Genomic DNA, 72,089 nt, shown 5'->3' on the forward strand with positions numbered 1-72,089 from the left:
AGACGTGACGGTTGGCATTCAGGCCAAAGAGTTCAATCTTGGTTTCATCAGACCAGATCGTATTTATGATAGTCAGAGTCGTTTAGGTGCCCTTTGGCAAACTCCAAGCGGACTGTCATGTGTATTTTACTGAGGAGTGGCTTCCGTCTGTAGCTACTCTACCATAAAGGCCTAATTGGTGGAGTGCTGCAGAAATGGTTGTCCTTCCTTACTTGGTGGTTCTAAACTTCTTCCATTTAAGAACGATAAAGGCCACTGTGTTCTTGGGGACCTTCAATGCTGCAGAACTGTTTTGGGTACCCTTCCCCAGACCTGTGCCTCGACAAAATCCTTCCTCGGAGCTCTACGGACAATTCCTTTGACTTCATGGCTTGGTTTTTGCTCTGATATTGAGATAAGATGGTTCCGAGAGGGCTGCCTCGCTTCTAGTTCTTAGGAAACTTTGCAGTATTTTGTGAATTTATGTATTATTTCTTACATTGTTAGCCAAGAAAATGTTATGTGTTATTATACAGCTGGGAAGAATTTTGGGATATAAAAGCAGCGGTAACTCACCAGCACTACCAGTATTACGATCAGGAATACGACTTTCCCGAAGCTGATCCTTTGTTCCCACCACCCAGGGCAATTGAACTGATTCCAGGGACTGACCAAAACAACGCCGGTGAAAAAGAGGGACTCGAATAGGTCTTCTAGTCTGACTTAGGAGGCGCGCACACCACCCACTGCTTCCGAGTATATTAATCGCTAATGTTCAGTCCCTGGATAACAAAGTTGAGAAGATCAGGGCAGGGTTTCTTTCCAGAGAGACATCAGGGATTGTAACATACTCTGTTTCACGGAAACATGGCTCTCTCGGGAAATACTGTCGGAGTCGGTCCAGCCATCTGGATACAAAGTTCATCCCGCCGACAGGTATGATTGTAATAACATATAGGACCTCAAGTCCTTTTGTTCACCCAACCTAGAATACCTCACAATCAAATGCCGACCATATTATCTCCCAATAAAATTATCTTTGGTTATTGTCACAGCAGCGTATATCCCCCCTCAAGCTGATACCACAACTGTCCTCAAGGAACTTCACTGGACTTTATGCAAACTGGAAACCATATATCCTGAGGATGCATTTACTGTAGTTGGGGATAATAACAAAGCAAATTTGAGGAAAAGGACACCTAAATTCTATCAGCATATCGACTGTAGTACTCACGCTGGAAAAACTCAACCATTGTTATTCCAACTTCCGGGATTCATACATTGCCCTCCCCCACCCTCCTTTCGTCAAATCTGACCACCACTCCATTTCACTCCTCCCTTCCTATATGCAGAAACTCAAACAGGAAGTACCCGTGCTAAGGACTATTCAACACTGGTCTGACCAATATTGACAAAATTCCTTCAACCCCTGTTCACCCATGACTGCGTGGCCATGCATGCATCCAACTCAATCATCAAGTTTGCAGACGACACAACAGCAGTAGGCTTGATAACCAACAACGACGAGATAGCCTACAGGAAGGAGGTGAGTGTTCTGGGAGTGTGGTGTCAGGAAAATAACCTCTCACTCAACATCAACAAAACAAAGGAAATAATCGTGGACTTCAGAAAATTGTAATGGAAGCACCCCCCTATCCACATCGATGGGACAGTAGTGGAGAAGGTGGAAGTTTTAAGTTCCTCTGTGTATATATCACTGAGAAACTGAAATGGTCCACCCACACGGACAGTGTAGTGAAGAAAGCGCAATAGCGCCTCTTCAACCTCAGGAGGCTGAAGAAATTTGGCTTGTAGGCTAAAACCCTCACAAACATTTACAGATGCACAATTGAGAGCATCCTGTTGGGCTGTTTCACTGGCTGGTACGGCAACTGCACTGCCCACAACCGCAAAGCTCTCCATAGGGTGGTGCGGTCTGCACAACGCATCACCGGGGACAAACTACCTGCCCTCCAGGACACCTACAGCACCCGATGTCACAGGAAGGGAAAAAAGATAATCAAGGACAATAACCACCAGAGCCACTGCCTGTTCACCCCAATATCATCCAGAAGGCGAGGTCAGTACAGGTGCATCAAAGCTGGGACCGAGAGACTGAAAAAAAACATATATCTCAAGGCATTCAGACTGTTAGCCATCACTAGCACAGAGAGGCTGCTGCCTACATACACAGACTTGATATCATTGGCCACTTTAACCTGTTAGAGCTCTAGGGGAGCTATTTCATTTTTGGATAAAAAACGTTCCCGTTTTAAGCGCGATATTTTGTCACGAAAAGATGCTCGACTATGCATATTCTTGACAGTTTTGGAAAGAAAACACTCTGAAGTTTCAGAATCTGCAAAGATTTTGTCTGTAAGTGCCCCAGAACTCATTCTACAGGCGAAACCAAGATGATGCATCACCCAGGAATTAGCAGAATTTCTGAAGCTCTGTTTTCCATTCTCTCCTTATATGGCTGTGATTGCGCAACGAATGAGCCTACACTTTCTGTCGTTCGCCCAAGGTCTTAGCAGCATTGTGACGTATTTGTAGGCATATCATTGGAAGATTGACCATAAGAGACTACATTTTCCAAGTGTCCGCCTGGTGTCCTGCGTCGAATTCGGTGCGCAATTGCCAGCTGCTTCTACTTTACCATTTGATTCAGGGGAGAAAGCATGTGTCCAAGAACGATGTATCAATGAAGAGATATGTGAAAAACACCTTGATGATTGATTCTAAACAACGTTTGCCATGTTTTCAGTCGATATTATGGAGTTAATTTGGAAAAAAGTTTGCGTTTTGAGGACTGAATTTATGGATTTTTTTTGGTAGCCAAATGTGATGTATAAAACGGAGCTATTTCTAATACACAAGGAATCTTTTTGGAAAAACTAAGCATCTGCTATCTAACTGAGAGTATCCTCATTGAAAACATCAGAAGTTCTTCAAAGGTAAATGATTTTATTTGAAGGCTTTTATGTTTTTGTTAATGTTGCGTGCTGGATGCTAACGCTAATGCTAACGCTAAATGCTAACGCGAAATGCTAACTCTAGCTAGCTACTTTTACACAAATGATTGTTTTCCTATGGTTGAGAAGCATATTTTGAAAATCTGAGATGACAGTGTTGTTTACAAAAGGCTAAGCTTGAGAGATGGCATATTTATTTCATTTCATTTGCGATTTTCATAAATAGTTAACGTTGTGTTATGCTAATGAGCTTGCTGATAGATTTACACAATCCTGGATACAGGGGTTTTTTCATAGCTAAACGTGACGCAGAAAACGGAGCGATTTGTCCTAAACAAATAATCTTTCAGGAAAAACTGAACATTTGCTATCTGAGAGTCTCCTCATTGAAAACATCTGAAGTTCTTCAAAGGTAAATGATTTTTTTGAATGCTTTTCTGTTTTTTTGTGTAAATGTTGCCAGCTGAATGCTAATGCTAAATGCTACGTTAGCCATCAATACTGTTACACAAATGCTTGTTTTGCAATGGTTGAGAAGCATATTTTGAAAATCTGAGATGAAAGTGTTGTTAACAAAAGGCTAAGCTTGAGAGCTAGCATATTTATTTCATTTCATTTGCGATTTTCATGATATGCCTACAAATACGTCACAATGCTGCCGAAATCTTGGGGAAACGGCAGAAGGTCTAAGCTTATTCCTGTCGCATTCACAGCCATATAAGGAGACATTAGAAAACAGAGCTTCAGAAATTCTGCTCATTTCCTGTTTGATGTATCATCTTGGTTTCGCCTGTAGAATGAGTTCTGGGGCACTTACAGACAAAATCTTTGCAGATTCTGAAACTTCAGAGTGTTTCAGAGAAATGCATAGTCGAGCATCTTTTCGTGACAAAATATCGCGCTTAAAACGGGAACGTTTTTTATCCAAAAATGAAATAGCGCCCCTAGAGATGCAACTGGTTAAAACTCGTTTTTCAACCACTCCACAAATTTCTTGTTAACAAACTATAGTTTTGGCAAGTCGGTTAGGAAATCTACTTTGTGCATGACACAAGTAATTTTTCCAACAATTGTTTTCAGACAGATTATTTCACTTATCGGTCACTATCACAATTCCAGTGGGTCAGAAGTTTACATACACTAAGTTGATTGTGCCTTTAAACAGCTTGGAACATTCCAGATAATGATGTCATGGATTTAGATGCTTCTGATAGGCTAATTGACATCATTCGAGTCAATTGTAGGTGTATCTGTGGATGTATTTCAAGGCCTACCTTCAAACGCAGTGCCTCTTTTCTTGACATCACTGGAAAATCAAGAGAAATCAGCCAAGACCTCAGAAAAATTATTGTAGACCTCTACCAGTCTGGTTCATCCTTGCGACCAATTTCCAAATGCCTGAAGGTACCACGTTCATCTGTACAAACAATGGTACACAAGTATAAACACCATGGGACCATGCAGCCGTCATACCGCTCAGGAAGGAGACTCGTTCTGTCTCCTAGAGATGAAAGTACTTTGTTGTGAAAAGTGCAAATCATTCCCAGAACAACAGCAAAGTACCTTGTGGAGATGCTGGAGGAAACGGGTACAAAAGTATCTACATCCATAGTTAAACGAGTCCTATATCGACATAACCTTAAAGGCCGCTCAGCAAGGAAGAAACCACTGCTCCAAAACCGCCATAAAAAAGCCAGACTACGGTTTGCAACTGCACATGGGGATCGTACTTTTAGGAGAAATGTCCTCTGGTCTGATGAAACAAAAATAGTATTGTTTGGCCATAATGACCATCGTTATGTTTGGAGGAAAAAGGAGGTAGGCTTGTAAGCCGTAGAACACCATCCAAATCTTCCAAACCGTGAAGCACGGGGGTGGCAGCATCATGTTGTGGGGGTGCTATGTTGCAGGAGGGACTGGTGCACTTCACAAAATAGATGGCATCATGCGGTAGGAAAATGATGTGGATATATTGAAGCAACATCTCAAGACATCAGTCAGGAAGTTAAAGCTTGGTCGCAAATGGGTCTTCCAAATGGACGATGACCCCAAGCATACTTCCAAAGCAAAATGGCTTAAGGACAACAAAGTCGAGGTATTGGAGTGGCCATCACAAAGCCCTGACCTCAATCCTATAGAAGATTTGTGAGCAGAAATGAAAAAGCGTGTGCGAGCAAGGAGGCCTACAAACCTGACTCAGATACACCAGCTCTGTCAGGAGGAATGGGCCAAAATTCACCCAACTGTGAAGGTTGTGGAAGGCTACCCGAAACGTTTGACCCAAGTTAAACAATTTAAAGGCAATGCTACCAAATACTAATTGAGTGTATGTAAACCTCTGACGAACTGGGAATGTGATGAACTAAATAAAAGCTGAAATACATCATTCTCTCTACTATTATTCTGACATTTCACATTCTTAAAATAAAGTGGTGGTCCTAACTGACCTAAGACAGTTTTTCACAATTCCTGACATTTAATCCTAGTAAAAATTCTCTGAGTTTAAATGTATTTGGCTAAGGTGTATGTGAACTTCTGTCTTCAACTGTATAGCCACAGTTATTAATTATATTGCACAAGTGTCCAAGAAGCTGGACATCATTACATCTGCAGCTGAGAAGTTTTTTGTCAAAAAAAGTAACCTTGGCCTAGAGAGATATGCATGGTTATCAAAACGTCATGTCAGGGTAAGTCTATACAAAATGTAGCCCTTATTTTAAGTGTTTTAAAATTCCCTATGGAAAAATTAATTGTGGAAAAACGATTGGAACCATTTCCTTGTTTGACCTCTAGGTTTTATGAGTATTATGAATCATACTGTGGTACTCCACTTGCAATATGTGGAACCAGCAGTGCGCTGTAGTATTTTCAAGGGGGGGATATTTCGCTGCTACACGCGATGTTTGTTGGTGGGTTATTGTCTATGTGTTAGTTGCCTGTGTCTGCACTATATATTTAGCTTCAGTTTCTCGGTCACTTTGGATTTTCTTTTTTCCTTGTTTTGGAAGAGAATGTGAGCCGGGTGCGCCATTCCCCTTGTGGAGATGGTGCAAAATCCATCAACACGGTCGGTCCCTGGGATTGGGCTGGCTAACACGATTCGGTTTGCTTGGAAGGAAAAGAGGTTGAGCCTTTAGGACGGGAAACTTTTGTAAAGACAATTTTGATGGGGATTCTAAAGCTGACGGTGAAGGACGTGTTTTGCATACAGAGGAGAAACACGATGATATCCTGAGAAGGGCAAGAGCAGTGGGAGGTGAGAGGCCGATGAGCCACTATGAAATAACAAGCCTGGCGAGGAACAACTTTAGGGTTGTAACTGTCAACATTTACAACCCATACGTTAAGGACGAAGAGGTGAGGGCCTTTCTGGGGAGATACATGGATAACGTCTCCTCAGCAAGGCACCTCAAAAACTCCCTTGGGTTTTGGAATGGGAGGAGAGGCTTCCAGGCCCTCCTCAGGGAGGACCCAAAGGGACATGGTGGCTACCTCCATCCTCCTGCTATGTTCTCCCTGGGGGCTGACAGGGGGACGTTGTTTTATGCACGTCAGTCTCCATTTTGCAGGCGCTGTATGGCCTATGGCCACATCTTCGCCTCGTGCAGCGCAAGAAAATGCAGATTTTGTGGATCTGGGGAGCACGAGGCGAAGGATTGTGACGAGCCTAAGGCGTGCCACGGGTGTGAAAGCGGCGGAAGAAAGCGGCGGAAGAAGGCAAGCGAGTGGAGGAGCATGAGAGAGAAGAAAGCGAGGGAGGGGTGGTGGAGAAGGAGACGGTGGAAGAGCAAGTGGAGTGGGGGGAAAGTGCCCTGGTGGAAGAGATGAGGGGTATGGTGGAGGAGCTGGTGGGGGGGGAGGGTGGTATCTCTCCACTGCCGCCATCACCAAAGAAGAGAATGAAGAGGAGGGTGCGATTGGCCGACAGTGAGAGGGAGGGGATGGCCAAGAGAGTGATGGGGGTGGGAGAAACCTCTGGGTTGCTGCTGGTTTCCCCAGGCCCTCAACTTCTGTTGGGTGGGGACAAACCTAACAAGACTCAGGACTGGGTGCAGGAGGAGGTGGGGAGTTTTTTGTTTGGGGACTCCCCTATTTTTTTCCAAACCAGCTGCAGCGCTGGGGAGGGGGAGGAGTGTGGGGGTAGACCCAGGGTGCAGGGCACCCTGGAGCCAAACACTATTCCTGCATCCTGGGTTGGTGAGATGGAGGAAGAGGGGGGGACGTTGGGAGTACGGATGGTGTTATCACAGGCAGATATGGAGCAGGGGAGCATCGGGTGAGTCTCCTGTTTTTGTTTTTTTTCTGTTTGGGTTTAGTATTTGAGTGTATTACATGTTTTTATTTTATTCTTTCATGGGGTCTAATTTTACTTTTGTTAGTTTAAATGTAAGGGGTTTAAGGTATTTAGTTATTTGGAGGGTGTGGGGTTTGATTTGTGTTTTTTACAGGAGGTTCACCTGAGGGATGGAGGGGATGTTAGTAGGTTTAAGAGGGAGTGGGACAAGGGGGAGTCGGTTTGGGGTGTTGGGGGGGTGCACTCATCGGGGGTAGGGATTTTGTGTGGGCACAGGGAGGTAAAAGTGGAGGGTTCTTTTGTGGTGATGCAGGGGAGGGTTATGGGGGTGGATGTCACGATAAGGGATTGTAAATTTAGATTAGTGGTGGTGTATGGGCCACAGGTGGTGGCAGGCAGGAGGGAGATAGTGGACTGTCTGGCGCCCCTGTGTGTCACAAATAGGAAATTAGTGATAGGGGGAGATTTTAATACAGATTTAGGAATAGGGGGGATAGCAGTGCAGGTGCCATCACTGGGTTAATGGCTTGCCATGATCTAGTTGATGGTGGCCTGCACACTACTCCGAAAATGTGCTGGAGGAGCAGGCTTTTGTTGACGTTTTTTGGGGTTTCTTTTGGAGGCTTGAAGGCCTCAGGTCCATGTGCGAGGGGGTGTTAGAGTGGTGGGAATTTGTTAAGGTGAGGATTAGGGCTTTTATAATAGGGTATTGCAAGAGGAAAAAAAGGGAGGAGAGGAGGGAGGTGGATCGTATCCAAAGGTTAATTGAACTCGAGTCCGAGGCAGGCAACCTCGGTGGGTCGTTTGACTGGCAGAGATCCGCAACCCTAAAGGCGCAGCTCAGGGAGTTGCAGGAGCGAAAGGCTCGAGCTTTCCTGGAGCGTGCGCATAGTGGCTTTCTAGAACACAATGAGACTTGTTCTGCTATGTTCTTTAAGTCGGTTAGGGCCAGACAGAGTAGGAAGGTAATGCATGGCGTTAGGGAAGAAAATGGTAGTATAGTTAGAAAACCAGAGGAAATGGTCAGGGTGACAACTGATCATTTCCAAGGTTTATTTAAGGAAAGGGAAATAGATGTAGAGCAGGGAAATGTGTTTTTAGAACACTTGTCCAGGCGGTTGCCGGAGGACATTAGAGAAGTGATGGAGGCCCAGATCTCACTAGAAGAGGTTGAGAGCGCTCTTTGGAGGATGGGAAAAGGGAAGGTGCCTGGAATTAATGGGCTGCCGGCTGAGTTTTTTCTAAAGTTTTGGGGTATACTTGGACCAGTGGTCCTCGAAGTCTTGAAGGCCATCCTTGAGACGGGGGTCCCGGGGGGATCAATGGCTGTTGGTGTGCTGTCACTTTTATATAAGAAGGGGGAAGTAACAGAACTTGGTAACTGGCGGCCATTGACCATGCTGTGTGTAGATTACCAGCTACTTGCAAAGGTTTTAGCAGACCGGTTGCGCACAGCCCTTCCCTACGTCGTCCATGAGGATCAGACATGCGGGGTAGAGGGCCGCTCTATTAGATGGAACCTACAGTTAATCAGGGACTCCATCGCTTGGGTTGAAGATAGAGGACTGCCTTTAATGGTAGCAGCGCTAGATCAGGCGAAAGCCTTTGATTGCGTGAATAGATCCTTTTTATTCAGAGTGTTAAGTCGATTAGGATTTGGGGAGAAGTTCATAGGATGGATCCGTACATTATATGTTGGAGCGGGGTGCCGAGTTAGTGTAAATAGTCACTTGGGTGACGTTTTTGACCTCTCGTCTGGGGTCAGGCAGGGGTGCCCACTCTCGGCTCTCCTCTTCGTTCTGTACATGGAAACTCTGGGGGCTGCCATTAGGGCAGACACAGGGGTGGAAGGCTTGTTGATCCCTGGAAGTGGTGGGCTGCGTGTTAAGATGACGCAGTACGCCGACGACACTTCCTTGCTGCTGTGCAAGGACTCGTGCCTGACAAGGTCCCTTGCCATCTTTGGGGATTTCACCCAAGCGTCGGGAGCGGTTCTGAACCATGCAAAGTCTTCCGTCAAGTTTTTCGGAAGATGGCGCGGTAGAACGGATGTGCCCAGGGGGGTTATCTCTCTGTGAGGGGGCCCTGAGGATTCTCGGGGTCCATTTTGAGACCTCCGGCTCAGCGACGCTAAACTGGAACATGCGTATCGCAGTGGTACAGAGGAAGCTAGCAATGTGGAAGGCTAGGTATTTGTCTTTTATAGGCAAAGTCCTGGTCCTAAAGGTGAATGTGTTGCCGTCTCTTTTGTATTTGGCGTACATCTACCCATTGCCGGCTTGTCTAAGGAGGCCTCTAGTGAGGCTTGTGTTTCAGTTCATGTGGAGTGGCAGGTACGAGTGGGTCGCCAGGGCACGCATGTTCTGTCCCATCGGGGAGGGAGGTAGGGGGGTACCACATCTCCCCCTCAAGCTGGACGCAATTTTTGTTTCTTTCTTGTTAACGGAGCTTGCTCATCCAGTGATACACCCATCCGGTTACCTCCTGCGGGTGTTCTTCTCGTATCAGGCGAGAAGCGTAATGGTGTGGTCTAACACGGGTCCTCGGGCGGAACAGCTGCCGTGGCACTTTGGTCATGCGGCCAAGTGGCTGCGTGCGCACCCTGAGGTTGAAGTTGCCCGAGTAGGTTTAGATCACAGGCACCTGTACGAGGAGGTCAGACAGGCAGGGAGTCCGGCGCCTGTAGTGGGCATCTCGGCAGTAGTCTGGACAACAGGCTCAAGGACCTGAATTGGTTGGTACGTTCCATCATGTACCGGCATAGTTTGGTGCAATCCCCCACCTGTCCAAGATCCTCTTGTGGCAGGGAGGAGACTGTGCGCCATGTCTTTTGGGACTGTGCCTTTGCCGGAGTAGTATGGGCTAGGGCACGGGTGTTGTTAGGTTTGGTAAGGGGGGATTTTGTATTGACGTGGGCCAGGTTAGAGAGAGGTGTAGGGAGAGCGAGAGGGACGGATAGGGACAGGTTTCTGCTCTGGCTTCTGTGGGAAGCCAGGCAGAACATGGTGAAGACAGGGAGAGATTGGGGGGTGGAAGGGATAGTGAGGAGGGTGGAAGGAGATTTGAGGGGGAGGATGAAGAGGGAGGAGAGGAAGTGGGGGCAGCATGCTGCTCGGGAGAGGTGGAAGGGGGATTTAGGGCTGGGTGTCATTTAGATTTGTAAGGGGATAGATTAGGGACGGGGAGATAGGGAAAGGTAGTTTGTAGGATGACGGGGAGGGAAGATGCTCCCCTGAGGTTTTGTTTGGGGTTTTTGCTTTGTTTTGTTTAGTTAAATTAAAATACCATTATTGGAGTATGAATGAAAATTATGAGTTGTAAAGAATGAATGGTATTGAAGGTAATAAATTATTTTAAAAAAATTTAAAAATTCAAGGGGGGGATATTTTGCTGCTACACGCGATGTTTGTTGTTTGCTTGAATCGGTCCGAAGTTGCAATGTCGCAAACACCTATGAACCAAAATTAAAGCGATAAGAAAAATGTTTTATACTAGTCAGTTAGCTATAACATTTTCATGTCTGCCCGAAGTTCTGTAAAACATGCTGTCAAATCTGTGACGTATGGAAATTTGCGGAACACCACAAGATAACATTGAGGAAGTAGCTAGCTAGATTGCTAGCTAAACGGACAGCTGTGTAAGAATAACGTTAGATAGCTGTTTATGTAGCTGCTGTTTAATAATCGATTTAATTTGTTTTTAATCATTGACCAAGCAGTCAGTGTCAATGCAGACCCAGATATGCCATCTGACAGTGAAGGTAAATCGTGTGTCACACTTATGATTTGTCTCACCGATCAGACAGATCACACTGCTGTGTGGATGGCTAGCTAGTAGGCTATTTCACTATTTATATTTAATTTGGTTATTTTGTTAACACCATGTCTCTCTACTGTCTGTAGGTCGTAGCTCGCGCTGGAGAAATTGGACTGGTTTTTGGTAAATTTAGTTTTGTGATTATGTTCTACTGTGGTGAATGTGATGTGAAATCAGAAACGAACCTAGCTACCAGTGTTTCATTTCTTTAAATGTAACGTTATTTGAATCAAACCTATTTAGCTAGCTACAGTGAACACGGTTACATGCTCACAATCTTGCGATTACTGTGGATAGTCAGGTTAATACAATAGTTTGTTTAAAATGTGTTTACATGCTTCGACACGTGAAATCAGGCTGCTGATGGGACTTTTGATAAATGCAGAAAGTCGCCAATCAAGAAACATTCTACCACAGTGACCATGTTGTTTTTGCGTAGACTATTTGTTTCGGATTTCGGACACCCTGTATGAAGTTTGTATGTAAAAACAATTTATAAGATGCATATATATGTTTTTCCTAACTCACTTCACTCGCGCAAATGCAATGCAGTGTATCGCCGATTAAACTGTTAATATGTGCTAATAATTCGAAAGATTGCTCATAAAACCAAGTGTTCTAATCGGCGTATGTTTACGTCGATTATGACCTTACGCCGATATAGATAAACAGAGTAAGGTGTTTACATGACGACTTCCATACTCGCCGGCCTTACGCCATATTCAGTTGAATATTGAATAATTGGTGCGCATGTTAAGTACTCGATGGAATAGGGCAGGCAAGCTGCAGGGCCTTCAGAAAGTATTCACACCCCTTGGCTTTTTCCCCATTTTGTTCTTACAGACTGAATTTAAAAGGGATTCATTTGGGATTTGTTGTCACTGGCCTACACACAACACCCCATAATTGTATTTAACCTTTATTTAACTAGGCAAGTCAGTTAAGAACAAATTCTTATTTACAATGCCGGCCAAACCCTCCCCTAACCCGGACGACGCTGGGCCAATTGTGCGCCGCCCTATGGGACTCCCGATCACGGCCGGTTGTGGTACAGCCTGGGATCGAACCAGGGTCGGTCGTGACACCTCTGCGCCACTCATGAGCACCTCCAAAGTGCTATGTTTTCAAAAAAAAATTGAACAAATGTAATTAAAAATGAAAAGCTGAATTGTGTTGAGTCAATACGTATTCAACCTCTTTGTTATGGCAAGCCTAAATCATTTCAGGAGTAAAAATTTGCTTAACAAGTCGCATAATAAGTTGCATGGACTCATTGTGTGCAATAGTGTTTAACATTTTTTATTTTTTATGACTACCTCATCTCTGTACCTGACACATACAGATAATTGTAAGATCCCTCAGTTGAGCAGTGAATTTCAAACACAGATTCAACTACGAAGACCAGGGAGGTTTTCCAATGCCTTTCAAGGAAGGGCACCTATTCTTAGATGGGTAAAAAAAAAGCATCCATTCAATATGTTGAAGTTATTAATTACACTTTGGATGGTGGATCAATACATCCAGTCATTACAACGATACAGGCATCCTTCCTAACTCATTTGCCGGAGAGGAAGGAACCCGCTCAGGGGTTTCACCATGAGGCCAATGGTAACTTAAAAGCAGTTAGTTTAATGTCTGTGATTGGAGACAACTGAGGATGGATCAACAACATTGTAGTTAATCCACAACTAACCTAATTGACCAAGTAAAAATAAGGAAGCCTGTAAAGAATACAAATGTTCCAAATCATGCATTATGTTTGCAACAAGGCACTAAAGTAATACTGCAAAAAATGTGGCAAAGCAATTCACTTTTTGTTGATAAAACAAAGTGTTATGTTTGGGGCAAATCCAATACATATTTTTCAAGCATAGTGGCTGCATCATGTTATGGGTATGCTTGTAATCATTAAGGACTGGGCAGTTTCAGGAAAATCTATGGCAAGACCTGAAAATGGATGTCTAACAATGATCAACAACCAATTTGACAGAGCTTGAAGAATTTTGGAAAACAAAATGGGCAAATGTTGCACAATCCAGATTTGGAAAGCTCTTAGACTTACCCGGAAATAAAAAAAAAGTATTTTGACACTCCTTCAAATTAGTGGATTTGGCTATTTCAGCCACACCCGTTGCTGACAGATGTATAAAATAAAACACACTACTATGCAATCTCCATAGACAAAGATTTGCAGTATAATGGTTTTACTGAAGAGCTCAGTGACTTTCAACATGGCACCGTCATAGGATTCCACCTTTCCAACAAGTCAGTTTGTCAAATTTCTGTCTTGCTAGAGCTGCCCCGGTCAACTGTAAGTGCTGTTATTGTGAATTGCAAACATCTAGGAGCAACAACGGCTAAGCTGCGAAGTGGTAGGCCACAAGCTCACAGAACGGAACCGCCAAGTGCCAGTTCCAACCTGCCTCTGGAAGCTACATCAGTTCGTCGGGAGCTTCATGAAATAGGTTTCCATGGCCAGCCTAAGATCACCTTGCGCAATGCCAAGCGTCAGCTGGAGTGGTGTAAAGCTCACCGCCATTGGACTCTGGAGTGATGAATCACACTTGACCATCTGGCAGTCCGACGGACAACTCTGGGTTTGGCGGATGCCTAGAGAACGCTACCTGCCCCATTGCATAGTGCAAACTGTAAAGTTTGGTGGAGGAGGAATAATGGTTTTATAATTATATTTTTAAAGGTTCGGTCTAGGCCCCTTAGTTCCAATGGAGGGAAATCTTATCACAGCATACGTTCTACGCTTCCAACTTTGTGATAACAGTTTCAGCATGACAATGCCCCCATGTGCAAAGTGAGGTCCCATAGGGAAATGGTTTGTCGATCGGAGCGGAAGATCTTGTCTGGCCTGCACAGTCTTGACTTCAACCCCATCGAATACCTTTGGGATGAATTGGAACGCCGACTGCGAGCCAGGCCTATTCACCCAACATCAGTACCCGACCTCACTAATGCTCTTGTGACTGTGTCACGAACCGGCTCAAAGCCCGTAACAAAAGGGAGACAACGTGGAGATAAGGAGTGACAAAACATATATTTATTAAATAAGTAACTAGGTACAATATACAATGGTGTGTGTAATCAGTAGTGTAAGTGAGTGTTTTACATGCATGAATGTGATAATGCAGGGTGTTGAAAGGTGCTAAAGCAAACAACCAAAAGGCCACCAAGAAACACAACAAAATCTAGAAAGGTGTCTGCATGGAGAGAGTCTCCTTCATGAATGGGGAAGTGGTGTATTTATCCTGGGACACACCGGGCCCAGGTGTTTCCCATGTAGCTGATGAACCTCCCAAATCCGCCCACCGGCATCCTAATAAGGAAAACGAGCGCAAAGAGAGAATATGGCAGACAGAGTGGGAGGGTCGTCACAGATGAATGGAAGCAAGTCCCCGCAGCTCCATATTAATGCCCATGATTTTGGAATGAGATGTTCGACGAGCAGGTGTCCATATACTTTTGGTAGGGTAGTTTATATGAGTGTTTTAAAAAAAAAAAAATTTAACCAGGCAAGTCAGTTAAGAACAAATTCTTAATTTCAATGACGGCCTAGGAACAGTGGGTTAACTGCCTGTTCAGGGGCAGTACGACAGATTTGTACCTTGTCAGCTATGGGGCTTGAACTTGCAACCTTCCGGTTACTAGTCCAACGCGCTAACCACTAGGCTACCCTGCCGCCACATTAGTCTGTGTGTCCCCCACTTTGACATTACATAATACTTGGTCTATATTGTTGACAAAAAGGACAATTAAATACATTTTAATCCCACTTTGTAACACAACAAAATGTGGAAAAAGTCCAGGGGTGTGAATACTTTCTGAAGGCACTATATGTTGTAAAGACTGACTAAACTAATCCTTGTAGATTCTGTCTGGCCCCAGCAATAAGTATGTATGTAGCCACAGCAGCCATTATGGAATTCTAAAATGGCTGCTGTGGCTTCTGCTAGCTAGCATGAGGACAAAAACTAGCAGTTGTTCCTTCTACTCGGTGTAGCAGTTGGGACAATTCGAAGTACAACGCAATTGTCATACCTAGATTGAGGTACGTTTTCCAAGCCATATCTTGCAATGGCTTCACGGTGTCTTAATCTACATAGGAAGGCTGGCTACATCTTATCCTCAGTTTGCCTTACAACACCATTGCGTAGCCTCAGTGAACTTGCGATCATTTATTGGCCCACTGATACTTATCATCATCTCTGCATGCCCCACCCCCCCCTGCACTGAATGTTCTGAAATGCAGGCAATAGAAATGAATGATTTGAAATTCAACATTGTGTCTCCCACCTTTCCTCCTGACCCTTGTCTTCAGGTTGCTGGGGTTGTGCAATAACTTTGCGTACGTGGTGATGCTGAGTGCAGCCCATGACATCTTAAAACAACAAGGGTCTCACAACTCCACATCGCCAGTAAGAATGGGTTGTAGAATGCTGTATCACCATAGCATTTGTATCTGTTGTTAGTATCAAAGTACTATATTGGCAATATTCTTTCATTCTCTCTCCTTGTCCTCCTTCTTCAGAACCCATCCACAGTTGCCTTGGACGTTGAAGGTGGAAAAAGAAGTCGTTACGACTGCAGCCCTGTTTCTACCGCGGTAAATAGAGATGCACTGCAGCTGTGAAAGTGTGTGTGATCAAATGTTATTTTATTCAGCAGATGTTATTGCGGGTGTAGCGAAATTCTCGTGTTCCTAGCTCCAATAGTGCAGAAATATTTTACGATTTACAACAATACACACAAATCTAAAGGAAAATAATGGAGTTAAGAAATATATACAGTGCCTTGCGAAAGTATTCGGCCCCCTTGAACTTTGCGACCTTTTGCCACATTTCAGGCTTAAAACATAAAGATATAAAACTGTATTTTTTTGTGAAGAATCAACAACAAGTGGGACACAATCATGAAGTGGAACGACATTTATTGGATATTTCAAACTTTTTTAACAAATCAAAAACTGAAAAATTGGGCGTGCAAAATTATTCAGCCCCTTTACTTTCAGTGCAGCAAACTCTCTCCAGAAGTTCAGTGAGGATCTCTGAATGATCCAATGTTGACCTAAATTACTAATGATGATAAATACAATCCACCTGTGTGTAATCAAGTCTCCGTATAAATGCACCTGCACTGTGATAGTCTCAGATAGATGTGATAGTCTCCACTTCATGATTGTGTCCCACTTGTTGTTGATTCTTCACAAAAAAAATACAGTTTTATATCTTTATGTTTGAAGCCTGAAATGTGGCAAAAGGTCACGAAGTTCAAGGGGGCCAAATACTTTCGCAAGGCACTGTAAATATTAGGACGAGCAATGTCGGAGTGGCATTGACTATAATCCAGTGTATATACATATGAAATGAGTAAAGCAGTATGTAAAAATTTATTAAAGTGACCAGCCTGATCCTGCCTGGTTAACATGTGTATGACTTCTCTGTCCCCCTCTCCAAGGCTGTTTTGTTGGCTGATATTCTTCCCACTCTCATGATCAAGTTTTCTTTTCCATTCTTCGTCCACAATCTCCCTTATGGGTAAGAGAAGGACAGATGGTGCTTTCCCAGTTGTCTTTGAACACTTTTTCTTACAGTAAATGAACATTGTAATAAGATGTTGTCAATGGCCGTATCTTAGCTTTTGCTAATCATAACATAATACAGAAACAATATTATCCTGCATTACCAGTTTGTTTGAGTTTGCAAAGGTTTGCCAATTTGAGTGCACATGTCAATTTGGAGGTTGTGTTTTTGTCCACAGTTTCCGAGTGTTGGTATGCGTTGCAACAGCGATTGCAAGCTTCCTTGTGGTGTCCTTCTCTTCTACCATGTGGATAAGCGTTTTGGGTAATGTGTGTGTGTTTAGGCCTATGTTTGTGAATGGGGATGGAAACGTTTGAGATATGATCATTGATCACTATTTTAATTCCTAGAACATTGCAGCTCTGACATTTCCCCTGAAACCAGACACTATCTCGCTGATATGGTAACCATGGGGACGCATCTATCAGCCAGTCAGCAGTTCTGTTAATAGCTGATTTAGCTGATTAATTAATCATTTTTATTTAACGTCTATTTAACTAGGCAAGTCAGTTAAGAACAAATTCTTATTTACAATGACAGCCTAAATCAAATACAATTTTGTGGTCACATACACACGGTTAGCAGATGTTAATGCGAGTGTAGAGAAATGCTTGTGCTTCTAGTTCTGACCATGCAGTAGAATCTAACAAGTAATCTAACAATTTCACAACAACTACCTTATACACACAAGTGTAAAGTAATTAATAAGAATATGTACATATAAATATATGGATGAGCGATGGCTGAACAGCATAGGCAAGATGCAGTAGATGGTATAGAGTACAGTATATACATATGAGCTGAGTAATTCAGGGTATGAAAACATTGTTTAAAGTGACTAGTGATACATTTATTACATCCAATTTTTTGTATTATTTAAGTGTCTAGAGATTTAAGTCAGTAGCCACTCATTGTTAGTGATGGCTGTTTAACATTCTGATGGCCTTGTGATAGAAGCTGTTTTTCAGTCTCTCGGTCCCCGCTTTGATGCACCTGTACTGACCTCGCCTTCTGGATGATAGCGGGGTGAACAGGCAGTGGCTCGGGTGGTTGTTGTCCTTGAAGATCTTGTTCGCCTTCCTGTGACATCGGGTGGTGTAGGTGTCTTGGAGGGCAGGTAGTTTGCTCCCGGTGATGCGTTGTGCAGACCTCACTACCCTCTGGAGAGCCTTGCGGTTGTGGGCGGAGCAGTTGCCGTACCAGGCAGTGATACAGGCCGACAGGATGCTCTCGATTGTGCGTCTGTAAAAGTTTGAGTGTTTTTGGTGACCAGGCCAAATTTCTTCAGCCTCCTGAGATTGAAGAGGCGCTGTTGCGCCTTCTTCACTACACTGTCTGCGTGGGTGTACCATTTCAGTTTGTCCATGATGTGTTCCCCCCTGTAACTTAAAACTTTCCACTTTCTCCGCTACTGTCCCGTCAATGTTGGTAGGGGGGTGATCCCTCTGCTGTTTCCTGAAGTCCACGATCATCTCCTTTGTTTTGTTGAGTGTGAGGTTATTTTCCTGACACCACACTCCAAGGGCCCTCACCTCCTCCCTGTAGGCAGTCGTGTCATGGTTGGTAATCAAGACTACCACTGTAGTGTCGTCTGCAAACTTGATGATTAAGTTGGAGGCGTGCATGGCCATGCAGTCATGGGTGAACAGGGAGTACAGGAGAGGGCTGAAAACGCACCCTTGTTGGGCCCCAGTGTTGAGGATCAGCGGGGTGGAGATGTTGTTTCCTACCCTCAACACCTAGGAGCGGCCCGTCAAAGTCCAGGATCCAGTTGCACAGGGCGGAGTCGAGACCCAGGGTCTCGAGCTTAATGATGAGTTTGGAGGGTACTATGGTGTGAAATGCTGAGCTGTAGTCGATGAACAGCATTCTTACATAGGTATTCCTCTTGTCCAAATGGGTTTGGGCAGTGTGATTACGATTGCGTCGTCTGTGGACCTATTGGGGCGGTAAGCAAATTGGCGTGGTTCTATGGCGTCAGGTAGGGTGGAGGTGATATGATCCTTGACCAGTCTCTCAATGATGACAGAAGTGAGTGCTACGGGGCGATAGTCTTTTAGCTCAGTTACCTTAGCTTTCTTGGGAACAGGAACAATGGTGGCCCTCTTGAAGCATGTGGGAACAGCATACTGGGATAGGGAGAGATTGAATATGTCCGTAAACACACCAGCCAGCTGATCTGCGCATGCTTTGAGGACGTGCCTAGGGATGCCGTCTTGGCCAGCAGCCTTGCGAGTGTTAACACGTTTAAATGTTTTACTCACATTGGCTGCGGTGAAGGAGAGTCCACAGGTTTTGGTAGCGTGGCACTGTATTGGCACTGTCGGTGGCACTGTATTGTCCTCAAAGCAAGCAAAGAAGTTGTTTAGTTTGTCTGGGAGCAAGACATTGGGGTATGTGACGGGGCTGGTTTTCTTTTTGTAGTCCGTGATTGACTGTAGACCCTGCCACATTCCTCTCGTGTCTGAGCCGTTGAATTGCGACTCTACTTTGTCTCTACTGACGCTTAGCTTGTTTGATTGCCTTGCGGAGGGAATAGCTACACTGTTTCCAGTCACCTTGCCCTGATTAAAAGCAGTGGTTCCTGGGAACAGTGGGTTAACTGCCTTGTGGTTCAGAACGACACATGTTTTTCCTTGTCAGCTCAGGGTTTCAATCCAGCAACCTTTCAGTCATGTGTATATTAACCTCTCTAGGCTGAAATTCCACAACATAGGGTGATCGGTAGATAAATAGTCATATTAAACATTCATGAAAATACAAGTGTCTCACATGTATCGAAAGCCTAGAATCTTGCTAATCCAAACTGCGTTGTCAGATTTAAAAAAGGATTTACTGTGAAAGAATACGATGCGATTATCTGAGCATAGAGCCCCATAAAAAAAAAAAATATTTTAACCAGCACAGGCGTAACATAATCACAAACTGCATTAAAATAAATTGTTTACCTTTGACGATCTTCGTCTGTTTGCAATTCCAATGCTCATTGTTACACAATGAATGATCTTTTGTTTGATCAAATTTTGTGAACCGTGTCGTGAATTCCGTCTCATTCCATTTTCGACGACACATTCCAGGTAAATAACCCACACAAAACGTGACTTTTACAGTCATGTTTGGTTTCACTGCAATCAACTGGTTTGTTTGTAACACAATCAAACGTGATGGGCCATTTCACGGGACGTATTGACTGAAAGAAACTGATTTGAAGACAACAAGTCATTACATCATTGTGCACCAATGATTTGCCTGCTGTTTCGTTGATTGACTGTATTTTAACCCAATGACCACTGATCGTCTTGAAATCTAGCTGGGTAGATAGCCAATGAGCTGAGCTAAACAGCAATATGCCATGTTTATGTGTTGCAAGACCACATATTACGCACTGCATTGTTTGGTAAACGCGCAGATTTAGCTGTATATATATCAATCATTATGGCGACTAAGTCAGGGAAAGCTAAATCTAAACCTGTCCACAACCTCAAACAGTCACACGCTAAACTCCACTATGGCCAAGACCAAAGAGCTGTCAAAGGACACCAGAAACAAAATTGTAGACCTGCATCAGGCTGGGAAGACTGCATCTGCAATAGGTAAGCAGCTTGGTTTGAAGAAATCAACTGTGGGAGCAATTATTAGGAAATGGAAGACATACAAGACCACTGATAATCTCCCTCGATCTGGGGCTCCACGCAAGATCTCACCCCGTGGGGTCAAAATGATCACAAGAACGGTGAGCAAAAATCCCAGAACCACACGGGGGGACCTAGTGAATGACCTGCAGAGAGCTGGGACCAAAGTAACAAAGCCTACCATCAGTAACACACTACGACGCCAGGGACTCAAATCCTGCAGCGCCTGGTGCAGGTCTACAATTTTGTTTCTGGTGTCCTTTGACAGCTCTTTGGTCTTGGTCATAGTGGAGTTTGGAGTGTGACTGTTTGAGGTTGTGGACATGTGTCTTTTATACTGATAACAAGTTCAAACAGATGCCATTAATACAGTTAACGAGTGGAGGACAGAGGAGCCTCTTAAAGAAGAAGTTACAGGTCTGTGAGAGCCAGAAATCTTGCTTGTTTGTAGGTGACCAAATACTTATTTTCCACCATAATTTGCAAATAAATGTATTAAAAATCCTACAATGTGATTTTCTGTATTTTTTTCTTCTCATTTTGTCTGTCATAGTTGAAGTGTACCTATGATGAAAATTACAGGCCTCTCTCATCTTTTTAAGTGGGAGAACTTGCACAATTGGTGGCTGACTAAATACTTTTTTGCCCCACTGTAACTAGCCCATTTATACATACACAGTACCAGTGAAAAGTTTTGACACACCTACTCATTCAAGGGTTTTTATTTTTCCTATTTTCTACATTGTAGAATAATAGTGAAGAGATCAAAACTATGAAATAACACATGAAATCAAGTAGTAACTTAAAACGTGTTATACAAATCAAAATATTTTATATTTGAGATTCTTCAAAGTAGCCACCCTTTGCCTTGATGACAGCTTTGCACACTCTTGGCATTCTCTCAACCAGCTTCACCTGGAATGCTTTTCCAACAGTCTTGAAGCATTTCCCATATATGCTGAGCACTTGTTGGTTGCTTGCAGTCCAACTCATCCCAACCCATGTCAATTGGGTTGAGGTCGGGTGATTGTGGAGGCCAGGTCATCTGATGCAGCACTCCATCACTCTCCTTGGTCAAATAGCCCTTACATAGACTGGAGGTGTGTTTTGGGTCATTGTCCTGTTGAAAAACAAATGATAGTCCCATTAAGTGCAAACCAGATGGGATGGCGTATCGCTGCTAAATGCTGTGGTAGCCATGCTGGTTAGTTCTGCCTTGAATTCGAAATTAATTACAGACAGTGTCAATAGCAAAGGACCCCACACCCTCATACCTCCTCCTCCGTGCTTCACGGTGGGAACCACACATGCGGAGTTCATCCGTTCACCTACTTTGCATCTGAAAAAAGACACGGCGGTTGGAACAAAAAATTTCACATTTGGACTCATCAGACCAAAGGACAGATTTCCACCAGTCTAATGTTGATTGCTCATGTTTCTTGCCCCAAGCAAGTCTCTTCTTATTGGTGACTTTTAGTAGTAGTTTCTCTGCAGCAATTTGACCATGAAGGCCTGATTCAGAGGTAACTCTTTCTTCCTTTTCCTGTGGCGGCACTTGAAGAAACTTTCAAAGTTCTTGAAATTTTCCACGTTGACTGACCTTCATGTCTTAAAGTAATGGACTGTCATTTCTCTTTGCTTATTTCAGCGGTTCTTGCCATAATATGAACGTGGTCTTTTACCAAATAGGGCTATCTTCTTTATACCACCCCTACCTTGTCACAACACAACTGATTGGCTCAAACGCATTAAGAAGGAAATAAATAAACACAAATGAACTTTTAACAAGGCACACCTGCTAATGGAAATTTATTCCAGGTGAATATCTCATGAAGCTGGTTGAGAGAATGCCAAGTGTGTGCAAAACTGTCAAGGCAAAGGGTGGGTACTTAAAGATTTTTAAAGATTAGATTTTTTTTAAACACTTGTGGTTACTAAGTGATTCCATGTGTGTGTTATTTCATAGTGTTGATGTCTTCACTATTATTCTACAATGTAGAAAATAGTTCAAATAAAAACCCTGGAATGAGCAGGTGTGTCAACTTTTGACTGGTAGTGTGTGTGTGTGTGTGTGTGTGTGTGTCTGTGTGTGTGTGTGTTTTCGGTAGGTATTCAGACCCCTTGACTTTTTCCACATTTTGTTACGTTACAGCCTTATTCTAAAATTGATTAAATACATTTTTTTAAATCCTCAGCAATCTACAGACAACACCCCATATTGACAAAGCGAAAACAGGTTTTTAGACATTTTAGCACATTTATTTCAACTTAAAAACGGATAACTTATCTACATAAGTATTCAGACCCTTTGCTATGAGACAAGAAATTGAGCTCAGGTGCATCCTGTTTCTGTTGATCATCGTTGATATATTTCTAGAATTTGATTGGAGTCCACCTGTGGTAAATTCAATTGTTTGGACATGATTTGGAAAGGCGCACACAACACTCTATATAAGGTCCCACAGTTGACAGTGTATGTCAGAGCAAAAACCAAGCCTTGAGGTTAAAGGAATTGTTCGTAGAGCGCTGAAACAGTATTGTGTCAAGGAAAAGATCTGGGGAAGGGTACCATAAAATGTCTGCAGCATTGAAGGTCCCCAAGAACACAGTGTCTTCCATCATTAAAAAATGGACGAAGTTTAGATCCACCAAGAATCTTCCTAGCGCTGTCGGCCCAGCCAAACTGAGTAATCGGGACAGAAGGGCCTTGGTCAAGGAGGTGACCTAGATGAAACCTGGCACCATCCCTACGTTGAAGCGTGATAGTGGCAGGAATCATGCTGTGGGGATGTTTTTCAGCGGCAGGGGTTGGGAGTCTTGTCAGGTTTGAGGGTAAGATTAACGGAATAAAGTACAGAGCGATCCTTGATGAAAACCTGTTCCAGAGCTCTCAGGACCTCAGACTGGGGCGAAGGTTCACCTTCCAACAGGAGAACAACCCTAAGCACACAGCTAAGACAACACAGGAGTGGCCTCAGGACAAGTTTCTGAATGTCTTTGATTGGCCCAGCCAGAGCCCGGACTTAAACCTGAGGGGATCTGCAGAGAAAAATGGGTGAAACTCCCCAAATACAGGTGTTCCAAGCTTTTAGCAGTTCGCTTTATTTTTTTATAATATATTACACTTGATCTTCCTTGAATAAGTTCCTCTATTTGTTTTTATTTTCCACATATTCTGTGCCTCTATGGTAAAATTGTTATTGCTATCTATCTGTACTGTTAGTCCTGCTATTTCCTTTGTTAATATGAACTCCTGACCTAAATTGATATTTTTTTTAAAGATGAGTGTTGAATTGCATGTCCTCTAAAGGAACATTTTAAAAGCGTCCCATACAATAAGGGGATCTGCATAACCTATGTTATGTTGGAAAAAGTCAGTTATAAATGATTCTTTCTTGGTTAAGAACAAGTTGTCATCCAATTTCAAATATCCTTTTCTCAAGACATGGTGCTTTGCATTCAGGCCAAAGAGTACATTCTTTGTCTCATCAGACCACAGAATCCTTTACTTTATGATCTGAGTCTTTCATGTCTTTTTGCAAACTCCAGGTGTGCTGTCGTGCCTTTTTCTAAGTAGTGGCTTCTGTCTGGCCACTCTCTTATAAAGCCCAGATTGGTGAAGTGCTCTAGAGACCATGGTCCTTCTGGCAGGTTCTCCTATTTATGACAAGGAACTCTGTAGTTCTGTCAGAGTGGTCATTGGGTTCTTGGTCACCTCCCTGACCAAGGTCCTTCTTGCCTGGTTGCTCAGTTTGGTCAGACAGCCACCTCTAGGCAGAGTGGGTGGTTCCATATTTTTCCAATTTCGCAATGATGGAGACCACTGTGCTCTTGGAAACTTTCAACACTCTAGAAATAGTTGTATACCCTTCCCCAGATGTATGCCTCATCACGAATCTCGACGATCTATGGACAGTTCCTTGGACTTCATGGTATAGTTCCTGCTCTGACATGAGCTGTCAACTGTGGGACCTTTTATATAGTTTTTTTTATTTTGTAAATCATGTCCAAACAACTGAGTTGGCCACTGGTGGACTCCAATCAAGTTGTTGTGACATATCAAGGATGTTCAAGTGAAATTGGATGCACCAGAGCTCAATTTGGAGTGTCATAGCAAAGGGGTGTGAATACTTATGTAAATTAGATGTATCTGTATTTCATTTTCAATATATTTGCAAAAATTTCAAAACATATTTTCACTTTGGCATTATGAGGTAGATGGGTGAGAAACATTTTGAATGCAGGCTGTAACACAACAAAAATGTGCTATAAGACGAGGGTTTTGAATACTTTCTGAAGGCGCTATAGTTTTAACCATGTTTTGAATCTTAACCTTATTTATTTACAATGATATTGTTTACCAACAATGGAGTAAAACAGACTTACATTTGGGGTTTTGATGGGTTAGGACAGTTGAACTAAGCTCATGAAGCATTTATAAGTCTTCTTCAAGAATCCATGGCTATATACTGTATATAGTTTAAAAATAATGTACCAATCCCAGATAGACCCTTTCAACTCACAAGAAAGGCAGAACTTACAGTGACTTCAGAAAGTATTCACACCCCTTTTCCATGTTGTTGCATTACAGCCTGAATTTAAAATGTATTGAATTGAGAATTTGTCACTGGCCTACAAACAATACCCTATAATGTCAAAGTGGAATTATGTTCATTACAAATTAGAAGCCGAAATGTCATGAGTCAATAAGTATTCAACCCATTTGTTATGGCAAGTTCAGGAGTAAACATTTGCTTAACAAGTCACAAGTTACATGGGCTCACTGTGTGCAATAATAGTGTTTAACATGATTTTTTTAATGACTACCTCATCTCTGTACCCCACACATACAGATAATTGTAAGATCCCTCAGTCAAGCAGTGAATTACAACCACAAAGACCAGGGAGGTTTTCCAATGCCTCGCAAAGAAGGGGACCTATTGGTAGATGGTAAAAAAAAGAAGCAGACATTGAATATCCCTTTGAGCATGGTGATGTTATTCATTACACTTTGGATGGTGTACCAATACACCCAGTCACTACAAACATAGGAAGAATGTCTATCTCCGTTGCCAGAGAAGAAGGAAACAGCTCAGGGATTTCACCATTAGGCCAATTGTGACTATTTTTAAACAGTTAAAGCGTTTAATGGCTGACATAGTGGAAAACCGAGGATGGATCAACAACATTGTAGTTATTCCACAATACTAACCTAATTGACAGAGTGAAAAGAAGGAAGCCTGTACAGAATACAAATATTACAAAACATGCATCCTGTTTACAACAAGGCACTAAAGTAATACTGCAACAAACAAAATGACAATGCAATTACTTTTTTGTCCTTAATACAATGTATTGTGTTTTGGACAAATCCAATACAACACAGTTCTGAGTACCTCATTCTATATTTTTGAGAATAGTGTTGGCTGCATCATGTAATGGGTAGACATGTAATCGTTAAGGACTGGGGAGTACTTTAGGATAAAAAATAAACGGGATGGAACTAAGCACAGACAAAATCCTAGAGGAAAAGGAAATTAGATTTCTGTATTTCATTTTCAATAAATTAACAAAATATGAATATCCCTTTGAGCATGGTGATGTTATTCATTACACTTTGGATGGTGTATCAATACACCCAGTCACTACTAAAAACATGTTTTCAGTTTGTCATTATGGGGTATTACTTATTTTATTTAATCCATTTTGAATTCAGGCTGTAACAACAGAATGTGGAATAATTCAAGGGAAATTAATACTTTCATAAGGCACTGTATTACAATTGTTTCACCCTTACTCGATATACTGTGAGACGGTATTTTAACCATTCATTTTTGAAACCCTATTATTATGTGTATCGTATTAGAGTACATATTTGCATCCATATTAAAGTACTGTGTATCTTTTAGGTGTGATCTTTGCCAGTGTGAGCGCTGGACTGGGAGAGCTCTCCTTCCTCTCTCTCACTGTCTTCTTTAGCAGGTAGACTATCTCCCTGATTTACTAACAGTTCTGTAAGTTGTTTACTTTGCAGCTCTTTTTTTTACATAAAAGGTATTCTCACTCAAACCCCTCTCAATAGTTTTTTTCCGACACTCTCACCCCGTGTCTCTTTCTGTCCGCCTTCTTAGAGATGTGTTGGGGGGCTGGGGCTCGGGCACCGGTGGAGCAGGTGTGGCCGGGGCTCTGCTGTACTCTGGTCTCACGCAGGCTGGCCTCTCACCCAGGAACACGCTGCTCATCATGCTGGTCGTCCCTGTAGCCATGGTGATCAGGTCAGTCCAGGGGTGAATGTAAGGTAGTTGGGTACGGCGTACTGGCAAAATAAATAGTGGGGGTACGCTGTACCAGAAACATGAGCCTATCACAATAATTCAAGCAAATGTAAATTAAACTTTAGGATTTTATGCCATTATTTATCATTACCGTACGTCAGAGGCATGAAAAATGTGCGAATGGTGGTATAACCTACGCTCAAAACTGCGACGTGGTTCCACGAGAACACTAACATTTTGCCAAGGCCGAGATGAGTGGCTGAGATGCGAGAGGACAGCAGTGGATGCATCAATTCTCAAATTGCCAAATCGCTGAAATTGCATGTTGCGTTTATATTTGTGTTCTGTTCACTTTCACCCCTGGTCGGTCCCATAAACAATGTTGATGTGATAAGTTAATGTGTTGTTGTTAGGTGAGTGGGAAAGGATCACTCCTTTTCTGTCAGTTTATCTGAAACCCTCACCCCCTTTTTGTCTCTTCCTTTTCCCCCACTAGTCTTCCCCCCATAACCTCCCTGCACTTCCACTGTGGGAAGGGAGTCTGTGGGGCAGAGACTCACAGAGCAGGCAGCCCCTATTGGATGACACTGATGAAGAGGAGGAGCGGGAGAAAGGTGCTGAAGGTGTGTTTATCATGTCAGCATGTGGTAAGGTAAAGAATTTTGAGGAAAGTGATGTGTGGTAATATGGATGTTTAACACAATATATTTTAAGTAATGAAATATTACATTTTAATTGTAAAATATTTTGTAGGACATTGATTAACCAAACAGCCCATCTTCACTTACTTCCTTCTGAATATAACAGAAGACAAGGTCACTGGACCACTGACATGTATTGAGAAACTACACATCATTAAAGTGAGTTTGAAGTCACTTTAGAAAAGTGGACTTGGTCTGTACCATTTTCAGATTAAAAAGTTATATTCTCTCAAAGTTGGCCCAGACCAGGGTAAGCCAGGCCAAAATCTCATAAATATCATTTTTTCCCAGTCGATACAAACTCAATTCCCCAATGTGATAGACACAGAACAGTTTTACTTTAATTTCATTTTCACATGTGCTAAATAATCAGTTTAAACCTGGCCTAGTAAGTTTTACTCAGTCTTGATGTGCTCCAGTACTATATGTGTTATTGCCAATCTGCTAATATCAATTCTACCGCCTCCTCAGGGTCTGCTGAGGTTTGTGGTTCCGTTAGGAGTTGTCTACTTCGGAGTACTTCATCAACCAGGGCCTGTTGAGTAGGCCTCTGTCGCCCCTTGGCAGTTTATAGTGTCACTGCAATTAGTTGATATTCTCACATCACTTCCATTCTCATTGTATAGTATGGATGACCCCCAAACTTCTTGTTACAGTAGAACTAATTTCCTAATTTTTCAACTTTCTTTACAGTTGGAACTCCTATATTTCCCAAACTTCTATCTCTCCCATGCAGAGCAGTATCGCTGGTCAGTACCATTCAGAATATATACAGTTGAAGTTGGAAGTTTACATGCGCTTAGGTTGGAGTCATTAAAACTCATTTTTCAACCACTCCACAAATTTCTTGTTAACAAACTATAGTTTTGGCAAGTCGGTTAGGACATCTACTTTGTGCATGACACAAGTAATTTTTCCAACAATTGTTTACAGACAGATTATTTCACTTAGTCACTGTATCACAATTCCAGTGGGTCAGAAGTTTACATACACTAAGTTGACTGTGCCTTTAAACAGCTTAGAAAATTGGAGGTGTACATGTGGATGTATTTCAAGGCCTACCTTCAAACTCAGTGCCTCTTTGCTTGACATCATGGGAAAATCAAAAGAAATCAGCCAAGACCTCAGAAAATAATTGTAGACTTCCACAAGTCTGGTTCATCCTTGGAAGCAATTTCCAAATGCCTGAAGGTAACATGTTCGTCCGAACAAGTAATAGTACGCAAGTATAAACACCATGGGACCACACAGCCGTCATACCGCTCAGGAAGGAGACGCGTTCTGTCTCCTAGAGATGAACGTACTTTGGTGCGAAAAGTGCAAATCAATATCAGAACAACAGCAAAGGACCTTGTTAAGATGCTGGAGGAAACGGGTACAAAAGTATCTATATCCACAGTAAAACGAGTCCTATATCGACATAACCTGAAAGGCCACTCAGCAAGGAATAAAAAAGCCAGACTACGGTTTGCAACTGCACATGGGGACGAAGATTGTACTTTTTGGGGAAATGTCCTATGGTCTGATGAAACAAAAATATAACTGTTTGGCCATAATGACCATCGATATGTTTGGAGGAGAAAGGGGGAGGCTTGCAAGCAAAAGAACACCATCCCAACCGTGAAGCACGGGGGTGGCAGCATCATGTTGTGGGGGTGCTTTGCTGCTGGAGGGACTGGTGCACTTCACAAAATAGATGTCATCATGAGGGAGGAAAATTATCTGGATATATCGAAGCAACATTTGAAGACTTCATTCAGGAAGTTAAAGCTTGGATGCAAGTGGATCTTCCAAATGGACAATGACCCCAAGCATACTTCCAAAGTTATGGCAAAATGGCTTAACCTTTCTAGGGCAGGCGTTCCGCTAGCGCTGAAAAGGCAGCGGGCAAGATTCTATATTTTTGAGGGAAATATGTAACTTTCACACATTAACAAGTCCATTACAGCAAATGAAAGAAGCTTCTTGTTAATCTACCCATCGTGTCCGATTTCAAAAAGGCTTTACAGCGAAAGCACAACATATGATTGTTAGGGCATAGCCAAGTAAAAAAAAACAGCAATTTTTCCAGCCAAAGATAGGAGTCACAAAAAGCAGAAATATAGATAAAATGAATCACTAACCTTTGATCTACATCATAGGACATCATGTTACACAATACATGTATGTTTTGTTCGATAATGTGCATATTTATATCCAAAAATCTCAGTTTACATTGGCGCGTTACGTGAAGTAATGTTTTGATTCCAAAACATCCGGTGATTTTGCAGAAATACTCAATAAACATTGATAAAAGATACGTGTTACTCACAGAATTAAAGATAGACTTATCCTTAATGCATCCGCTGTGTCAGATTTCAAAAATGTTTATGGAAAAAGCATAATCTGAGTACGGCGCTCAGAGCCCAATCCAGCCAAAGAAATATCCGCCATGTTGGAGTCAACAGAAGTTAGAAATAACATTATAAATATTCACTTACCTTTGATCTTCATCAGAAGGCACTCCCAGGAATTCCAGTTCGACAATCAATGACTGATTTGTTCCATGAAGTCCATTATTTATGTCCAAATAGCCAATTGTTGTTAGCATGTTCAGCCCAGTAATCCATCTTCATGAGGCACGAGCACCACGTCCAGACAAAAACTCTAAAGGTTACGTTACAGGTCGTATGAAACATGTCAAACGAAGTATAGAATCAATCTTTAGGATGTTTTTAACATAAATCTTTATTAATGTTCCAACTGGAGAATTCCTTTGTCTGTAGAAAAGCAATGGAACGCGAGGTAACTCTCACATGAACGCGAAGTCACAAGCCCATGGCACTCTGCCACACACCTCGCTCATTCAGCCCCCCTTCACAGTAGAAGCCTCAAACAAGGTTCTAAAGACTGTTGACATCTAGTGGAAGCCTTAAGAAGTGCAAAATGACTCCACAGACACTGTATATTGGAAAAACTACAAACCTCAGATTTCCCACTTCCTGGTTGGATTTTTCTCAGATTTTTGCCTGCCATAGGAGTACTGTTATACTCAGACATCACTCAAACAGTTTTAGAAACTTCAGAGTGTTTTCTATCCAATACTAATAATAATATGCATATATTAACATCTGGGACAGAGTAGGAGGCAGTTCACTCTGGGCACGCTATTCATCCAAAAATGCTGCCCCCTATCCCAAAAATGTTAAGGACAACAAAGTCGAGGTATTGGAGTGGCCATCACAAATCCCTGACCTCAAAACCCTATAGAAAATTTGTGGGCAGAACTGAAGAACCGTGTGCGAGCAAGGAGACCTACAAACCTGACTCAGTTACACCAGCTCTGTCAGGAGGAATGGGCCACAATTCACCCAACTTATTGTGGGAAGCTTGTGGAAGGCTACCCAAAACGTTTGACCCAAGTTAAACAATTTAAAGGCAATGCTACCAAATACTAATTGAGTGTATATAAACTTCTGACTCACTGGGAATGTGATGAAAGAAATACAAGTTTAAATAAATCACTGTACTATTATTCTGACATTTCACATTCTTAAAATAAAGTGGTGATCCTAACTGACCTAAAACAGGGAATTTTTACTATGATTAAATGTCAGGAATTATGAAAATCTGAGTTAAAATGTATTTGGCTAAGGTGAATGTAAACTTCTCTGATTAAGTGGTGTAAAGCTATTAACTCACATTCTGTGTGCGTGTGTGTGTGTGTGTGTGTGTGTGTGTGTGTGTGTGTGTGTGTGTGTGTGTGTGTGTGTGTGTGTGTGTGTGTGTGTGTGTGTGTGTGTGTGTGTGTGTGTGTGTGTTCAGGTACCAGACACTGTACCAGGTGGGGGTGTTGGTCTCGCGATCCTCTCTGCTGTGTGAAGTTCAGGAGAATCTGGGCTCTCTCTCTGCTTCAGGTGAGTGAACAATAGATGAGATACAGTACCTGTCAGAAGTTTGGACACCTACTCATTCCAGGGTTTTTCTTTTCTTTTTACTATTTTCTACATTGTAGAATTATAGTGAAGAGATCAAAACTATGAAATAACACATGGAATCATGTAGTAAACAAAAGTGTTATACAAATATATGTTTTATATTTGAGAATCTTCTAAGTAGCCACCTTGATGACAGCTTTGCACACTCTTAGCATTCTCTGAACTAGCTTCACCTGGAATGATTTTCCAACAGTCTTGAAGTAGTTCCCACATATACTAAGCACTTGTTGGCTGCTTTTCCTTCACTCTTGAGGTCCAACTCATCCCAAACCATCTCAATTGGGTTGAGGTCGGGTGATTGTGGAGGCCAGATCATCTGATGCAGCACTCCATCACTCTCCTTCTTGGTCAAATAGCCCTTGAAAAATGACAGTCCCAAACCAGATGGAATGGCGTATCGCTGCAGAATGCTGTGGTAGCCATGCTGGTTACGTGTGCCTTGAATTCTAAATAAATCAGTGTCACCAGCAAGCGGTGATGAAATTGTCGGTCATGACATTTTATCAGCCGGTAACTGTTATGCAAATAACTGCCTGTCTCACGGTAATACCCTTTTAAATAACAAAACGTTTAGCATCTTTGGGCTTCCACGCATAGCCTACAAGCAACTCTGATGCAGATCTTTGGAACATCTGCATTTTAAAAAGTATAATAAATCCATTTAATATAGCCTACACCATCACAATAAATGTATTATTTTAAGTAGATCTAAAGAACCATTATATGAAGAAAATGTAACCTATACCGAAGAACAGAACAGCATATTTTGAGTTGTCCTCATGTTAGGCCCTGATCTGGCTCTGCCATATGGCTGTGGGCTACACTAATTATTTTTACAGGATTTTCTTAGAATTCCGTGGCATTATTTGATAGGAAGAAGAATATAATAGAAAGGATATTGACTTCAGAGGGTGTGCCCACAAATGGCTATTCTGTGTTGTGGTTAACAAAGTGATCATTTGAAACAGGTCCTTCTATATGCTGAATATGTAGTTATGTATGCAACTTTAGTTGTGCGACTAATGATGATTTGAAAAGAGTTGGATGAAAGGCATGCGCTCTGCTGTTTCTTGCTCAGGTTGCACACACTTCATCAGTCTCTCATCCACAATTTGACAAGTACTTGATAATATTCTCAACTATCTGACTATTCTCAATGTAATCTGGTGTTTACATATGTGCATTTTTAAAATTTTTAGAATGGCCCACACAAAAAAAATCCGTAGCCTGCACTCAAATAGAAAGAACGTTACGTGCGATTACATTTTTTATATGCCAGGTAGGCTACACGGGTCATAAAGAGGATTATTTTAAGAATTGAGCAATAAAAATAGCATCACAAGAAAGCTGGGATCCTCTTTTAAATGGTGGCCAGACAAAACTCTGTTCACACGCCATGGCGCAATGACTGGGCTTATAAGAACACGGTTCACCAAGTTCTGTTGGCTATGGGCTCTCCAACCCTGTTCCAGGGGTCCTAGGCTTATAGGCTACGCTTTGAGTAATTTGGCCATGATACAAACCTTATCAAAACGTATAGGCTTATGAGCTGAAAAAGTTTTTAAAATAATGCATGCGCTGTTTTTCTTTAGACTGCACACACTGGGCATCATTCACAAGTGATAATATTCTCACCCATTAGACTATTCTCAATTTAATGTTGTCTTTACATACTAAATAATATACTGAACGAAAATAAACACAAAATGCAACAATTTCAAAGATTTTACTGAGTTACAGTTCATGTAAGGAAATCAGGCAATTGAAATGAGTTCACATGACTGAGAATACAGATATGCATCTGTTGGTCACAGATACCTTTAAAAAAAAGAGGCTGGATCAGAAAACCAGTCAGTATCTGGTGTGACCACCATTTGCCTCATGCAGCGTGACACATCTACTTTGCATAGAGTCAATCAGGCTGTTGATTGTGGCCTGTGGAATGATGTCCAACTCCTCTTCAATGGCAGTGCAAAGTTGTTTGATATTGGCGGGGACTGGAACACGCTATTGTACACGTCGATCCAGAGCATCCCAAACATGCTCAACAGGTAACATGTCTGACTATGCAGGCCACGGAAGAACTGGGATATTTTCAGCTTACAGTAATTGTGTACAGATCCTTGCGGCATGGAGCCGTGCACGACAATGGGCCTCAGGATCTCGTCACGGTATCTCTGCATTCAAATTGCCATCGATAAAATGCACTTGTGTTTGTTGTCCGTAGCTTATGCCTCCCCATACCATAACCCCACCATGGGGCACTCTGTTCACAACGTTGATATCAGTAAACCGCTCGCCCACACGACGCCATACACATGGACTGCGGTTGTGAGGTCGGTTGGACGTATTGCCAAATTCTCTAAAACAATGGCGGTGGCTTATGTACGGAAATTAACATTTTAATTATTTGACAACCGCTCTGGTGAACATTCCTGCAGTCATCATGCCAATTGCATTCTCCCTAAAAATTTGAGACATGTGGCAACTGGCTCTAACCAGAATAGAAAGAGTGGGAGGCCCCGGTGCCCAACTGATCAAGAGGACAAGTACATTTAGTGTCTAGTTTGAGAAAGAAGCCTCACAAGTCCTGAACTGGCAGCTTCATTAAATAGTACCCGCAAAACACCAGTCTCAACATCAACAGTGAAAAGGCGACTCCGGGATGCTGGCCTTTCAGGCCATTTTTATTTGGTACTATGCCTTGAAAAAGTATTCACACCCCTTAGATTTTTCTACGTTTTTATTGTGTTACAGCCTGAATTTAAAATGGATTAAATTGAGATTGTCACTGGCCTACACACAATACCCCATAATGTAAAAATTGAATTATGTTTAGAAATTTTTACAAATTAATTAAAAATCAAAAGCTGAAATGTCTTGAGTTAAGTATTCAACCCATTTGTAAGCATAGATAAGTTCAGAAGTAAACATTTGCTGAACAAGTCACACAAGTTGCATGGACTCACTCTGTGTACAATAAGTGTTTAACGACTACCTCATCTCTGTACCCCACACATACAGACAATTGTAAGATCCCTCAGTCAAGCAGTGAATTTCAAACAGATTTAACCACAAAGGTTTTCCAATGCCAAGGCAGCAGCTAATGGGGATCCATAATAAATACAAATTATGTTCTAACTTCTAAAAGTAACTGTATCCACTGGCAAATTGGGAGAGAGAGGTGATTGCCGTGTAAGATCCAACATAATATTTTGCGGCAGTGTTGCCTGTCAGCATTAATCATCTCTGATTGAGAGATTCAAGGAGCTATCATCGTTATTAAGTAACAGATGAAAAGCATTGAATTTACATTCATGCACTTCTGAATTAATTTTGTATCTTTGCCAAGAAGCATTTAACTGCAGGGTACACCCACATATGGCGGAGTGTGCTTACCTGATTTTAGGAGTTGGGGTCAATTTAATCGTAAAACGATTCCTCGGTGTTAAATACAGTGTGTGAACAGACAATGTATAAATTGATGGTTCAGATTACGGGATGCCAAAGTCATGTTTTTCAATGTTCTGCTCAGAATGAGCTTTCCAAAAGTTTTCTATATTATAGAGATCAGTCCTTTTCAGGAGCCCAGATAATGTATTTATAAATCCCAGCATTGGATGGTTCGGTAGTTGGGTTTCCCAGGGGACTCCATAGGCCAGCAAAGCTGAACTAAATTGTAAATATAGAAAAAAGATTTGCCTGGTCTGTCTTTCAATTCTTGGAATGTTCACGAACCATTACTATCCATGACATCAGCAAGGGTATGGATTTCACATTTGGACCATTGGGAGGGATGCAAAAGGCCACCCTCCAGATCACAAGGCATTATTGTAAAATATTGGAGTATAGGCATGTCATTTTGAATCCCAGTTATATCGATTTTCAATTTGACACCATATAGAAATTGTGTGATCAATAAAGGACCAAAGCGTAGTTTACATTTGTTTAAGGGTTATATCAGTGAAGACCACCTCTTCCAGGGCAATAGGAGACACCATATTTCACTCTATACTCCGCAACGGGGCAGAAGATTCATGTCTAAACCAATTTAGGATGGAACGAAATGCTAGTGCCTGGAAATACAATTTAAAGTTCGGTACGGATAGTCCTCCTACGTCTTTCCCTCTTAGTTTTTTTTCATTTGATCCGGGCTCGCTTATCCTGCCATATATATTTAGAAACTGCATTATGATTTTATCCAAATAGCCAGAAGGGGAAGCATTGAACTCAGCCATGGAAATATATTCATTTGGACAGATATGCCATTTAAAGCTACTGAGATATTAGTCAGTCTCATCTCACTGTCAGAGCAGCTCACAGACTACTGCACCTGTACTTAGCCCACCTATAATTTAGCCCAAACAACTACCTCTTTCCCAACTGTATTTAATTAATTAATTTATTTATTTAGCTCCTTTGCACTCCATTATTTTTATTTCTACTTTGCACATTCTTCCACTGCAAATCTACCATTCCAGTGTTTTACTTGCTATATTGTATTTACTTTGCCACCATGGCCTTTTTTTGCCTTTACCTCCCTTATCTCACCTCATTTGCTCACATCGTATATAGACTTGTTTATACTGTATTATTGACTGTATGTTTGTTTTACTCCATGTGTAACTTTGTCGTTGTATGTGTCGAACTGCTTTATCTTGGCCAGGTCGCAATTGTAAATGAGAACTTGTTCTCAACTTGCCTACCTGGTTAAATAAAGGTGAAATAAAAAATTAAGTGTTTGATTAGATGTTTGGAATGCATTTGCATTGAAATAGAGGGACAATAGAGCGCTGAGTACCAGGTCATTAGCGACTGGCTGTTAGCAAGTTAGGTAGGCCACTAATGACCATCGGCAACATCAGAGTGCAGTTTTGGAGAAGCATAGTTACCGTGACTCAACTGTCATGTGGAATTTGACTGCGGTCATGACTCGTGATTGCAGGTGTGGTGGTAATACGGTCAGCGTAACAGACCTAGTGGTGGAGCTATAACTTTCTCTGATCTTTCTCTCTCTCCACCTGGCTTTATATTTTCTTCTTCCTCCCCTCTATCTCCCCCACCATCCCCACCACTACCTTTTGTATCCTTGTTCATAAAGCGTCTCAGTGTAGGCGTGTTGATCTAGGATCGGGTCCCCCCTGTCCATGTCATTTTATCGTCCTAGATCAGCACTCCTACTCTAAGATGCTTTGTGAATACGGGCCCTGGTCCCTCAGTGTGTGAACGCGGTGTTGCTCTGTCTCCCTCAGTGTGTGAACGGGGTGTTGCTGTTATTGTCAGTGTACTACCAGTTCCTGCCCAGTGCATGGCTGGTGTTTGTGATAGTCCTCTACGAGGGGTTGCTGGGAAGATCTGCATACGTCAACACATTCTACTTCATCAGCAAGGAGGTCAGTCACATGGGTGTGTGTGTGTGTGTGTGTGTTTGTTTGTTTGTCAGCCTGCATATAAGGTTGTGTTTATGTCAATATATAACATTAGCTGGAGGGTCAGCCATCGGACATGTTTGTGTGTGTTTGCGTGCCACACCCCTTACCTTTCCCCTCTCTCCCTGCAGACTGGAGACAGACAGAGGGAGTTTGCCATGGTGGCCGCCAGTGTAGGAGACAGTCTGGGCATCGCCATCTCCGGCCTCATAGCTTTCCCAGTCCACAGATACTTCTGCTCACTATGAGAGATAGTAGAGGGAGAAAGACTGGTGGGAAGTGCAAAAGAGGTAGTATCATGTTTTGAAGTGCTTGATATTTCCTTGGAGGTCTGAAGAAGAGACTCTCTGCAGCTGGGGTGGATGGAAATTGCTGATAATTATTGTTATGCTTAAATTAGAGGTCTGTTCAGGCATCTTCCTGCACCTTAGCAACCTTGCTGGGTGTGTGGTCACTAGCCAACTGTAACTTTAATATTTCTGCCATCACCAAGGACATTTGTCAATGTGCCTTTGATAAATATCAGGATTGTATGTTTTAATATATTTATCTTTTCACTACATTCCAATGTCTAGTATCCTGCTAATATTTGTTTTAAATGTAACCACTAACTTTTTCTTTGCTGCTATTGTTGAGTTACTGTTATAAAATTGTGAATGCTCTAACTTAGCTCTACTAACAGTGTTTACATGTGGTGGGCTTGTATGATCAATGTTCAAAAAATGACCTGAGATTCTACAATTGATTTAAAAAAAAAAGATTTTGAATCAAATGTGTGGTTTATTGTTCTGTAGGCCTACTTTGTTTTTAAATATGATACATTGCATAAAAATAAAGCTAGAATCCTTAGTTGCTACATCCATTTTGACTTTTAAATTAATTATACAGTTGAAGTCAGAAGTTTGCATACACCTTAATGCAACCGCTGTGTCAGATATTTTTTTTTACTTCATGGAAAAAGCATAATCTGAGTACGGTGCTCAGAGCCCAATCCAGCCAAAGAAATATCCGCCATGTTGGAGTCATCAGAAGTTAGAAATAACATTATAAATATTCACTTACCTTTGATGATCTTCATCAGAAGGCACTCCCATGAATCCCAGTTCGACAAGAAATGACTGATTTGTTCCATGAAGTCCATTATTTATGTCCAAATAGCCACTTGTTGTTAGCATGTTCAGCCCAGTAATCCATCTTCATGAGGCACGAGCACCACGTCCAGACAAAAACTTGAAAGGTTACAGGTCGTATGAAACATGACAAACGAAGTATAGAATCAATCTTTAGGATGTTTAACATAAATCTTTATTAATGTAGAAAAGCAATGGAACGCGAGGTACCTCTCACATGAACGCGAAGTCACAAGCCCATGGCACTCTGCCACACACCTCGCTCATTCAGCCCCCCTTCACAGTAGAAGCCTCAAACAAGGTTCTAAAGACTGTTGACATCTAGTGGAAGCCTTAAGAAGTGCAAAATGACCCCACAGACACTATATTGGAATGGCAATGAGTTAAAACTACAAACCTCAGATTTCCCACTTCCTGGTTGGATTTTTCTCAGGGTTTTGCCTGCGATAGGAGTTATGTTATACTCAAACAGTTTTAGAAACTTCAAAGTGTTTTCTATCCAATACTAATCATAATATGCATATATTAACATCTGGGACAGAGTAGGAGGCAGTTCACTCTGGGCACGCTATTCATCCAAAAGTGAAAATGCTGCCCCCTATCCCAAAAATGTTAAGGACAACAAAGTCGAGGTATTGGAGTGGCCATCACAAAGCCCTGACCTCAATCCTAAACAAAATGTGTGGGCAGAACTGAAAAAGCGTGTGTGAGCAAGGAGCCCTACAAACCTGACTCAGTTACACCAGCTCTGTCAGGAGGAATGGGCCAAAATTCACCCAATTTATTGTGAGAAGCTTGTAAAAGGCTACCCAAAACATTTGACCCAAGTTAAACAATTTAAAGGCAATAATGACAAATACTAATTGAGTGTATGTAAACTTCTGACCCACTGGGAATGAGATGAAAGAAATAAAAGCTGAAATAAATCATTCTCTACTATTATTCTGACATTTCACATTCTTAAAATAAAGTGGTGATCCTAACTGACCTAAGACAGGGATTTTTTACAAGGATTAAATGTCAGGAATTGTGAAACTGGGTTAAAATGTATTTGGTTAAGCCATTTTGCCACAACTTTGGAAGTATGCTTGGGGTCATTGTCCATTTGGAAGATCCATTTCCATCCAAGCTTTAACTTCCTGACTGATGTCTTGAAATGTTGCTTCGATATATCCAGATAGATATCATCATGAGGGAGGAAAATTATTTTGTGAAGTGCACCAGTCCCTCCAGCAGCAAAGCACCCCCACAACATGATGCTGCCACCCCCGTGCTTCACGGTTGGGATGGTGTTCTTTTGCTTGCAAGCCTCCCCCTTTCTCCTCCAAACATATCAATGGTCATTATGGCTAAACAGTTATATTTTTGTTTCATCAGACCAGAGGACATTTCCCCAAAAAGTACAATCTTCGTCCCCATGTGCAGTTGCAAACCGTAGTCTGGCTTTTTTATTCCTTGCTGAGTGGCCTTTCAGGTTATGTCGATATAGGACTCGTTTTACTGTGGATATAGATACTTTTGTACCCGTTTCCTCCAGCATCTTAGCAAGGTCCTTTGCTGTTGTTCTGGGATTGATTTGCACTTTTCGCACCAAAGTACGTTCATCTCTAGGAGACAGAACGCGTCTCCTTCCTGAGCGGTATGACGGCTGTGTGGTCCCATGGTGTTTATACTTGCGTACTATTACTTGTTCGGACGAACGTGTTACCTTCAGGCGTTTGGAAATTGCTTCCAAGGATGAACCAGACTTGTGGAAGTCTACTATTCTTTTCTGAGGTCTTGGCTGATTTCTTTTGATTTTCCCATGATGTCAAGCAAAGAGGCACTGAGTTTGAAGGTAGGCCTTGAAATACATCCACATGTACACCTCCAATTGACTCAAATTATGTCAATTATCCTATCAGAAGCTTCTAAAGCCATGACATTTTCTGGAATTTTCCAAGCTGTTTAAAAGGCACAGTCAACTTAGTGTATGTAAACTTCTGACCCACTGGAATTGTGATACAGTGACTAAGTGAAATAATCTGTCTGTAAACAATTGTTGGAAAAATTACTTGTGTCATGCACAAAGTAGATGTCCTAACCGACTTGCCAAAACTATAGTTTGTTAACAAGAAATTTGTGGAGTGGTTGAAAAATGAGTTTTAATGACTCCAACCTAAGCGCATGTAAACTTCCAACTTCAACTGTATATATTCTGAATGGTACTTAGCAGCGATACTGCTCTGCATGGGAGAGATAGAAGTTTGGGAAATATAGGAGTTCCAACTGTAAAGAAATTTGAAAAATTAGGAAATGAGTTCAACTGTAACAAGAAGTTTGGGGGTCATCCATACTATACAATGAGAATAGAAGTGATGGTGAGAATATCAACTAATTGCAGTGACACTATAAACTGCCAAGGGGCGACAGAGGCCTACTCACCAGGCCCTGGTTGATGAAGTACTCCGCGAAGTAGACAACTCCTCAAGGAACCACAAACCTCAACAGACCCTGAGGGGAGGCGGTAGAATTGATATTAGCAGATTGGCAATAACACATATAGTACTGGAGCAAATCAAGACTGAGTAAAACTTACTAGGCCAGGGTTAAACTGATTATTTAGCACATGTGAAAATGAAATTTAAGTAAAACTGTTCTGTGTCTATCGCATTGGGGAATTGAGTTTGTATCGACTGGGAAAAAATGATATTTATGAGATTTTGGCCTGGCTTACCCTGGTCTGGGCCAACTTTGAGAGAATATAACTTTTTAATCTGAAAATGGTACAGACCAAGTCCACTTTTCTAAAGTGACTTCAAACTCACTTTAATGATGTGTAGTTTCTCAATACATGTCAGTGGTCCAGTGACTTTGTCTTCTGTTATATTCAGAAGGAAGGAAGTGAAGATGGGCTGTTTGGTTAATCAATGTCCTACAAAATATTTTACAATTAAAATGTAATATTTCATTACTTAAAATATATTGTGTTAAACATCCATATTACCACAAATCACTTTCCTCAAAATTCTTTACCTTACCACATGCTGACATGATAAACACACCTTCAGCACCTTTCTCCCGCTCCTCCTCTTCATCAGTGTCATCCAATAGGGGCTAACTGCTCTGTGAGTCTCTGCCCCTCACAGACTCCACCTCCCTGCACTTCCACTGTGGGAAGGATGAGGGGAAGACTAGCAGGAAAAAAATAGCTGAGGGGAAAGTGGGGGAAAAGGAAGAGACAAAAAGGGGGTGAACGGTTCAGATAAACTGACAGAAAAGGATTGATCCTTTCCCACTCACCTAACAACACATTAACTTATCACATTGGACCGACCAGGGATGAAAGCATACCGAACAAAAATATAAACGCAACATGCAATTTCAACGATTTTACTGAGTTATTGTTCATATAAGGAAATCAGTCAATTGAAATAAATTCATAAGGCCCTAATCTATGGATTTCACATGACTGGGCAGGGGTGAAGCCATAGGTGGGCTTGGGAGGGCCACCCACATGGAAGCAAGGCCCACCCAATCAGAATGTGTTTCTCCCCACACAATGGCTTTAGTACAGACATAAATACTCCTCAGTTTCATCAGCTGCCCGGATGGCTAGTCTCAGAAGATCCCGCAGGTGAAAAAGCCGGATGTGGAGGTCCTGGGCAATGGCTGGCATGGTTACACATTGTCGGCGGTTGTGAGGCTGGTTGGACATACTTCCAAATTGTGCACAACCTTTTAGAGAAATACGCTTTTTGTGCGTATGGAAAATGTCTGGGATCTATTACTTTCAGCCCATGAAACATAGGACCAACACTTTACATGTTGCGTTTATATTTTTGTTCAGTATAGAACTCATTTCTTCCCGGTATGGGACCTCCTGTGTGTGCATGCGCTTGTCAAACTATCACTTAAAAGGGCTCCTTTACTAGACTACCGACACACGCTCATCCACTCACAACATATTTCCAGCCTCCAAACTGGTGAATGGAAAGAGACATCGGTTACACAAAACGGCAAAAAAATAATGACATTTGGCGATTTGAGAATTGATGCACCCACTGCTGTCCTCGCGCGTCTCAGCCACTCATCTCTGCCTTGGCAAAATGTTAGTGTTCTCGTGGAACCACATCGCAGTTTTGAGCAAATGTTTCATGCCTCTGACGTACGGTAATGATAAATAATGGCATAAAAGCCTAAAGTTTCATTTACATTTGCTTGAATTATTGTGATAGGCTCATGTTTCTGGTACAGCGTACCCCCACTATTTATTTTGCCAGTACGCCGTACCCAACTACCTTACTTTCACCTCTGGGACTGACCTGGTCACCATGGCTACAGGGACGACCAGCATGATGAGCAGCGTGTTCCTGGGCGAGAGGCCAGCCTGCGTGAGACCAGAGTACAGCAGAGCCCCGGCCACACCTGCTCCACCGGTGCCCGGGATGCAAATATGTACTCTAATACGATACACATAATAATAGGGTTTCAAAAATGAATGGTTAAAATACCGTCTCACAGTATATCGAGTAAGGGTGAAACAATTGTAATACAGTGCCTTATGAAAGTATTAATTTCCCTTGAATTATTCCACATTCTGTTGTTACAGCCTGAATTCAAAATGGATTAAATAAAATAAGTAATACCCCATAATGACAAACTGAAAACATGTTTTTAGTAGTGACTGGGTGTATTGATACACTATCCAAAGTGTAATGAATAACATCACCATGCTCAAAGGGATATTCATATTTTGTTGATTTATTGAAAATGAAATACAGAAATCTAATTTCCTTTTCCTCTAGGATTTTGTCTGTGCTTAGTTCCATCCCGTTTATTTTTTATCCTAAAGTACTCCCCAGTCCTTAACGATTACAAGTCTACCCATAACATGATGCAGCCAACACTATACTCGAAAATATAGAAAGAGGTACTCAGAAATGTGTTGTATTGGATTTGTCCAAAACATAATACATTGTATTCAGGACAAAAAAGTAATTGCATTGTCATTTTGTTTGTTGCAGTATTACTTTAGTGCCTTGTTGCAAACAAGATGCATGTTTTGTAATATTTGTATTCTGTACAGGCTTCCTTCTTTTCACTCTGTCAATTATGTTAGTATTGTGGAATAACTACAATGTTGTTAAACATTAAACGCTTTAACTGTTTAAAGACAAGTCACAATTGGCCTAATGGTGAACTCCCTGAGCTGTTTCCTTCTTCTCTGGCAACGGAGATAGACATTCTTCCTATGTTTGTAGTGACTGGGTGTATTGATACACCATCCAAAGTGTAATGAATAACATCACCATGCTCAAAGGGATATTCAATGTCTGCTTCTTTTTGTACCTATCTACCAATAGGTCCCCTTCTTTGCGAGGCATTGGAAAACCTCCCTGGTCTTTGTGGTTGTAATTCACTGCTTGACTGAGGGATCTTACAATTATCTGTATGTGTGGGGTACAGAGACGAGGTAGTCATTAAAAAATAATGTTAACACTATTATTGCACACAGAGTGAGCCCATGTAACTTGTTAAGCAAATGTTTACTCCTGAACTTGCCATAACAAATGGGTTGAATACTTATTGACTCATGACACATGACATTTCAGCTTCTAATTTGTAATGAACATAATTCCACTTTGACATTTTAGGGTATTGTTTGTAGGCCAGTGACAAATTCTCAATTCAATACATTTTAAATTCAGGCTGTAATACAACAAAATGGAAAAGGGGTGTGAATACTTTCTGAAGTCACTGTAAGTTCTGCCTTTCTTGTGAGTTGAAAGGGTCTATCTGGGATTGGTACATTATTTTTAAACTATATACAGTATATAGCCATGGATTCTTGAAGAATACTTATAAATGCTTCATGAGCTTAGTTCAACTGTCCTAACCCATCAAAACCCCAAATGTAAGTCTGTTTTACTCCATTGTTGGTAAACAATATCATTGTAAACAAATAAGGTTAAGATTCAAAACATGGTTAAAACTACAGCGCCTTCAGAAAGTATTCAAACCCCTCGACTTATACCACATTTGTGTTACAGCCTGCATTCAAAATGTTTCTCACCCATCTACCTCATAATGCTAAAGTGAAAATATGTTTTGACATTTTTGCAAATATATTGAAAATGAAATACAGATGCATCTAATTTACATAAGTATTCACACCCCTTTGCTATGACACTCCAAATTGAGCTCTGGTGCATCCAATTTCACTTGAACATCCTTGATATGTCACAACAACTTGATTGGAGTCCACCAGTGGCCAACTCAGTTGTTTGGACATGATTTACAAAATAAAAAAACAATATAAAAAGGTCCCACAGTTGACAGCTCATGTCAGAGCAGGAACTATACCATGAAGTCCAAGGAACTGTCCATAGATCGTCGAGATTCGTGATGAGGCATACATCTGGGGAAGGGTATACAACTATTTCTAGAGTGTTGAAAGTTTCCAAGAGCACAGTGGTCTCCATCATTGCGAAATTGAAAAAATATGGAACCACCCACTCTGCCTAGAGGTGGCTGTCTGACCAAACTGAGCAACCAGGCAAGAAGGACCTTGGTCAGGGAGGTGACCAAGAACCCAATGACCACTCTGACAGAACTACAGAGTTCCTTGTCATAAATAGGAGAACCTGCCAGAAGGACAACGGTCTCTAGAGCACTTCACCAATCTGGGCTTTATAAGAGAGTGGCCAGACAGAAGCCACTACTTAGAAAAAGGCACGACAGCACACCTGGAGTTTGCAAAAAGACATGAAAGACTCAGATCATAAAGTAAAGGATTCTGTGGTCTGATGAGACAAAGAATGTACTCTTTGGACTGAATGCAAAGCAACATGTCTTGAGAAAAGGATATTTGAAATTGGATGACAACTTGTTTTTAACCAAGAAAGAACTGACTTTTTCCAACATAACATAGGTACTGCAGATCCCCTTATTGTATGGGACACTTTTAAAATGTTCCTTTAGAGGACATGCAATTCAACACTCATCTTTAAAAAAATAGCAATTCAGGTCAAGAGTTCATATTAACAAAGGATTTAGCAGGACAACAGTACAGATAGATAGCAATAAAAAATTTACCATAGAGGCACAGAATATGTGGAAAACAAAAACAAATAGAGGAACTTATTCAAGGAAGATCAAGTGTAATATATTATAAAAAATAAAACGAACTGCTAAAAGCTTGGAACACCTGTATCTGGGGAGTTTCACCCATTTTTCTCTGCAGATCCCCTCAGGTTTAAGTCCGGGCTCTGGCTGGGTCAATCAAAGACATTCAGAAACTTGTCCTGAGGCCACTCCTGTGCTTAGGGTTGTTCTCCTGTTGGAAGGTGAACCTTCACCCCAGTCTGAGGTCCTGAGAGCTCTGGAACAGGTTTTCATCAAGGATCTCTCTGTATTTCTTTTCAGTTAATCTTACCCTCAATCCTGACAAGACTCCCAACTCCTGCCGCTGAACAACATCCCCACAGCATGATTCTGCCACTATCACGCTTCAACGTAGGGATGGTGCAAGGTTTCATCCAGACGTGATGCTTGGCATTCAGGCCAGAGGGTTCAATTTTGGTTTCATCAGACCCGAGAATCTTGTTTCTCATAGTCTTTAGATGCTTTTTTGGAAAACTCCAAGCGGGTAGCCATGTGCCTTTTACTAAAGGAGTGGCATCCGTCTGGCCACTCCACCATTAACACCAGATTGGGAGTGCTGCAGAGATGGTTGTCCTTCTGGAAGGTTCTCCCATCTCCACAGACGAACTCTTGCTCTCTGTCTGAGTGACCATCGGGTTCTTGGTCACCTCCCTGACCAAGGCCCTTCTCTCCAGATTACTCAGTTTGGCCGGGCGGACAGCGCTAGGAAGATTCTTGGTGGTTCTAAACTTCGTCCATTTTTGAATGATGGAAGACACTGTTCTTGGGGACCTTCAATGCTGCAGACATTTTATGGTACAATTCCCCAGATCTTTTCCTTGACACAATACTGTTTCTGCGCTCTACGAACAATTCCTTTAACCTCAAGGCTGGGTTTTTGCTCTGACATACACTGTCAACTGTGGAACCTTATATAGAGAGGTGTGTGCGCCTTTCCAAATCATGTCCAATCAATTGAATTTACCACAGGTGGACTCCAATCAAATCCTAGAAATATATCAAAGATGATCAACAGAAACAGGATGCACTTGAACTCAATTTCTTGTCTCATAGCAAAGGGTCTGAATACTTATGTAGATAAGGTATCCGTTTTTAAGTTGAAATAAATGTGCTAAAATGTCTAAAAACCTGTTTTCGCTTTGTCATTATGGGGTGTTGTCTGTAGATTGCTGAGGATTTAAAAAAAAATGTATTTAATACATTTTAGAATAAGTCTGTAACGTAACAAAATGTGGAAAAAGTCAAGGGGTCTGAATACTTACCGAAGGCACCACACACACACACACACACTACCAGTCAAAAGTTGACACACCTACTCATTCCAGGGTTTTTATTTGAACTATTTTCTACATTGTAGAATAATAGTGAAGACATCAACATTATGAAATAACACACATATGGAATCACTTAGTAACCACAAGTGTTTAAAAAAAAATCTAATCTTTAATTTTTTTTAAGTACCCACCCTTTGCCTTGACAGTTTTGCACACACTTGGCATTCTCTCAACCAGCTTCATGAGATAGTCACCTGGAATACATTTCCAGTAGCAGGTGTGACTTGTTAAAAGTTCATTTGTGGAATTTATTTCCTTCTTAATGCGTTTGAGCCAATCAGTTGTGTTGTGACAAGGTAGGGGTGGTATACAGAAGATAGCCCTATTTGGTAAAAGACCACGTCCATATTATGGCAAGAACCGCTGAAATAAGCAAAGAGAAATGACAGTCCATTACTTTAAGACACGAAGGTCAGTCAACGTGGAAAATATCAAGAACTTTGAACGTTTTTTCAAGTGCAGTCGCAAAAACTATCAAGCGCTATGATGAAACTGGCCCTCATGAGGACCGCCACAGGAAAAGGAAGACAGAGCTACCTCTGAATCAGGCCTTCATGGTCAAATTGCTGCAGAGAAACTACTACTAAAAGTCACCAATAAGAAGAGACTTGCTTGGGGCAAGAAACACGAGCAATCAACATTAGACTGGTGGAAATCTGTCCTTTGGTCTGATGAGTCCAAATGTGAGATTTTTTGTTCCAACCGCCGTGTCTTTTTTCAGACGCAAAGTAGGTGAACGGATGAACTCCGCATGTGTGGTTCCCACCGTGAAGCACGGAGGAGGTATGAGGGTGTGGGGTCCTTTGCTATTGACACTGTCTGTGATTAATTTCGAATTCAAGGCACAACTAACCAGCATGGCTACCACAGCATTTAGCAGCGATACACTATCCCATCTGGTTTGCACTTAATGTGACTATCATTTGTTTTTCAACAGGACAATGACCCAAAACACATCTCCAGTCTATGTAAGGGCTATTTGACCAAGGAGAGTGATGGAGTGCTGCATCAGGTGACCTGGCCTCCACAATCACCCGACCTCAACCCAATTGACATGGGTTGGGATGAGTTGGACTGCAAGCAACCAACAAGTGCTCAGCATATATGGGAAATGCTTCAAGACTGTTGGAAAAGCATTCCAGGTGAAGCTGGTTGAGAGAATGCCAAGAGTGTGCAAAGCTGTCATCAAGGCAAAGGGTGGCTACTTTGAAGAATCTCAAATATGAAATATTTTGATTTGTATAACACGTTTTAAGTTACTACTTGATTTCATGTGTTATTTCATAGTTTTGATCTCTTCACTATTATTATAAAATGTAGAAAATAGGAAAAATAAAAACCCTTGAATGAGTAGGTGTGTCTAAACTTTTCACTGGTACTGTGTATGTATAAATATTTATATATACATACAAACATATATATATATATATATGGGGATTGGAAATTATGCTGACAATTATATTGATGCAAGCCACAATCTGCAATATTAAAGCTGATCTACCCCCACAAATAAATGTAAAAGTATTGACTCAGGGGTGTGAATTATTTATGTAAAATACATTTCTGCATTTCATTTTCAATAAATTCTTAAAACATGTTTTCACTTTGTCATTAGATGGGTGAGAAAATATTATATTTAATCCATTTTTTATTCAAAATGGAAAGATGTGAATCCACAACAAAATGTGGAAAAAGTCCAGAGCTGTGTTCGAATACTCATACTGACCGCACTATTTGTGATGTGAATTGACTATATATAGTATGCTTATTGGTCATAGTATGGATATAGTTTGTAAGCCAAAAGGTTCCCGGATGTTGGACTAAATTCTCCAAAATACGAAGTATACACACAGAGGACACTATTTCTGTACTTTTAGGGGCCAAAATGCAATTCTTCAGAAAATGGATGTGGCTTCACAACATTTTCAAATTTGAAGCAAATGGCGGAAAATATGAAGCCGAAGACCGACGAGAGCCAATACAAATTCATTGAACTAATTAATGACAAATGTTAAGAAAATGTTGAGCAATGTAATAAAGTAATGACTTGACAAATAAGTTACGCATAGCATTACAGCAGTATGTACCGGTATGTTAGCTAGTTACCTAACGTTTGTTGGATACTAATACATCGAACTTGTCAGGCAGTATATTAACTAACTAACCAACGTTTATAGACTTGATTATTCACATCATTCTTAGCTAAGTGGTATAGTCGTTGTGCGATTCCATGAACATTTTTAATTTTGGCTAACTACTACGATTTCAGAGCACTCTCACTCTCAGTAAACATTGGCAAAAAAAAACATAATAAATTGTTGCCAGCAGCACAGTTACAGTCACCAACACTCTGGATAACCAGCTCTGCTATGGCGAATAAAATGGTCAGAGTGAGGTGTTCTCTCATTTGTGTCTGGAAGTAGCTAGCCAATATTAGCCAGTTAGCTTGGGTTCTTGACTGCAGTTGAACACTTGGATCAACCCAACTCCTCGGCCAGAGCGTCCAGCGTGTGCTCTGAACGCTCTGAGAGCGAAACGCTCTGAATTTGCAATCTGACAATGCTCTGGATTTACAAACGCCCAGTGCGCACTCTGGCACTGCAGATTGAATTTACGAACACACCTGAAATCGCAAAATGTTTAGCTAGTAATTTGTTACGCTAACAAGCTACGATACTGTTTGTTTACAGTAAAATAAAATGAACTAATAGTAAATGGTATATACTCATTAAGTATGTAGTATACAGTATGTTAGTACGGGTTTTCGAACACAGCTAAGGTGTATGGATACATTCTGATGACAATGTATCATTTTGATCTCATGGACTCACAACTGTCTATGAATTAACATTTACATTTCTCCCCACATAGGATGATGGGGACAATTTCAGTGAAAAATATAAGAGGGCAACAGTACTTGTGCAAAGTTTCAGAATGATAACTTCCAAATGAGTGTGCTACATGACATTTATCATGAAGTTACCCAGGTGTCCCACACAAGTAGCCCAAATGTACCCAAGTGGCCAAATTGGTGAAGGTATACATTTTGAAATTAATAACTATATACAAAATACCAAAATTGTATTCTAACACACCCCCCCCCCCAAAAAAAAAATGGAGAAAAAAAATGACAAAATATGGATGAATTTTTTTATTGATTAAAAAATATTAAAAAATATATATATATACATTTACAAAATAACATGGGTAACTATTTACACACTTTCAATATTTGGAAGACCCTCAGTCCTCTATCAAATCAAATCTATTTATATAGCCCTAGCCTAAAACCCCAAACAGCAAGCAATGCAGGTGTAGAAGCACAGTGGCTAGGAAAAACTCCCTAGAAAGGCAAAAAATACTTATTTTCCAACATAATTTGCAAAATAACTCATTTAAAATCCTACAATGTGATTTTCTGGATTTTTTTTTCTCATTTCATCTGTCATAGTTGAAGTGTACCTATGAGGAAAATTACAGGCCTCTCATCTTTTTAAGTGGGAGAACTTGCACAATTGGTGGCTGACTAAATACTTTTTTGCCCCCCTGTATGAGCCCTGTATCAACAGGTATAATAAACAGATATATATAGAAGGTTGAAGGTTGAATATATTATTATATTATTATTACCTGCTGATCTAATATCTCTTTTATATTATGACATTTCAGCTATATCTACTGTCTCTATTATATTATGACAGACCATCTAGATCTACTGTATTTATTATATTACAACAGACCAGCTGTATCTACTGTCTCCATTTCACTTTTGCCATTGATGTGGTCCTGCCCTCTCCTCAACAGCCTCAAATAGGCTATTTCATGTGGGTTGGGGTGGGGCGGCAGACACACGCATCTCACATTTCATGACATTACATGTTTATATATTGCTTCTAAAATTTTTAAACAATCACAAATAATATTTTATATTATTAATTTCAAACAAGGGCATTAGCATGATAAGAACTTACCAGTCCAAAACGATGCCCTCTCCCGTTCAAAAAATATTCCTCCACAATCGCTAAATGAAGCGTCCTACAACAATCTCTGTCTCACTTTCCCAATCAATTTATTCTAAAATTGTGTGTACATCTGTATATCTAGACTTAGATTTAGCTTTCCCTGACTTAGTCGCCATAATGATTGATATATAAACAGCTGAATCTGCGCGTTTACCAAACAATGCAGTGCGTAATATGCTTAGCTCCTTCCGCTATGAAACTTAAATACAGAATGACTCTCGTTAAGCTGGAGCATACTACTTGGGTTGGTCTTGCAAACACATAAACATGGCGTATTGCTGTTTAGCTCAGCTCATTGGCTATCTACCCAGCTAGATTTCAAGACGATCAGTGGTCATTGGGTTAAAAGACAGTCAATCAACGAAACAGCAGGCAAATCATTGGTGCACAATGATGTCATGACTTGTCTTCAAATCGGTATTTACCTGGAATGTGTCGTCGAAAATGGAATGAGACGGAATTCACGACACAAGTGGTTCACAAAATGTTTCGTGTTAGGCTATAAAAACGGATTTTATCAAACAAAAGATCATTCATTGTGTAACAATGAGCATTGGAATTGCAAACAGACAAAGATCGTCAAAGGTAAAAAAAAAAAAAATTATGGGGCTCTATGCTCAGATAATTGCATCGTATTATTTCACAGTAAATCATTTTTTAAATCTGACAACGCAGTTGGATTAGCAAGTTTCTAGGCTTTCAATACATGTGAGACACTTGTATTTTCATGAATGTTTAATATGACTATTTCTGTAGCGATCACCGTATGTTGTGGAATTTCAGCCTGCTAGTGGTTTCCGTGCGCAGAGAGGTTAATATACACATGACTGAAAGGTTGCTGGATTGAAACCCTGAGCTGACAAGGAAAAAATGTGTCGTTCTGCCACTGAACAAGGCAGTTAACCCACTGTTCCCAGGAACCACTGCTTTTAATCAGGGCAAGATGACTGGAAACATGACCGAATACAAACAGTGTAGCTATTCCCTCCGCAAGGCAATCAAACAAGCTAAGCGTCAGTAGAGGCAAAGTAGAGTCGCAATTCAACGGCTCAGACACGAGAGGAATGTGGCAGGGTCTACAGTCAATCACGGACTACAAAAAGAAAACCAGCCCCGTCACAGACCCCAATGTCTTGCTCCCAGACAAACTAAACAACTTATTTGCTCGCTTTGAGGACAATACAGTGTCACTGACACGGCCCACTACAAAAAACCTGCAGACTCTCTTTCAATATCTCCCTATCCCAGTATGCTGTTCCCACATGCTTCAAGAGGACCACCATTGTTCCTGTTCCCAAGAAAGCTAAGGTAACTGAGCTAAAAGACTATCGCCCCGTAGCACTCACTTCTGTCATCATGAGGTGTTTTGAGAGACTGGTCAAGAATCATATCACCTCCACCCTACCTGACACCCTCGACCCACTCCAATTTGCTTACCGCCCCAATAGGTCCACAGACGACGCAATCGTAATCACACTGCCCAAACCCATTTGGACAAGAGGAATACCTATGTAAGAATGCTGTTCATCGACTACAGCTCAGCATTTAACACCATAGTACCCTCCAAACTCATCATTAAGCTCGAGACCCTGGGTCTCGACCCCGCCCTGTGCAACTGGGTCCTGGACTTTGACGGGCCGCTCCTAGGTGGTGAGGGTAGGAAACAACATCTCCACCCCGCTGATCCTCAACACTGGGGCCCAACAAGGGTGCGTTTTCAGCCCTCTCCTATACTCCCTGTTCACCCATGATTGCGTGGCCATGCACCTCTCTAACTCAATCATCAAGTTTGCAGACGACACTATAGTGGTAGTCTTGATTACCAACCATGACACAACTGCCTACGGGGAGGAGGTGAGGGCCCTCGGAGTGTGGTGTCAGGAAAATAACCTCACACTCAACAAAACAAAGGAGATGATCGTGGACTTCAGGAAACAGCAGAGGGATCACCCCCCTACCAACATTGACGGGACAGTAGCGGAGAAAGTGGAAAGTTTTAAGTTACAGGGGGAACACATCATGGACAAACTGAAATGGTACTCCCACACAGACAGCGTAGTGAAGAAGGCGCAACAGCGCCTCTTCAATCTCAGGAGGCTGAAGAAATTTGGCTTGGTCACCAAAAACACTCAAACTTTTACAGACTCACAATCGAGAGCATCCTGTCGGACTGTATCACTGCCTGGTACGGCAACTGCTCCGCCCACAACCGCAAGGCTCTCCAGAGGGTAGTGAGGTCTGCACAACGCATCACCGGGAGCAAACTACCTGCCCTCCAAGACACCTACACCACCCGATGTCACAGGAAGGCGAACAAGATCATCAAGGACAACAACCACTCGAGCCACTGCCTGTTCACCCCGCTATCATCCAGAAGGCGAGGTCAGTACAGGTGCATCAAAGCGGGGACCGAGAGACTGAAAAACAGCTTCTATCACAAGGCCATCAGAATGTTAAACAGCCATCACTAACAATGAGTGGCTACTGACTCAAATCTATAGCCACTTAAATAATACAAAAATTAGATGTAATAAATGTATCACTAGTCACTTTAAACAATGTGTTCATACCCTGAATTACTCAGCTCATATGTATATACTGTACTCTATACCATCTACTGCATCTTGCCTATGCTGTTCGGCCATCGCTCATCCATATATTTATATGTACATATTCTTATTAATTACTTTACACTTGTGTGTAGTTGTTGTGAAATTGTTAGATTACTTGTTAGATTCTACTGCATGGTCAGAACTAGAAGCACAAGCATTTCTCTACACTCGCATTAACATCTGCTAACCATGTGTATGTGACCAATAAAATTGTATTTGATTTAGGCTGTCATTGTAAATAAGAATTTGTTCTTAACTGACTTGCCAAGTTAAATAAATGTTAAATAAAAATGATTAATTAATCAGCTAAATCAGCTATTAACATAACTGCTGACTGGCTGATAGATGCGTCCCCATGGTTACCATATCAGCGAGATAGTGTCTGGTTTCAGGGGAAATGTCAGAGCTGCAATGTTCTAGGAATTAAAATAGTGATCAATGATCATATCTCAAATGTTTCCATCCCCATTCACAAACATAGGCCTACACACACACACACACACACACACACATTACCCAAAACGCTTATCCACATGGTAGAAGATAAGGACACCACAAGGAAGCTTGCAATCGCTGTTGCAACGCATACCAACACTCGGAAACTGTGGACAAAAACACAACCTCCAAATTGACATGTGCACTCAAATTGGCAAACCTTCGCAAACTCAAACAAACTGGTAATGTAGGATAATATTGTTTCTGTATTATGTTATGATTAGCAAAAGCTAAGATACGGCCATTGACAACATCTTATTACAATGTTCCTTTACTGTAAGAAAAAGTATTCAAAGACAACTGGGAAAGCACCATCTGTCCTTCTCTTACCCATAAGGGAGACTGTGGATGAAGAATGGAGCAAAAAACTTGATCATGAGAGTGGGAAGAATATCAGCCAGCAAAACAGCTTTGGAGAGGTGGACAGAGAGGTCACACACATGTTAACCAGGCAGAATCAGGCTGGTCACTTTAATACATGTTTACATACTGCTTTACTCATTTCATATGTATATACACTGGATTTTAGTCAATGCCACTCCGACATTGCTCGTCCTAATATTTATATATTTCTTAACTCCATTATTTTACTTTAGATTTGTGTGTATTGTTGTGAATCGTAAAATATTTCTGCACTATTGGAGCTAGGAACACGAGAATTTCGCTACACCCGCAATAACATCTGCTGAATAAAATAACATTTGATCACACACACTTTCACAGCTGCAGTGCATCTCTATTTACCGCGGTAGAAACAGGGCTGCAGTCGTAACGACTTATTTTTCCACCTTCAACGTCCAAGGCAACTGTGGATGGGGTCTGAAGAAGAAGGACATGGAGAGAGAATGAAAGAATATTGCCAATATAGTACTTTGATACTAACAACAGATACAAATGCTATGGTGATACAGCATTCTACAACCCATTCTTACAGGCGATGTGGAGTTGTGAGACCCTTGTTGTTTTAAAATGTCATGGGCTGCACTCAGCATCACCACGTACGCAAAGTTATTGCACAACCCCAGCAACCTGAAGACAAGGGTCAGGAGGAAAGGTGGGAGACACAATGTTGAATTTCAAATCATTAATTTCTATTACCTGCATTTCAGAACATTCAGTGCAAGGGGGGGGGGGCATGCAGAGATAAGTATCAGTGGGCCAATGAATGATAGCAAGTTCACTGAGGCTACGCAATGATGTTGTAGGGCAAACTGAGGATAAGATGTAGCCAGCCTTCCTATGTAGATTAAGACACCACGAAGCCAGTGCAAGATATGGCTTGGAAAACGTACCTCAATCTAGGTATGACAATTGCGTTGTACTACGAATTGTCCCAACTGCTTCACCAAGTAGAAGGAACGGCTGTTAGTTTTTAAGTAAACTGCCGTTTTTGTCCTCATGCTAGCTAGCAGAAGCCACAGCAGCCATTTTAGAATTCCATAATGGCTGCTGTGGCTACATACATATTTATAGCTGGGGCCAGACAGAATCTACAAGGAGGGGTTTAGTCAGTCTTTACAACATATAGTGCCTTCAGAAAGTATTCACACCCTGGACTTTTTCCACATTTTGTTGTGTTACAAAGTGGGATTAAAATGTATTTAATTGTCCTTTTTGTCAACAATATACACAAAGTATTCTGTCATGTCAAAGCGGGGGGGACACTGATATAAACTACTTAACCAAAAGTATATGGACACCTGCTCGTCGAACAACTCATTCCAAAATCATGGGCATTAATATGGAGCTGCGGGCACTTGAATCCATTCATCCACAAGAGCATTAGTGAGGTCGGGCACTGATGTTGGGTGAATAGGCCTGGCTCGCAGTCGGCGTTCCAATTCATCCCAAAGGTATTCGATGGGGTTGGAGTCAAGACTGTGCAGGCCAGACAAGATCTTCCGCACCGATCGACAAACCATTTCCCTATGGGACCTCACTTTGCACATGGCGGCATTGTCATGCTGAAACTGTTGTCACAAAGTTGGAAGCGTAGAACGTATGCTGTGATAAGATTTCCCTCCATTGGAACTAAGGGGCCTAGTCCGAACCTTTAAAAATAGCCCTAAAATCATTATTCCTCCTCCACCAAACTTTACAGTTTGCACTATGCAATGGGGCAGGTAGCGTTCTCTAGGCATCCGCCAAACCCAGAGTTGTCCGTCGGACTGCCAGATGGTCAAGTGTGATTCATCACTCCAGAGTCCAATGGCGGTGAGCTTTACACCACTCCAGCTGACGCTTGGCATTGCGCAAGGTGATCTTAGGCTGGCCATGGAAACCTATTTCATGAAGCTCCCGACGAACGGTTATTGTGCTGATGTAGCTTCCAGAGGCAGGTTGGAACTCGCACTTGGCGGTTCCGTTCTGTGAGCTTGTGGCCAACCACTTCGCAGCTTAACCGTTATTGCTCCTAGATGTTTCCAATTCACAATAACAGCACTTACAGTTGACCGGGGCAGCTCTAGCAAGACAGAAATTTGACAAACTGACTTGTTGGAAAGGTGGAATCCTATGACGGTGCCATGTTGAAAGTCACTGAGCTCTTCAGTAAAACCATTATACTGCAAATGTTTGTCTATGGAGATTGCATGTGTGTTCTATTTGATAAATCTGTCAGCAACGGCTGTGGCTGAAATAGCCAAATCCACTCATTTGAAGGAGTGTCAAAATACTTTTTTTTATTTCCGGGTAAGTCTAAGAGCTTTCCAAATCTGGATTGTGCAACATTTGCCCATTTTGTTTTCCAAAATTCTTCAAGCTCTGTCATATTGGTTGTTGATCGTTGTTAGACAACCATTTTCAGGTCTTGCCATAGATTTTCCTGAAAAACTGCCCAGTCCTTAATGATTACAAGCATACCCATAACATTTAATTGTCCTTTTTGTCAACAATATATGCTTGAAAAATATGTATTGGATTTGCCCCAAACATAACACTTTGTTTTATTAACAAAAAGTGAATTGCTTTGCCACATTTTTTGCAGTATTACTTTAGTGCCTTGTTGCAAACAGAATGCATGATTTGGAACATTTGTATTCTTTACAGGCTTCCTTATTTTTACTCTGTCAATTAGGTTAGTATTGTGGAGTAACTACAATGTTGTTCATCCATCCTCAATTGTCTCCAATCACAGCCATTAAACTAACTGCTTTTAAGTTACCATTGGCCTCATGGTGAAACCCCTGAGCGGGTTCCTTCCTCTCCGGCAAATGAGTTAGGAAGGATGCCTGTATCGTTGTAATGACTGGATGTATTGATCCACCATCCAAAGTGTAATTAATAACTTCAACATATTGAATGGATGCCTTTTTTTTTACCCATCTAAGAATAGGTGCCCTTCCTTGAAAGGCATTGGAAAACCTCCCTGGTCTTCGTAGTTGAATCTGTGTTTGAAATTCACTGCTAAACTGAGGGATCTTACAATTATCTGTATGTGTCAGGTACAGAGATGAGGTAGTCATAAAAAATGTTAAACACTATTGCACACAATGAGTCCATGCAACTTATTATGCGACATGTTAAGCAAATTTTTACTCCTGAAATGATTTAGGCTTGCCATACCAAAGAGGTTGAATACGTATTGACTCAATACAATTCAGCTTTTCATTTTTAATTACATTGGTAAAAAAAAAATATATATATTTTTTGGAGGTGCTCATGAGTGGCGCAGAGGTGTCACGACCGACCCTGGTTCGATCCCAGGCTGTACCACAACCGGCCGTGATCGGGAGTCCCATAGGGCGGCGCACAATTGGCCCAGTGTCGTCCGGATTAGGGAAGGGTTTGGCCGGCATTGTAAATAAGAATTTGTTCTTAATTAACTGACTTGCCTAGTTAAATAAAGGTTAAATAAAATACAATTATGGGGTGTTGTGTGTACGCCAGTGACAACAAATCTCAAATGAATCCCTTTTAAATTCAGGCTGTAAGAACAAAATGGGGAAAAAGTCAAGGGGTGTGAATACTTTCTGAAGGCCCTGCAGCTTGCCTGCCCTATTCCATCGAGTACTTAACATGCGCACCAATTATTCAATATTCAACTGATTATGGCGTAAGGCCGGTGAGTATGGAAGTCGTCATGTAAACACCTTACTCTGTTTATCTATATCGACGTAAGGTCATAATCGACGTAAACATACGCCGATTAAAACACTTGGTTTTATGAGCAATCTTTCGAATTATTAGCACATATTAACAGTTTAATCGGCGATACACTGGTGCATTTGCGCGAGTGAAGTGAGTTAGGAAAAACATATATATGCATCTTATAAATTGTTTTTACATACAAACTTCATACAGTGTGTCCAAAATCCGAATCAAATAGTCTACGCAAAAACAACATGGTCACTGTGGTAGAATGTTTCTTGATTGGCGACTTTCTTCAGTTATCAAAAGTCCCATCAGCAGCCTGATTTCACGTGTCCGAAGCATGTAAACACATTTTAAACAAACTATTGTATTAACCTGACGATCCACAGTAATCGCAAGATTGTGTGCTTGTAACCGTGTTTACTGTAGCTAGCTAAATAGGTTTGATTCAAATAACGTTACATTTAAAGAAATGAAACACTGGTAGCTAGGCTCGTTTCTGATTTCACATCACATTCACCACAGTAGAACATAATCCCAAAACTAAACTCACCAAAAACCAGTCCAATTTCTCCAGCGCGAGCTACGACCTACAGACAGTAGAGAGACATGGTGTTAATAAAATAACCAAATTAAATATAAATAGTGAAATAGCCTACTAGCTAGCCATCCACACAGCAGTGTGATCTGTCTGATCGGTGAAACAAATCATAAGTGTGACACACGATTTACCTTCACTGTCAGATGGCATATCTGGGTCTGCATTGACGCTGACTGCTTGGTCCATGATTAAAAACGAATTAAATTGATTATTAAACAGCAGCTACATAAACAGCTATCTAACGTTATTCTTACACAGCTGTCCGATTAGCTAGCAATCTAGTAGCTAGCGCTACTTCCTCAAAGTTATCTTGTGGTGTTCCGCAAATTTCCATACATCACAGATTTGACAGCATGTTTTACAGAACTTCGGGCAGACAGAAAAATGTTATAGCTGTTGTATGTTATAACTGACTGGTATAAAACGTTTTTCTTATCGCTTAAATTTTGGTTCTGTTATATAAATAATCTAATATCAAGCATTACTAGCAGACCAAAGCTCTGGTTAAACCGGATGCCCTCAGATAACTCTGGGCCCAGTGTCCTCAGTCAAGTTTAGAGCCTACGTGCAATAACATGATTATCCGAAGGACACACAGCTGCCATCACGCAAATATACTCCCCTGTAACTACAAAGAACAGCCTGCAACACTAACGAGCTTAGAGTGCCAAACTATCTCACTGACATTGAACCCTACATGCACTCCTGCATAAACAGGAAACACCTGAGCCTAAAGCAGACATTACCAGTCCCTAAATCCACGCTTCCTTGACACACATACATCTCATGAGCAACGCACACTCACACTCCACCCCTCCCCTACTGGTCGGGTGACGTGAGCAAAGGACTTTGCTGTGCACCAATGGGGCTCCTACTCTGGCTAGAGCAGGCCCGCCTCCAACTCTTCAGGACCAGTCAGAAGACCAACACGACGAGACTCCACCTACATTATTCTGTGTATACATTCTGTTGTAAACTCTGGCGAAGGAGCCTAATTTTTCTGACTCCTCACAGAGTCATATTGCTTAGGTCCGTGCACGATAAACGGCAGGACAAGATATATTTGACTCAATAAACTGCCTTTTTGATACACCTGATTGCACTCTGTCCAGCGTCGTTGTTTTGCATTCCCTCTCCTGTATGTAAACACCAACAGTTCATAGGTGTTTACGACATTGCAACTTCGGACTGATTCAAGGAAAACAACAAACATCGCGTGTAGCAGCGAAATATCCCCCCCTTGAAAATACTACAGCGCACTGCTGGTTCCACATATTACAAGTGGAGTACCACAGTATGAGTCATAATACTCATAAAACCTAGAGGTCAAACAAGGAAATGGTTCCAATCGTTTTTCCACAATTAATTTTTCCATAGGGAATTTTAAAACACTTAAAATAAGGGCTATATTTTGTGTAGACTTACCCTAACATGATGTTTTGATAACCATGCGTATCTCTCTAGGCCAAGGTTACATTTATTTTTTACAAAAAACTTCTCAGCTGCAGATGTAATGATGTCCAGCTTCTTGGACACTTGTGCAATATAATTAATAACTGACTGTAGTTCACATACACCTCAGCCAAATACAATTTAACTCAGGGAATTTTTACTAGGATTAAATGTCAGGAATTGTGAAAAACTGTCTTAGGTCAGTTAGGACCACCACTTTATTTTAAGAATGTGAAATAGTAGAGAGAATTATTTATTTCAGCTTTTATTTCATTCATCACATTCCCAGTTCGTCAGAAGTTTACATACACGCAATTAGTATTTGGTAGCATTGCCTTTAAATTGTTTAACTTGGGTCAAACATTTCAGGTAAACTTCCACAACCTTCACAGTTGGGTGAATTTTGGCCCATTCCTCCTGACAGAGCTGGTGTATCTGAGTCAGGTTTGTAGGCCTCCTTGCTCACACACGCTTTTTCAGTTCTGCCCACAAATCTTCTACAGGATTGAGGTCAGGGCTTTGTGATGGCCACTCCAATACCTCAACTTTGTTGTCCTTAAGCCATTTTGCTTTGGAAGTATGCTTGGGATCATCGTCCATTTGGAAGACCCATTTGTGACGAAGCTTTAACTTCCTGACTGATGTCTTGAGATGTTGCTTCAATATATCCACATCATTTTCCTACCACATGATGCCATCTATTTTGTGAAGTGCACCAGTCCCTCCTGCAGCAAAGCACCCCCACAACATGATGCTGCCACCCCCGTGCTTCACTGTTTGGAAGGTGTTCTACGGCTTACAAGCCTACCTCCTTTTTCCTCCAAACATAACGATGGTCATCATGGCCAAACAATACTATTTTTGTTTCATCAGACCAGAGGACATTTCTCCAAAAAGTACGATCCCCATGTGCAGTTGCAAACCGTAGTCTGGCTTTTTTATGGCGGTTTTGGAGCAGTGGTTTCTTCCTTGCTGAGCGGCCTTTCAGGTTTATGTCGATATAGGACTCGTTTAACTATGGAAGTAGATACTTTTGTACCCGTTTCCTCCAGCATCTCCACAAGGTGCTTTGCTGTTGTTCTGGGAATGATTTGCACTTTTCGCAACAAAGTACGTTCATTTCTAGGAGACAGAATGAGTCTCCTTCCTGAGCGGTATGATGGCTGCATGGTCCCATGGTGTTTATACTTGCGTACCATTGTTTGTACAGATGAACGTGGTACCTTCAGGCATTTGGAAATTAGTCCCAAGGATGAACCAGACTGGTAGAGGTCTACAATTATTTTTCGGAGGTCTTGGCTGATTTCTCTTGATTTTCCCGTGATATCAAGAAAAGAGGCACTGCATTTGAAGGTAGGCCTTGAAATACATCCACAGATACACCTACAATTGACTCGAATGATGTCAATTAGCCTATCAGAAGCATCTAAATCCATGACATCATTATCTGGAATGTTCCAAGCTGTTTAAAGGCACAGTCAACTTAGTGTATGTAAACGTCTGACCACCTGGAATTGTGATAGTGACCGATAAGTGAAATAATCTGTCTGTAAACAATTGTTGGAAAAATGACTTGTGTCATGCACAAAGTAGATTTCCTAACCGACTTGCCAAAACTATAGTTTGTTAACAAGAAATTTGTGGAGTGGTTGAAAAACGAGTTTTAATGAATCCAACCTATGTGTATGTAAATTTCTGACTTCAACTGTAAATGCTACAAAATCCACCTTCTTCACAATAAGTGTATCTAGATCAGTTGATTGACGTATAACATTTGCAACTGATTGAGGTGCATCCAACGCCACATCTTCTCCAACACTGTGGCCTCTTGCCCCATCAACTCTTTTCAAAATCTCCACATACGAGATTTGCTGTACAGCCCTGATCCTTGACACCTCAACCTCTTTCACCATAACAGGGCACTGAGGGAATTCAGGAATATAATCCCCACCACAGTTGCAACATTCTATAATGTCTGCAAACACTTGACACGTGGCCAAACGTTTTACACTTCTTGCATTGCATCGGGTTTTGCACAAACACTCTCACAAAGTATCTTTTACAGTGCATTCAGAACAGTATTCAGACTCCTTGACTTTTTCCACATTTTATTACATTGCAGCCTTATTCTAACATGTATAAAAAAATATTCCTTCATCAATCTTCACACAATACCCCATAATGACAAAGTGAAAGCATGTTTTTAGAAATGTTAGCAAATGTATTACAAATAAAAAACAGAAATACCTTATTTACATAAGAATTCAGACCTTTCCCTATGAGAATTGAAATTGAGCTCAGGTGCATCCTGTTTCCAATGATCATCCTTAAGCGGTCTCTTCAACTTGATTGGTTTGATTTACCTGTGGTAAATTCAATTGAATGGACATGATTTGGAAAGGCACACAGCTGTTTATATAAGGTTCCACAGTTGACAGTGCATATCAAATAAAATAAAATAACATTTTATTGGTCACATACACGTGTTTAGCAGATGTTAATGCGGGTGTAGCAAAATGCTTGTGCTTCTAGTTCTGACAGTGCAACAATATCTAACAAGTAATAGCTAACAATTTCCCAACAAATACCAAATTCACACAAATCTAAGTAAAGGAATGGAATTAACAATAAATATATGGATGAGTAATGTCAGAGCGCCATAGACTAAGATACAGTAGATAGTATAGAATACAGTATATACATACGAGATGAGTAATACAAGACATGTAAACATTATTAAAGTGGCCAATGATATCAAGTCTGCGTATGTAGGCAGCAGCCTCTCTGTGCTAGTGATGGCTAACAGTCTGAAGGCCTTGAGATATACGGGTTTTTTTTCAGTCTCTCGGTCCCAGCTTTGATGCACCTGTACTGACCTCGCCTTCTGGATGATATCGGGGTGAACAGGCAGTGGCTCTGATGGTTGTTGTCCTTGATATGTTTTCCCTTCCTGTGACATCGGGTGCTGTAGGTGTCCTGGAGGGCAGGTAGTTTCCCCCTGGTGATGCGTTGTGCAGACCGCACCACCCTATGGAGAGCTTTGCGGTTGTGGGCAGTGCAGTTGCCATACCAGCCAGTGAAACAGCCCAACAGGATGCTCTCAATTGTGCATCTGTAAATGTTTGTTAGGGTTTTAGCTTACAAGCCAAATTTCTTCAGCCTCCTGAGGTTGAAGAGGCGCTGTTGCGCTTTCTTCACTACACTGTCAGTGTGGGTGGACCATTTCAGTTTCTCAGTGATATATACACAGAGGAACTTAAAATGTTCCACCTTCTCCACTACTGTCCCATCGATGTGGATAGGGGGGTGCTTCCATTGCTGTTTTTTGAAGTCCACGATCATTTCCTTTGTTTTGTTGATGTTGAATGAGAGGTTATTTTCCTGACACCACACTCCCAGAAACTCACTTCCTTCCTGTAGGCTATCTCGTCGTTGTTGGTAATCAAGCCTACTGCTGTTGTGTCATCTGCAAACTTGATGACTGAGTTGGAGGCATGCATGCCCACGCAGTCATGGGTGAACAGGTGTTGAAGGAATTTTGTCAATATTGACTAAATAATGTATATATTAGGCATAGAGTTATAACTCACAGAGTTATATGTTGTCTGTTAAGGAATATGTTGGTACATAGGCAAAGAGGAAGGGTCAACAGACAACTCGTGACCACAGTGAAACTAACAACAGGAAATATGTCTGGTCCCCAACCAGGGTGGGGAGAAACCGTTGGGTGTGCAGTAGATTGTGTAACATATGGTAGCAGAAGATAAGCAATGTATGTGTTGGAACGGAATTGAAAAACAGCTTTGTCATGGTCCAGGAGGAGGAGAGACATTTTCGTAAGACATGACGCAATGTGGGATATATAAAACGGTACTTTGTGATTATGTTCAGTACTCTTGAGAATAAACGCTATTAATTGATTTTGAGACTGGTCTCTGTCCATTTTATGCAAATAAGTATCTTACACATTCTTAGAAACGTGTTTTAAAGTTTTTAGAGTGTTTTAATTGAATTGATTAACATATAGGAATAAAATTCCTTTAACAACAGGGAGTACAGGAGGGTGCTGAGCACGCAACCTTGTGGTGTCTGTGGGGTCCTTTTACACTTCCTAAGGCTTCCACTAGATGTCAACAGTCTTTAGAACCTTGCTTGAGGCTTTTACTGTGAAGGGGGGCTGAAAGAGAGGGGAATGAGCCAGGTGTCTGGCAGAGTGCCATGGGCTTGTGACGTGCGTTCATGTGAGAGCGTTCCATTGCTTTTCTACAGACAAAGGAATTTTCCAGTTGGAACATTATTGAAGATTTATGATAAAAGCATCCTAAAGATGTCACGTTCTGACCTTAATTCCTTTGTTTTGTCTTTGTTTTAGTATGGTCAGGGCGTGAGTTGGGTGGGTTGTCTGTGTTAGTTTTTCTATGATTTTCTATTTCTGTGTTTGGCCTGGTATGGTTCTCAATCACAGGCAGCTGTCCCTGATTGAGAACCATATTTAGGTAGCCTGTTTTCGATTGTGTTTTGTAGGTGGTTGTTTTCAGTCTTTGTGTGTGTACACCAGACAGAACTGTTCCGATGTTTCTTTGTTGTTTTGTTATTCAGTGTTCAGTTTACTTTATTAAAAAGATGAACACGTACCACGCTGCGCATTGGTCCTCGCCTTCTTCCCAAGACAGCCGCTACAAAAGATTGATTGTATACTTCATTTGACATGTTTCTACGACGTGTAATATAACTTTTTGGACTTTTCGTCCGACCTTTCGGCTGCACCTGCCCGCGTTTCGTGAGTTTGGATTTGTGAACTGAACGCGCTAACAAAAGGAGGTATTTGGACATAAATGATGAACTCTATCAAACAAATCAAAAAAAATTGTGGAACTGGGATTCCTGGGAGAGCATTCTGATGAAGATCATCAAAGGTAAGTGAATATTTATAATGATATTTCTGACTAATGTTGACTCCACAACATGGCGGATATCTAAATGGCTTGTTTGGGCTCTGAGCGCTGTACTCATATTATTGCATGGTGTGCTTTTTCCGTAAAGTTCTTTTGAAATCTGACACAGCGGTTGCACTAAGGAGAAGTTTATCTAAAGTTCCATGTATAATAGTTGTATCTTTAATCAATGTTTATTATGAGTATTGCTATAAATTGATGTGGCTCTCTGCAAAATCACTGCATGTTTTGGAACTACTGAACATAACACGCCGATGTAAAATGAGATTGTTGGATATAAATATGCACTTTATCGAACAAAACATACATGTATTGTGTAACATGGAGTCCTATGAGTGTCATCTGATGAAGATCATCAAAGGTTTGTGATTAATTTTATCTATATTTCTGCTTTTGTTGACTCTTCTCTTTGGCTGGAAAAATGGCTGTGTTTTTCTGTGACTAGGTGCTTACCTAACATAATCGTTTGTTGGGGTTTCACTGTAAATCCTTTTTGAAATCAGACACTGTGGCTGGATTAATGAGAATTGTATCTTTAAAATGGTGTAAAATACTTGTATGCTTGAGGAATTTGTTGTCTTGAATTTGGCGCCCTGCACTTTCACTGGCTGTTGGCGGGGTGGTACGCTACCATCCCACATTTCCCAGAGAGGTTAATGATGAGCTTGGAGGGTACTATGGTGTTGAATGCTGAGCTATAGTCAATGAACAGCATTCTTACATAGGTATTCCTCTTGTCCAGATGGGATAGAGCAGTGTGCAGTCTGATGAAACCAAGATTGAACTCTTTGGCCTGAATGCCAACCGTCACGTCTGGAGGAAACCTGGCACCATCCCTATGGTGAAGCATGGTGGTGGCAGCATCCTGTGGAGATGTTTTTTCAGTGGAAGGAACTGGGAGACTAGTCTGGATCAAGGGGAATATGAACGGGGCAAAGTACAGAGAGTTCCTTGATGAAAAAATGCAATATGACAACGACCCTAAGCACACAGCCAAGACAAAGCAGTGGCTTTGGGTCAAGTCTTTGAATGTCCTTGATTGGCCCAGCCAGAGCCCTAACTTGAACCCGATTGAACATCTCTTGGGAGACCTGAAAATAGCTGTGCTGCGATGCTCCTCTTCCAACCTGACAGAGCTTGAGAGGATCTGCAGAGAAGAACGGGAGAAACTCCCCAAATACAGGTGTGCCAAGCTTGTAGCGTCATACCCAAGAAGACTCAAGGCTGTAATCGCTGCCAAAGGTGCTTCAACAAAGTGGGTAGGGTCTGAATACTATTCTAAATGAGATTTCCATTTCTATTATTTATTTTTTAGCAAAGATTTCTAAACCTGTTTTTTCTTTGTCACTATTAGTGGTCTGAATACTTTCCGAATGCACTGTTTATCCAACTTTACATAGGTTGGTAGATACTCTACATCAAACATTAATAATAGAGCTACTTTTTCTCATTCTCCACACAGGTCAAGCGATGTGCATTAACTACCCCTGGAATTTTTTGCCTAAGATATTGATTTTCAATGTCCAACGGGATTCCAGAAATATATTTTGCTCCGAAAATCACAGCTGTTCAATTCATGCGTTGATAATTTTGTGAGCCATAATGCACGCTCCTTTTGCTATATTAACACCAAACCGCTCCTGGTTACTTTGACTGCATCCACTTCTCCCAGCGCCTTCTTTACCTAGTGACTTCAAAAGGGTTTCCCAAAGGAACTTCAATTTTAGCACTTTTTGTTTCATTCTTGGACTTCACTGTTCACTCATCTTTCTCACTAACTGTAGTCGACCTACTTTCAGCTTCAAATAACACTTCTGATTCCACCATGTCAACTTCCTCCATCCGGCTCAAAGTTACATTCCTTCATCAATCAAAATCGACAACACAACAAGCCCACTTTCTAGGACTAAATTACATTGTTAAATACATGTGAGAATTGCTTTAGGAAATGCAGTTAAAATGTACAGTATTGAATTGAGTGAAGTCTGACGGTAGTCACATTTGGATTTGGTCCTTTCTAATTTGGTTGGATGGTAACTGGAAGGGCTATGGGTTGTTGGTGACTACTGTCTGTAATTCTGCTGGTCCGTGATGCTGCAGGTGAGGTCAGAACATTATTTATCAAAAGATAATAAATCATTATTTTGACTTACAGTACCAGTCAAAAGTTCGGACACACCTACTCATTCAAAGGTTTTTCTTTATTTGTACTATTTTCTACATTGTAGGATAATAGTGAAGACATCAAAACTATGATATAACACATGGAATAATGTAGTAACCTAAAACGTGCTATACAAATCAAAATATATGTTCTATTTGTCACGACTTTCACCGAAGGTGGCTCCCCTTCCCGTTCGGGTGGCACTCGGGCGGTCGTCGTCACCGGTCTCCTAGCTGCTACCGATCCCTTGTCCCCTTTTCGTTTTGTTTGGTCTAATTGGTTTCACATGTTCCTTGTTTGGGGTTTTGGGTTGGGGTTATTTAAGTTCAGTTAGCCCGCCTGTGTTCGTGCGGGCTTGTTTGCTGTTTTTGGTTCAGGAGTGTCCTGTCATTGATTTTCTGCTGTACAGCGTATGTACCGGTGTTGTACATTTTAGTGTGTTTTACGCCTGTGTTCGGCGTTACCCTCTTTTGTTCGCTGTGATTGTTCCGGAATAAATGTTTTTCCCGAATCCTCTGCTCTCTGCGCCTGACTCCACACCCATCACTCTTCGAAGCCTGACAATATTTGAGATTCTTCAAAGTAGCCACCCTTTGCCTTGACGACAGCTTTGCACACTCTTGGCATTTTCTCAACCAGCTTCACCTGGAAGGTTTTTCCAACTGCATTGAAGGATTTCCCACATATGCTGAGCACTTGTTGGTTGCTTTTCCTTCACTCTGCGGTCCAACTAATCCCAAATGATCTCAATTTGGTTGAGGTCAGGTGATTGTGGAGGCCAGGTCATCTGATACAGCACTCCATCTCTCCCCTTCTTGGTCAAATAGCCCTTACACAACCTGGAGGTGTGTTGGTTCATTGTCCTATCATTTGTTTTTCAACCAGATGGGAGGGCGTATAGCTGCAGACTGTTGTGGTAGCCATGCTGGTTAAGTGTGCCTTGAACTCTAAATACATCACAGTGTCACCAGCAAAGCACCCCCACACCATAACACCTCCTCCTCCATGCTTCACGGTGGGAACTACACATGCGGAGATCATCCATTCACCTACTCTGCGTCTCACAAAGACACGGCGGTTGGAACCAAAAATCTCAAATTTGGACTCATCAGACCAAAGGACAGATTTCCACTGGTCTAATATCCATTGCTTGTGTTTCTTGGCCCAAGCAAGTCTCTTCTTCTTATTGGCTTTGTTTAGTAGTGGTTTCTTTTCAGCAAATAAGGCTCCCAAGTGGTGCAGCGGTCGAAGGCACTGCATCTCAGTCCAAGAGGTGTCACTACAGACACCCAGGTTCGAATCCAGGCTGTGTCACAACTAGCCGTGATTGGGAGTCCCATAGGGAGGCGCACAATTGGCCCAGTGTCGTCCGGGTATTGCTAGTGTGGGCCGTCATTGTAAATAAGAATTTGTTCTCAACTGACTTGCCTAGTTAAAATAAAGGTTACATTTGACCATGAAGCCCTGATTCACAGTGTCCTCTGAACAGCTGATGTTGAGATGTGTATGTTACTTGACTCTGTGAAGCATTTATTTGGGCTGCAAATTCTGCGGCTGGTAACTCTAATGAACTTATCCTCTGCCATAGAGGTAACTCTGGGTCTTCCTTTCCTGTGGCGGTCCTCATGAGAGCCAGCTTCATCATAGCACTTGAAGAAACTTTCAAAGTTCTTGAAATTGTCCAGACTGACTGACCTTCATGTCTTCAAGTAATGATGGACTGTCGTTTCCCTTTGCTTATTTGAGCTGTTCTTGCCATGGACTTGGTCTTTTACCAAATAGGGCTATCTTCTGTATACCACCCCTACCTTGTCACAACACAACTGATTGGCTCAAATGCATTAAGAAGGAAAGAAATTCCACAAATTAACTTTTAACAAGGCACACCTGTTAATGGATATGCATTCCAGGTGACAACCTCATGAAGCTGGTTGAGAGAATGCCACGAGTTTGCAAAGCTGTCATCAATGTAAAGGGTGGCTACTTTGAAGAATCTACAACAAAAAAATATATTTGGATTTGTTTAACACTTTGTTTTGTTACTACTTGATTCCATATGTGTTATATCACAGTTTTGATGTCTTCACTATTATAGTAAATAGTCAAAATAAAGAAAAACCCTGTAATGAGTAGGTGTGTCCAAACTTTTGACTGATAATGTACATATTGTAATCATGCAGGTTAATTGTTCTTAGGCCGGGATTCAGTCCATGGAGCGCTGAGCCATTTAAAGGTAACCAGGCCTTGCCTGGTTCCTCTCTATAGTAAACACAAACTCTGGTTGAAAACTAGAAATGTCAGTGGACACTATTTCTTTAATTGAATAGCTTGAGATAGAAATATCACCTCATCTCTCTTTTTGAGAATTTGCATTCTGAAAATAAAATAGAACATGATTTTATCAGCAACCCAGATGAGCAGCCTGCTATCATTGGAACTGTTAATCAGATTGCACATGTGTAACATTGATGTAATCTAAGCATGGACGTCTATAAAGCTGGACTTCAGTCAGTCAGTGTCTATCCATCAAACAGCCGTCTGGTTGGTTGGATACTGACAGGAAAAGCTATGGGTTTTTGGGGCCTACTGTCTGTAATTTTGCTGGTCCAAGATGCTGCAGGTGAGGTCAACAGAAATTTATTAATTAAAAGAGCATCAACTCGTTTTTAGCTTGCTTGGTCCACAGTAACTATTACATTCATCAGATAGTTAATAGTTAGTTTGAGCATCATAGTTTAATTTGAGCATCATTAGCCTACATATTTGGGCATGTACATAATTGTTTTGCCATCCACTAGAACAAAGAACCTCAAGCATATCTCTCTGTTTTGGCATTAGTGACCACTAAGGGCTCTATTCAAACCATATTTATAGCTCAGATTTAAATGTAATTTCCAACTGAGACGACATATGTAGCATTTACCGTGGCATGAATGCAGCTTCTGCTAACGCGGGAACATTGCCTTAAAATGTATTGCACTTTTGTGCAGCTCTTCAGAGCTACGAATATCACCACTAAATCCTCTTAAAGGGGAAATCTGCAGTTGCTACATCCAATTAGGACGTATAAATTAAGCTGATTCTTGAAGAATATCACTTAATAAATGCCTCATGAGGTGAGTTTGGGACCCATCAGAACCCAAAGCTTATTTTACTCCAATGTTTTGCAAAGTAAATGTAAACAAACATTATATAGCCTCAAATCATGTTTAAAACTGTAATTGTGATATCATAGATGGTCAGTCCTTGCATCCAGAGCTCTGTCTGTGAATTTGAAAGTGGTTACAATCCTCCAGCCCAATCCCTCCACTTTTTACCGAGACAGGGGTGGGGAGGATCACTTTGTTATTATTTCAACTGCTCAGATGTTCTAGTGCGGTGGCACTAATTTCAGAGTTCTGACAGGAGCAAAGTATCAAATGCAGAGTGTTTGTACATGAAACTGTGTCACAGTCTGGCATTCTTTCCACCCTCCATCTCCTCCCTCTCTAGAATCGTTTGTGCCCCAGGCTCGGAGCTCTATCGTGGGGGGAAAGGATGCTCAAAAGGGCAGCTGGCCGTGGATAGTCTACCTTTTAATCACTGATGATACAGGCATCTTTAGCTGTGGCGGATCCCTCCTTACTGAGGAATGGGTGCTCACCGCTGCACACTGTGTTGACCCGTAAGTGTGTTTGTGTGTGAAGGAGGTTTGCATGTTGAACTCATTATCGTGTCTGCAGCCAAAATGATGTTTTTTCCATGGTTGTAATTTTCTTAACGTGTCTACAAGCAGAAAACCAGTTTACCAACTAGAATGACATCATTATAATTTCAAAGGCCAAATTTGCTTGCTGGAATAGAACCGAAAGATTTGTATGAAATATATCAATGTCTGTGTAATGTTTCAATCCAACCTGGACTCAGGGGTAGACATAACAGAGTAAACGTAAATCTGAACCATGCCGATTAGTATGATGTTACGTTTAGTATGGTATCTATTCATTTGTGGATGTCCATCATCCATTTTGTATGATATGTTACAAATGACAATTCATATGATATGTTAGGAATTGCAATTCGTACAATATGTTACGAATTGCAAGTCTTACAATATGTTATGAATTTTCTAAATGTTTAGTAGCAAGGTAGCTAAAAAAGTAGTAACTAGTTGCAAAGTTGCTAATAAAATAAAATGCTACCGTTGTCTGTGATAAGATCCGTGATAAGATTCAAACACACCTTTGGGTTAATTCACATTACAACCATCCTACTTTCGTTTTTTGCCTTAAGTAACATATCTTATGTAACCATATCAAATGTAACATATTCTAATTTCAGTGTCCTGGATTTAAATGTACTATGTTACACCTAGTCTATGAGACCAGGCTGTTTTACCTGTCTGCATGTGTATTAGGAATGACAACCCTATTCCAGACAATTCCTTCATTCGTCTGGGGACACACAGCCTGAATGAGCCATCAGTGTTTTATCGAACCATCTCACGCATCGTCAGTCACCCACAGTACCAGCCTTTTGACCTGCTGCATGACATCGCTTTGGTGAAGATGAGAGAAAAGGTGTCCTTTTCCTCCCTGGTGAAGCCCATGTCCCTGCCCAAACCGAGTGATAACTTTGGCCCAGGGTCGAAGTGCTTCGTCGCTGGCTGGGGCGATGTCGGGAACAATGGTGAGCAAACACACAGCAACACCGATATACAAACACTCACAGTGCCAGGTTCTAAAGCATAGCTTTGGTTGGTTTGGTCTTGATTGAATGTCAGCATTAAATTCTGTGGGCGACATTTTAGTAGTGTAAAATGATTTACCACAAACCTCATTATAAAGCTGGTGGTTCCAGCATTGAATGCTGACTGGCTGAAATGCTGATTGGATATGACCCCCCAAAATGTTTTACCTTTCTAATTATGTTGGTAACCAGTTTATAATAGCAATAAGGCACCTCTGGGGTTTGAGGTATATGGCTAATATACCACAGCTAATGGCTGTATCCCAGCACTCCACGTTGTGCATGGCCGGGGTATATTGGCCATATATCACACCCCTTCGTGCTTTATTGCTTAATTATAATCTGGCAGTGTGATTTATAAACTTTTATTTACTCAGAGGAACCCAATTGAGACCAGTTTCTTCTTTTCCCTCCCTCCAGTGGAATTGTCTGGTAATAGGACCCTCCAGGAGCTGAAGTTGCCCATCGTGAAACAGAGCACCTGTAAGAAAAAGTTTCCGGGCCTCACTGTCAACATGCTGTGTGCTGGCTCCATAAAAGGGAAAGACTCCTGTCTGGTGAGTCTTCTTTCCTGGTCTCATGATTGGTACGTATACATGTTTTATACAAACACAGACCCTCCCTCTGCAATGGTTTTCTTCTGGGGAAAGAGAGGCGGACCAAAATGCAGCGTGGTTAGTTTTGTACAT

General features: G+C 41.4%; 2 protein-coding genes and 1 pseudogene across 2 annotated transcripts in view; 2 read left to right on the plus strand and 1 right to left on the minus strand.

Annotated features, from left to right (window-relative positions):
• Nucleotides 1–10,956: 10,956 nt before the first annotated feature.
• Nucleotides 10,957–37,338, plus strand: LOC110538925 (annotated as a pseudogene).
• A 16,710-nt stretch (nucleotides 37,339–54,048) lies between these two features.
• On the minus strand, nucleotides 54,049–58,366 carry LOC110539108 (battenin). Its single transcript, XM_036937976.1, has 4 exons — nucleotides 58,233–58,366; nucleotides 58,054–58,090; nucleotides 54,341–54,437; nucleotides 54,049–54,227 (listed from the first exon to the last, which is right to left on the minus strand). The coding sequence occupies exons 1-4, from the start codon at nucleotides 58,285–58,287 to the stop codon at nucleotides 54,126–54,128; spliced, it is 291 nt and encodes a 96-aa protein (XP_036793871.1). The 5' UTR covers nucleotides 58,288–58,366; the 3' UTR covers nucleotides 54,049–54,125.
• A 10,833-nt stretch (nucleotides 58,367–69,199) lies between these two features.
• The window catches only part of LOC110539102 (tryptase-2-like), an 8,101-nt gene continuing 5,211 nt past the window's right edge, over nucleotides 69,200–72,089 (plus strand). The window contains exons 1-4 of the mRNA XM_021626078.2: nucleotides 69,200–69,292; nucleotides 70,165–70,336; nucleotides 71,069–71,340; nucleotides 71,821–71,957. Of these exons, the coding sequence (XP_021481753.2) occupies nucleotides 69,241–69,292; nucleotides 70,165–70,336; nucleotides 71,069–71,340; nucleotides 71,821–71,957 (633 nt within the window). The 5' untranslated portion in view covers nucleotides 69,200–69,240. The remainder of the gene's footprint in view (nucleotides 69,293–70,164; nucleotides 70,337–71,068; nucleotides 71,341–71,820; nucleotides 71,958–72,089) is intronic.

The sequence above is a fragment of the Oncorhynchus mykiss genome, chromosome 12, assembly GCF_013265735.2.
Source record: "Oncorhynchus mykiss isolate Arlee chromosome 12, USDA_OmykA_1.1, whole genome shotgun sequence".
Classification (NCBI taxonomy): domain Eukaryota; kingdom Metazoa; phylum Chordata; class Actinopteri; order Salmoniformes; family Salmonidae; genus Oncorhynchus; species Oncorhynchus mykiss.

Excerpts from the sequence above, each read along its gene's own strand:
- LOC110539108 (XM_036937976.1), bottom strand. The coding sequence starts at position 58,287 with ATGGACCAAGCAGTCAGCGTCAATGCAGACCCAGATATGCCATCTGAC. Across the intron at positions 58,091-58,232 it reads TATGCCATCTGACAGTGAAG|GTCGTAGCTCGCGCTGGAGA; the intron begins GTAAATCGTGTG and ends TACTGTCTGTAG. Across the intron at positions 54,438-58,053 it reads AGAAATTGGACTGGTTTTTG|GTTGCTGGGGTTGTGCAATA; the intron begins GTGAGTTTAGTT and ends CCTTGTCTTCAG.